This window comes from Spermophilus citellus (genome assembly GCF_964194105.1).
Source record: "Spermophilus citellus genome assembly, chromosome: 5".
NCBI lineage: Eukaryota > Metazoa > Chordata > Mammalia > Rodentia > Sciuridae > Spermophilus > Spermophilus citellus.
Genome location: NC_138186.1, coordinates 10462255 through 10534343, shown reverse-complemented (window position 1 = coordinate 10534343; position 72089 = coordinate 10462255). Strand labels below are relative to the sequence as shown.

Here is a 72089-nt window from a genome sequence, read left to right as displayed (position 1 = left end):
GACTCTGCGTCTGATAGAAGAAAAAGTTGGCTCCGATCTACATATTGTGGGGTTGGGCTCCAAATTCCTTAATAGGACACCCATAGCAAAAGAGTTAATAACAAGAATCAACAAATGGGACTTACTTAAACTAAAAAGTTTTTTCTCAGCAAGAGAAACAATAAGAGAGGTAAATAGGGAGCCCACATCATGGGAACGAATTTTTACTCCTCACACTTCAGATAGAGCCCTAATATCCAGAGTATACAAAGAACTCAAAAAATTAGACAATAAGATAACAAATAACCCAATCAACAAATGGGCCAAGGACCTGAACAGACACTTCTCAGAGGAGGACATACAATCAATCAACAAGTACATGAAAAAATGCTCACCATCTCTAGCAGTCAGAGAAATGCAAATCAAAACCACCCTAAGATACCATCTCACTCCAGTAAGATTGGCAGCCATTAGGAAGTCAAACAACAACAAGTGCCGGCGAGGATGTGGGGAAAAAGGTACTCTTGTATATTGCTGGTGGGACTGCAAATTGGTGCGGCCAATTTGGAAAGCAGTATGGAGATTCCTGGGAAAGCTGGGAATGGAACCACCATTTGACCCAGCTATTGCCCTTCTTGGACTATTCCCTGAAGACCTTAAAAGAGCGTACTACAGGGATACTGCCACATCGATGTTCATAGCAGCACAATTCACAATAGCTAGACTGTGGAACCAACCCAGATGCCCTTCAATAGATGAATGGATAAAAAAAATGTGGTATTTATACACCATGGAGTATTATGCATCACTAAAAAATGACAAAATCATGGAATTTGCAGGGAAATGGATGGCACTAGAGCAGATTATGCTTAGTGAAGCTAGCCAATCCCTAAAAAACAAATACCAAATGTCTTCTTTGATATAATGAGAACAACTAAGAACAGAGCAGGGAGGAAGAGCCTGAAGAAAAGATTAACATTAAACAGAGACATGAGATGGGAGGGAAAGGGAGAGAAAAGGGAAATTGCATGGAAATGGAGGGAGACCCTCATTGCTATACAAAATTACATATAAGAGGTTGTGAGGGGAACGGGATAATAAACATGGAGGGAAATGAATTACAGTAGATGGGGTAGAGAGAGAAGATGGGAGGGGAGGGGAGGGGGATAGTAGAAAATAGGAAAGGTAGCAGAATACAACAGCTACTAATAGGGCATTATGTAAAAATGTGGATGTGTAACTGATGTGATTCTGCAATCTGTATTTGGGGTATAAATGGGAGTTCATAACCCACTTGAATCTAATGTATGAAATATGATATGTCAAGAGCTTTGTAATGTTTTGAACAACCAATAAAAAAAATAAAAATAAAAATAAATAAGTACAGGGACCTCTATTTTATTTCTTTTTTTAAATTAATCATCACTTTATTTCCAAACTATATTCCAAGACAAGACAAAATAGGAATGAAATCATATTTACTAAGTTCTCTATATTATTTCTTACAACTGCATGTGAATCTATAATGATCTCAAAATAAAAAGTTTTATTATTAAATATACATATAGCCGGGCATACATGCCTGTAATCCCAGTGACTTGGGAGGCTGAGGCAGGAGGGTAGAAAGTTTGAGGACAGTTTTGGTAACTTAGTGAAATGTCATTTCAAAACAAAATTTTAAAAAAGGGCGGGACATGTAGCTCAGTGGTAGAGTGCCCCTGGGTTCAATCCCCAGTACCAAATATATATATATATAATATATAAAATATAAATTATAAAAAATACTTTATACAAATATATATATTTAATGAGAGAGCGCCCATGTGTGTTGCTAGGAATTGAACCCGGGCTCATGCATGTGCCATGGAGCTTCCCTGCCACCCCTGCCCCCAGCCCTATATATATTTGGAGAGAGGAGGAATTCACCTGAAGTTATTTCCAGAGCCATGGTCTCACGGAAAGAGCAGCCCTAGGAAAAGGTAAGAACGCAGGGCCAGAGGGGTAGCTCCCCGTGAAGGCTAATCAGCACCCACTCACTGAAACGAAGCACCTTTAAAGCAGGATCGGGTGACAAGCCACCCTCTGTCCTGAGGAGCCGGACTGCTGATCCTCATAAAACCACCTGTGGACATGGGAACTGTAATAGGAGAAGAGTGTGGACACCGGGTGGGGGTGCCTCAGGACTAACAAACCGAAAGCCCGGAGTTCCCCTGGGATCTCAGGAGCCCCAGGGCAGGACAGGGGTGTTCCCCAGCGGTGACCAGAGCAGAGCGCTGGCCAACACAAACACCCAGCCGCCGGCACCAGCTCCCACTGACAGGGCTGGCTCACTGGGCGGGCACCGAGGGGCCAAAACACACCCTCTAGGAAATCCAATTTCCTTCGCTGGGTTCGGTGTTCATCGGGTCGTTTCTGGTCTTAATTTGATTTCGGATGGTTTCCTCGCTGGAAGAGAAAGCCCTAGTGGGGCCCAGGCCACGCAGTGATTCAGTTTTCTTCTTCCCTTAGGAACGTCCAGTGATGCTGGCATTGGGTGTTTGTTCCAAAGTATCTTCTCTCTCAGGCCCAACTGCGTTTGCCCCCAGCAAGAGAGCAGTCCCCCTGAGCAATGGATTAAGCCAACAAACATTTATTAAGCGCGGGCTGTCTACTTGGAAGCGTGAAAGGACTGAAGGTAAGATGACCACTGAGATCTGACTTGTGTTCCAGTGAGTGTTAGTCCCCGGGTGCCACTGGACCCTGGGCTGCAGTGCAGCGGACAGTGTGGCTCCAGAATCAGACCAATGGGTTCAACCCTGGTTCCAACACTTCCTATCTGCATGACCTTGAGCAATGGAGCCAACCTCCCTGACCTTCAACGTCCCCATCCACAAATAAGAAATGCCTTACCAGTGAGTTAACCCAAAGTAGAGTACAAGATCCATGGTGAGCATTTGTCAAATGAGAATTATTGTTACTCTGATGATCATTCTCATAACCAAATGTCTGATTTTTCTTTTTCTTTTTTAAGCAAATATACAGATATCATTTACTTGTTCCCTAAGTACAGTATATGCATTACTTCAGTCTTACAGAACATCAACTATAAGAAACATAAAACTGCAACAATACACAAAAACTAGTTTCCTGCTTTTTATCCTGTTGTTAACCGCTAGGTAGGTACTCTTAGGGACCATCGCCTGGGCTTACAGGGTGGCGGATGAGCACTGTGCCCCTTAAATGACTTAACCATCCTCCAAAGCTGGTTTTGGGTATGTTTCAGATCAGAATCACCCGCCAGAACCACCAGCCAAAATCCCTGAGTCACTCTGATGCTCTTTTTAGGTGACCTAGAGCAAACTGCTCATGAAAATACCCACTTCTCCACCCAGAGGTGTTCCCACCTGCCACCTTGGGCACACAGGATGTCTGACCTGGACAGCGTGCTCCTCACCCCTCACCTGGCAGTACCTACCAGCTCTGCACGCACCAAGGTGCAACCCACTAGTTACACCAGGACGTGACTCATCCCTCCATTCCCAAATGTTGTAGTGTTGGGTGGGACCCAGGGCCTCGGCCATGCTAGGCAGCTGCCCCACCACTGAGTTTCACCCCCAGCTCCTAGCACATTTCAAGCTGGATTATCAGAAAAACTGCAGATCTCTGGCAGACACAGGAATAGCTCTGGAAAACTGCCCCTTTGTAGAAAAAGAGATTTGTGTCTATGTGTAGTAGCAACCAGGAGATACCTGCAGAGGCTTTTCCATCCTACAGCCCCTTTCTGCCTGGGAAGATCTTGCCTTAGGAAGAAGAGAACAGGTGGCGGTTACCTGGGAGACTTTGTATGCATAACCAAAGGACCTTCATGACTGCACCTCCGGCCCTCTGCTTTACCACAGAGGAGACATAAACCTTCAGCCACCCGGGGCTTTAGGGTGCTCATTTTCATTCATGTGATGGCCTCATGCACAATAATGCAATTTTCTTCTTCTACTTCTTATTTATTTGTTTATTTTTGTAGTGGGTATTGAACCCAGGAGTGCTTTACCACTGGCTTATATCCCCATTTCTTTTTATTTCTTTGAGACAGTGTCTCACTAAATGGCCCAATCTGGCCTCCAATTTGTAATCCTCCTGCCTCAGCCTCCCAGATTACAGACATGTGTCACCATGCTCAGCCTGACTCCCAGTTGTCAATGGAACTTTATTTTTATTTATTTCTATGTGGTGCTGAGAATCAAACCCAGTGCCTCATACATGCCAGGCAAGCACTCTACCACTGAGCCACCACCCCAGCCCCCTGTTTGGTTTAGTTTTAAATGGACACTTCATCTCACAGGCTCAGCTGCCCACCAGGAAGTCTCACTGGAAGGTTCGTTGCAGTGTAGACCTGGCCTCCAGCTCCTACGCCCCCATCACCCACCCCAACCCACCCTCCACCCCACGCCCCCCCACACCCCCCTCTGCTTTTCCTTTTCAGGTGCTGGGACCCAACAGAGGGAGCCTGCCCTCCCCAGGGACCATGGGGCCCCCTGAGGCAGAAATGCACTGACATCTGCCTCTAGCCCTTGAGTTCCAGAAAACCTGAGGTCCTTTATTGACCAAGACATCCTATCTCATATATTTGTATTTATTCTGCCTCTCAAAAGCCCCAGCAGCTGGACAGGGGGTGGGGGTGGGGACATGGGGAGCATCCACATTTGTAATGACTACCCCGCTACTAAAATCTAATCCTGATGAGGAGAAATACCCATGCAGCTTCCCAAGGTGAGTGAAAAGTAACTTAAATCTGTCCAAAAGCATGCATCATCCTGTCTTTGTTTCGGTACCGGGGGAGCGAACCCAGGGCCTGGTGCATGCGCTTAACCGCTGAGCCGCACTCCCAGCCCTACTGATTTTATATTTTGAAACAGAGTCTCCCTAGACTGGCCTCAGAGTTGGACTTCTCCTGCCCCAGCCCTCCCAAGTGGCTGGGGTGACAGATGCACCATAGCACCCAGCAGCCTTCTTTAAAAAAAAAAAAAAAGGAGGAGGAAGAAGGGGAGGAAGGAGGAAGGGGAGGGTGGGGGAATGTCAGAGAGAAAGAGTAAAACCCGTTTAAATCGTAGGCCTCCTCCCCTCCTAGGCGTCTGCCCCAGGATTTGCCCCTTGAGCTACTCTTTTCTTCTTAAGTAGCTCACACTTGCTAGAATAAAGCTATCAAGGCTTCCTTTACTTAGCAGCCTGGATGGGTTGAAAGAAACAGAATCTTCCCAGAAGTTCAGGGGAAAGTTAGGTGTATACTGTCGGAACTCAAGAAAGGTGCTGTGACATGCAGAGCGGAGAGAATCAAGGTCTCTCTGACCCACTGCCCACCTCTTCTGTCCATCCTTTGTGTCCTGCAGGCACAGGAAAGAGGAGTGATATGCCCTTATCGGCCTGAAGACTGGACCCACCAGAGAGAACCTGTTACAGATCAATTCATTCTCCAGGTCCATTCATTCTCCCTGCTAATCATTTACCACCCTCAACACTGACCTCTATGAAGAAAGGTCTGTATGCATCAACTGCAGAGGGTTGGTCGATGACGCTCCTGTAATCCTCCCCAGTCCACTTAATACATTTGTGTATCTTTTCTGCTGTGCATCTGTCTACTTGGTTCCAGTGACCCTCCAGAGGAGTCACAGAGAGGCAGGGGACATTTTCCCTCAGCCCCTGCATTACTCCAGTTTTTTGCTGTTCACTCCACATATTAGGGGGAGCAGTGAGAGGCAGTAATCATTAGATGGCCATCTCCTGTCAACAGGACTACACGTTTGCTCTTGAACTTGACCAGCAACTCAAATAAGTTCTTATTTTATAAAAGGCAAGGAGATAGGTGTTTAGATTAGAAGAAAAAGAGAACGAGGAAGAGGAGATGAAGAGATGAAAGGAGAGGAAAGGGGAGGAGTATGTCTCATGTTTCCTGAGGGAGGAGCCACCGGCAGCATTCGCATTTCCCCTGCTTTCTGGGGATCCCAGAACAAGGTCAAGGGCAGATGACATTGCAGTTTTTCAAAACACCTTTCTGAGGACACCTCCTGCGCTGTGTCGAAACAAATGAAATTCTCTGCATGTCAATATTTTTCCCCAGCAATAAACGAAAGCTGTGAAATCAACAGATACCCAACTTTGGTATTCTTTAGGAGGGGTGCACATAAGATCCACCGAGTGATTGGTGGCTGCTAGCTTGGCGGTATCATTTTTATATCATGAGTGAGCACACATTGACATAATTCGGTTCAACAAATACTGATTGAATAGACATGCATTATATAAATATGTACCGATACACAGGAGGACCAAATGAAGGGAAGGTGGTCAGAATCCTCGGTATGTAGGAGCCGCCTCGATTCCTGCAGTACAGTTGGGCTGCCCAATTTGGGGAACAGGTGTCATTTCAGTACCATCACATTATTCACCCAGCCCTCCCTGGGTCCATCCCTGATGCCCCAGCACAGTGGGTAAATAAAATCTGTGCTCATGCATTAAGTCAGCATGAATCACATGCCACTGAAAAGACACATAAGATACAGGAACTGCATCTTTATTTCCAAACATGTGTGTCATGAGAGACTCCGAAAGAGATTACAGAAACCAGGCGAAAATGTTAGTTTTTTGTTTTATTTTGTTGTTCTGTGCTTGTTTGCTTGTTGTTGTTTTGGGGGAGATTTTGGGATTTTTTTTTGGGGGGGGGGGTTTTGGTTTTTGTTTTGTCTTGGTTTTGTACTGGGGATCGAACCCAGGAGTGCTTGTAAGTGAACTACATCCCCCGTCCTTTTTTTATTTTCAGACCAGCAGGAGGATTCCCAAGTTCAAGGCCAGCATGGATAATTTAACAATACACTGTCTCAGATTTTAAATAATAATAATAATAATAATAAAGGGCTAGGAATGTGGCTCAGTGGTAGGGTTCCCATGAGTTCAATCCATGAGTTCAATCCACAAAGAAATTTTGTAGAAATAGATATAGTTTTACAAGCACCGTCGTTGAGAATAACAAGCACAGAATGAATTTTATACCTGTATGATTATTCTCATAGGAGGTTGGTGGTGACAATATTCTTTTCCAGTTCTGGAGATCAAACCCAGAGCCTCACATACGCTAGGTCAGCACTCTACCACTGAGCTAGCTACATCCCCAGACTTGGTAAAAATAATTTTGAATTATTCTGTTTCCCTAACGCTCCCCATTAATGGACACTGACTCTTAACTTTTATTAAATAAAATTTGAAGAAGGCTATTGTTTAGGACTGAGCTCACCATTAGGCCCAAAAGGCCGAACCGACATGGAGACAATATGCTGGAGTTCTACATGACCAAGTCCAAACTGAGTTGTTTATCTGACCTTCCAAGAAATCGGGGGAGAGATAAAGAGTTAGATTCCCAAACAAGCCATATCTAGCCAATGAGACAGGGAGGTCCCCTCTGCTTTAACCTTCGGGAGGAAAATGACTACAAATGAGCCAATCTGTGGGTTGTTTCTGCTTTCTTTAGCCCTCTGTTGTCTACAGAGCCAACCCCTGGGCTCAGCTCATCAGAACACCCACCCTATTCCATGGAACGAAGTGTCGCCCGATTCTGGAATCCAAAAGAAAGCCAATGAAGATCCTTAAACCAAACTTGTTGCAGTTTTCTCTTTTGACGCTTCTCAGAAATCCAAGTTCATGCATCCTAGGCTATAAGCTCTCCCAGCGCACAGGGGATTTCTCTTTAACCACCTACAGAGTCTGGTACATAACAGGAGCTCAATAAATGCTTGTGGCCTGAATAATGGCTCCATTTCTTGTGGACATGGGGCTGGAGGGAGAAAGTTAATGAGAAGGGCCCAGTTGAATGGCGGCCAGGCTGAGGGGAGCTCTTTGCTCATCTCCCTGGTACGCTAACTTTCTGACAAGTGTGTGGAGCTGCCAGAGTGACCTCTGAGGAGGGCTTCAGGGCCCCAAGACAATCCTCTGAGCATCACACCCACGAACAACACTGACCCATAACCTGGGCTAAAGGACAACCCCTGGGTTCAATCTTCACATAAAAATAAATAAAATAAAGGTACTGTGTCCAGTTATAACTAAAAAATAATTAAGGAAAAAAAAAAAAAGAGTACAGAAGCCTGGGTCACTGCCGCAGAAGCTGGAGACTGTCATTCTCTGACTCGGGCATCTTTTTCCATATTCCTTATCAGCCCTGAAAGCCAGGGCCATTACAGCATTACATCATGATGGGCGCATTACAATTTCCTAGATTACATCTTATCTGACATTAGTTACATTTTAGGGTTGTTGCTTCCTGGCACTTTAATTTCATAAGTAAGCTATCTCCGGATCACAGAGGGGGACGCGTTCCAGCCACTTCCATCCCTTCCCCGAGCCTTATTTCCAGAAACTACCATTTCCTTCCCCGGGCCTAGATTTTCAAGGTGTGCTATCTGCTGGTTCCTCGGCCTTCTCTCCATTAACTCTAATAGGTAATGATGATGTTCTTTACCTCGATTATTTTGTTTTCTATTTCTGGCGCTTGGCATGACAGCAGCGACAGGCAGACTCTCACGGAGTCAAGCGGGCAGCCCCATAGCCAAGTGCACTTACAGCAGAAGGGTCATCGAGAGCCGAAGGAATTTTTCTTATTGTTATTAGTCTTAAGTACAGGGATTAGGTATCGGAGAAAGAAACAGCAAAGATGTGACTCGGCAGCATTACCATATAATCCTCAAGGTTAACAAGCGTAAAGAGGAAAGAACTCGTTCTCACAAAATGGAATAACTGACCCTCATTTTATGTCCTGCCACTGATGAGTGAAGGAAAACCTTGGATGGAGTCGATGAGGAGTGGATGGGCACTTCAATCACTGTCTGTTTGACTTTCCTCCACTACCAGATGGCGGGCTGCGGCCCAGCAAGAAGGGAGGGAAGTGGGGACTTAACTCGGTTCAGAAAATCTTCAGAAAATCCACCCCTGGGCTGGGGTTGCATCTCAGCGGTGGAGCGCTCCCTGGCATGAGGGAGGCCCTGCATTCCACCCCCAGCATCCCCATGCACAAAAGTCAAATGCTGTGACGTCACCAGGCCTGCAGTCCCAGCTACTCCAGAGGCCGAAGCAGAAGAATCGTGAATCTGAGGCCAGCCCGGGTGACACAGTCACAATGAGACCCTGTCTCAAAAATTAAAAAATAAATAAATAAATAAGGCTGGGGTTGTGGCTCAGTGGTAGAGCGCTTGCCTCACCCATGTGAGGCACTGAGTTTGATCCTCAGCACCACATAAAAATAAATAAAATAAAGGTCCATTGATAATGTTTAAAAAGTATTAAAAAAAAACACTCCTATGTTACTTTGCTTTTTGTTACTGTAATAAATACCTAAGATAAAACAACATGATAAGAAAAAAAGGTTTGTTTCCGGCTCACGGAGTTCTGGCGGTTTCAGTCCATGACGGATTGGGGTGTTGTGACAAGGCAGCACACCATGGGGAGCGCGGGGTGGAACAAGCTGTTCACCTGGTAGCCAGAGCACAGGAGAGAAAAAGAGGAGGAGACTGGGGTCCCACAATCCCCCATGAGGGCACATCCTGAATGATTAGAAGACCCCCCCCTAGGCCCCACCTCTTAGATCCACAATCTCCAGATCTTGTCATCGGCCATTCTCTAAATCATAGCAACTCCCTACAGCACATAGCCAGTGATAAAGGAAAAAAGAAGGAAGCTCGGGAATGAAGAAATTGAGATTATTAAAATGAGTTTTAGCCAGGCATGGTGGTACACACCTGTAATCCCAGCCACTTGAGAGACTGAGGTAGGAAGACTGCAAGTTCAAGGCCAGCCTTGGCAACTTAGTGAGAACCTATCTCAAAATTAAAACATTTTTAAAGGGATGGGCATGTACCTCAGTGTTAGAACACCCCTGGGTTTAATGGTTCAATCCCCAGGGCTTTAAAAAAGAGAGAGAGAGAGAGTTTTAAGACATAGTGTGTTAAATCTCTTCCCGGGGCAAACAAGCATCGTATTAGAAGTACTTTCTGCAGAACTATCTTTCCAGTCCTCTGCCTTTATCTCTGTCATGATTCTATTGGCCCCAAATTTAGGTCAACTGTTTGCAGTAGACTGCATCAAACTTACAGCTTTTTTTCTGTATAGATAAAGAGAAAGATGTGCTCATTCCCATGTACTACAAAAAAAAATGGACGCTTTCCATGGAATTTTTTTTCTGAATTTATTTGCAAATCAAGCCCTGCCGGAAAATACACTCATGTGTTAAACGTATGGAGTATGCATTCTGTGTGTTAGCTGTTGGTAATAAAGGAGTGGTGTTAGACTTTATTATTCAATGTCCCCAAATTTTGATGGCTGAATTTAGATAAAGGGATTGAATGCTCAAAACATAACAAAAATAAAATTAAATAACATTGTCTTAAAAAAAAAAAAGTGCTCCAAACATGCACAGTCTAATGAGGCTAACTATGAAGAGATATTTGAGAGGGCAGAATGTAGGGTATGAATGTGACCTCAGATGACCTGGCAGCACTGAGGATCTGACTAACATGGGGGAAGCCATGATTTTTTTTTCCACAATATTGGGGCTAGAACCCAGGACCTCGTGCATGCTAGGCAAGTATTTCACCACATTCCCAACACTTTTTATTTTTTCTTTTGAGACAGGATTACACTAAGTTGCCCAGGCTGACCTTGAACTTGCGATCCTCCTGCCTCAGCCTCCCATGTAACTGGGATTTCAGGTGCACACCACCAGGCACAGTATCCTGGGACCATGAATACAAGGTAACTCTTGACTCCCACATTCTGTGTTGTTTGCACTGGACATCTGTCCCCAGCTCCTTGTGTCTGCCCTGCCCCCCACCCGCATCCATATGAGAGAGACTAGAATACTAAGTTGCATTTCTCAGATCCTCACAACAGGATCGGGGGTGTCCTGGAAGCTCTGCCAGTGAGATGCCCTCGTGTGACATGGGAAAGGTGGAGGGAAGCGGAGGCCGTCTTCTTCAGGAGCCTGGACGGTGGACAAGCAAACTCATATCCAGGGTTTGTAGCACTTCCCACCATCTGGACATCAGCTTGCTGGCGTGAGGCAGGGTGGACATGGAAACTCAGGTAGTGGTTCCTTCCAACTGAATTCCAAGTGTGACCCGGAGCTTGAAAGTCCAGGCTGGGGGTGTAGCTCAGCGGTGCCGTGCTCATTCAGCATGTGCAACACACACACTCACACACACACACAAATCTCGCCTGAAGTCCAGGGGTGTCCTGGCTTCCACTGTTTCACAACCTCACAATTTATAAATATCTAACTCCTTCATTAAGTTCCCAAGGCTGGGAACTCTCTAGAATGGCTTCTGATTCCAGCATCAAACCTTGATGAATATGTGTGTACCTTTTAATGCCAAAACAGAGTAGCCCTGAGCAGTGGGACTGACCAGGAGGGAGACTTTAGAGGGCTAATGTAACAGAAAGGAAAGGGGGGGACGGGGAGTGGCCAGCACTCCACCTGCTGTCCTGTGAATGCCCGTAGGGGTGTAAGAGGCACAAAGACACTAAGCAGAGTTATTTCCTCTTCTTTTCTTTTGTTCTTCATTCAGGGAGAGATTGCTGGGCTGTGGTTTGATTTCTTTAACATCTTTCTGATACTTACTAATCCCCTTTATTTGCAAAACGAATAGGTATGGGGCTTTGATCAGGCGACAATACCTAGCTGGAAGGTAAAGACCGTTTCATTTCACGATATTTGTTTTGAGCATTGTCTTCTCTGTGTGACAAGTGGCAGAAATTGTCCATTTATGTGCGTGAAAAGAAGGCTCCTTCAAATTTCTACTTTTTATTTTGAAGCCTTTCAGATATTAAAAAAAGCAGAAAGAGCACTACAATGAGCCTCCGTTTCCCCAACTGAGATTCCACGGCTCTTTACATTTTTCAGATTCTCTTCATCTGTAATTTCCTCTTGATTCAACTACTTAAAAGTAAACCACAGACATGGTGACACTTCACCCTGGAACGCTTCAACACGCGGTTCCAAAACACGAGCACGTTTTTCTCCAAAGGCCTCCCGAGCACGCGCACAGCGGAACTCACGATCTGCTCCCCGGGTCTCGCCCCTGCTCCATCCGGAGGGTGTTTTCTGTTCAGTGAATTCACTGTAAAAACGTGAGATGACTGAAGGAAGGGTCCATCAGAGAGATAATAGTAAGCAGTGATTGAGATGTCGTGAGGGTCTGTAAACCTCCAGCCGGAAAACTAATACCGGGAGTGGTAGACATGATGGAACATCCAATCTAGGCCGCCAAGGAAAAGGAAATAGAACAAGAGACATGGGAATAGAATGGGAGAAAATAAAAGTGGGCTGAGAAATAGGCACCATTCCTTGGCTTAAAAGAAAAAAAAAAAAAAGGGATGAGCCTGAGATCAGGGAGGCTAAGGCAGGAGGGTCGCAAGTTCAAGGCCAGCCTCCACAACTTAGTGAGATCCTGTTTCGATATAAAAATAAAAGGGTTGGGGGTGTAGCTCAGTGGTAGAGGCCCTCTGAGTTCCATCCTCAGCATCAAAAATAAACAAATAACTGTGATGGGAAGGAGAGAAGCAGAGGTCCAAAGATTACCAGGGTAATCCGTGTGTCAGGGATGACCTGTCCCTCTGTGGAGGAGCTCTAGAAGCTGCCCATCCAGCTTGAACGCCGACCGTGCCCCTATTTGCTGAGAAAGCTTGATCTCATTCCTTATAATCTCTTTGCTTCTCTTCACTCATCTATAAAATGGGGAGAAACCGTGGTTCCTATCTTGGGTATTGTTATAAGGATTAGTGAATAAAGACTCTACAATCCCTCCATAAGTGCACAGAAGTAGGATCCAGAAAGTTCAGCGGTGTCACAGGTGAAATGGACTGGGCTCAGAGGTGCCCTGCAGTCCCAGCTACTCGGAGACTGAGGCAGGAGACTTGCTCAAGGCCAGAAGTTCAGGGCCAGCCTGAGCAACACTGTGAGACCCAGTCTCCAAAAAAAAGGGGGGGGAGGGGGGTTAGGCTGTGACATGGTTAATCAAAAACAGTACTTTCCGTGGGCCTGTGTTATCATAAAAAGCACAAAAGAGAAGATAAAGGTGCCTCGCGCCCTCTCCGCCTCTCTCCTGTTCCCTGGGTGAGGGAGGGGCGGGATGGGGGTGGGGTGACCCAGTATGGGTGCAGCCGATGGGGTAGCAGGAAACCTGATTTTAAAAGTTGGGGAGAAGTGGTAAGGGAAGGGCCAGGAAAAGGGAGGGACAAGGACAAAGGTAGACCTCAGGACTGTGGATCACAAAGGACCTTTCTCCCCAAAAGAACAGGATTTTATTCAGCTCCCTCGTGAGCACAGGAGCAGAAAGAGGAGGGGGATAATTGCCAATGGCCAATTGTGTTTTATGGGGTATTGATTTATCACTTGGTTTAACTCTACATGTCAAGTGCTGCGAGGGCCCGGTACATCAAAACCACTCAATAAACGTTTGTGATCATCTTTATTATCCCCTTCCTATCCTCCATTCCCACGACTGCACCCTGTTTCAGATCCAGGCCACCAGTTGGGTGGATTTTTTCAGTTCTTCCTCACTGCTTTCCTGTCCTGGGCAGGGAATTCAGAGAACCTATCAGAAATCTCCCCACACTTCCAAGTGCCTGTGTGTCTGCCACATCCTAGCGACTCCAGAAGTTCCTCACATAAAACTTAACATGCTTGGGGGCTGTGGGCATAGCTCACCTGTAGAGCATGCGCTTGACACAAGAGAGGCCCTGGATTCAATCCTCAACATCAAGAATAAGTTAATGTGCTTGGCAACATGGTACCCAGGAGGGTCAACCATGCCCACTGGAGCTTATGAAGGCAAATGTTCAAAGGCTGGTCACCAGCAAGGATTACTCCACAGCAAGGGACTCTAGCCTATGACTGGCTGGTCCAATCACATTATGCAACTTAGAGAATTCAAATATAGATGAGCCCAACATGCAAAAGAAACAAAACAGCCAGCAATGAGGCAATAAAGAGAACTCCTCTTAGGAGAAGCCATGGGTACACAGTATACCACCTCTCCTCCTCCTTATCCCCCTTCTGAGCCCCAGATCAGCCCCAAATATTAACACCTTGGCCATACTACTCTCTGGTCCGGCTCTGCGTTAGTCAACTTTTCATTGCTGTGACCAAAATACCTGACAAGCACAGCTCAGAGGAGGAAATGCTTTATTTGAGCTCACAGTTTCAGAGGTCAGTCCATGGGCAGCTGATTCCATTGCTCAGGGCACCATGGTGGAGGGGTGGTGGTGGAGGAAGGCTGCTCAGTTCCTAGCAGCCAGGAAGCTGAACAAGACAGACAGGAAGGGGCCAGGACAGGAACAGCCTCCCAGGGACAGGCTCGGCGGTCCAAGCTACACCCACAGCCCTTTTCCATATTTGGAGAAAGGCTCTCGTTAAGTTGCCCATTCTGGCCTCAAACTTGTGATCCTCCCGCCTTAGCCTCCTGAGTAGCTGGGATTAGAGGAGCGTGCCACAGCATCCAGCTCTGCAGCTTGCTTTAAAAGCAGCAAAAGTTTGAAAAAAAACTTACATGTGTAACATGTAAGAGATTGGTTTAAAAATTATTGGTATATACAGCTGTTAGGTGAAACAGAAACCAGAGATTAATATGGGAATAGTAGCTATAAATTTAACATACAAGTATGTTCTTGGCATCTCGAGAAGTCACAATATTATCACAAAGTGGAATGTTATGTTCTGATCTCATTTATTAGAGAAATATATTTTAAATATGCTGACATAAACAAAAATATCTGAAAGGATTTTATAGAACTCCCCCCCCCTCGGTGAAGAGGATCAAACCCAGGGCCCCTGAGTATTTCAGTCAACTTTTTCACTGCTGGGACCAAAAGACCTGACAAGAACAATTTTAAGGAGGAAAAGTCAATTTGGGGCTCACGGTGTCCGAGGATTCAGTCCATAGATGGTCCCCTCCGTTCCTTCTGATGTGAGGCAGAACATCTTGGCAGAAGCGTGTGGCCAGGGAAGGCAGCTGGAGACATGGCACCGGGAAGAGAGAGAGAACTCTGCTCAAAAGGACAAAACATAAACCCCAAAGATGCCTAGTGGCCCACCTCCTCCCGCCACCACCTCTCTGCCTACAGTTACCACCCAGTTAATCCCTGCCAGTGGATTAACACTCTGATGAGGTTAAACTCTCATAACCCAATCATTTCACCTCTAAACCCTTTTGCCTTGACTCACACATGAGCTGTAGGGAGACACCTCGTACCTAAACCATAACACTACGCAAGCTCTAAGCTCTCTACCACTGAGCTACATCCTCTGCACTACATTTTTCCCCCCTTGGTGGTGGTGGTGCTGGGGATGCCCTAGAGAACTTGAACTTGCCTTGTCTTTTTTTTTTTTTTTTTCTCTTTTTTGGTATCAGGATTGAACCCACGGGTGCTTAACCACTGAGCCACATCCCCAGCCCTTTTTATTTTTTATTTTGAGACAGGGTCTGGCTAAGTTACCTAGGGTCTCATGAAGTTACTAAGGCTTTGAACTTGCCATCCTGAGATAATAAACTTACAAAGACAAAAGGTTTACAAAGACATTTTCAGGGGTTTCAGTGCATGATTCATTGGCCCTGGTGCCTTGGGACCTGGGGTGAGGCTGAATATTATGGTGGGGAGCTCATTGTGAAGCAAAAATCCACTCACTTCATGGCCAGGATGCAAAAAGAAGGAAGAGGAGACCAGGGTCCCAGAGTCCCCTTCAAGGGCATGCTCTAATGACCCAGGGACCCCCCCACTAGGCCCCACCTCTGAAAGTTCCCATAATCTCCCAATAGCAGCAAGCCGGGGCTCAGCCTTTAACACATTGAGTTTGGGAGACATTTAAAGTCCAAACTATATAGCATCTCCGTCAAATGCTGTTGAGAGAAGCCAACTCCTTCCGAACAGCCATCCCCCTGCTTCCGAATGCAGACCCCTTGACATCCATCTCCCACACCCAGAACACAGTCACATCTCCTTGCTCTTACTACATGACCAGAGAAGACCCTGGAAAGTGCAGGGTTAGTGTCTTACACCCCCGTGGTGGGTTATAAGGTGTCCCTCTTAAAGATAGGCCCACATTGACTAATCATGTGTGAACGTGACTTGGGAAAAGCATCTTCGCCACATGTAACTGGGATAAAGATGAGATCATCCGGGGTCATCTGGCTGAACTCTGAATACAGAAACAAGTGTCCTTGTAAGAGATGGGAGAAGAGACCATGTAGGCAGAGAAGGACAGGCGAAGGTGGAGGCAGAGACTGGAGTGACGCAGCCACAAGCTAGGGAACACCCACAGTCGCCAAAATCTGGATGAGGTGAGAAAAGACCCTTCAGGGAGCACGGTCCCATGACACCTTGGTTTTGCCCTTCTGGCTTCCAGAACGGTGAGGAAATGAATTTCTGTGGTTTAAAGCCACCAAGTTTGTGTTAATTTGTTTCACAGACAGGGGAGGGAGGAAGAAGTGTTTATATGATTATTTCTTTGGTTCTTTAACCTTTGGTTCAGAAAGAATGACTAGGTCATTAAAATCATCTCCTTTTTGGTGGTTGTTGCTGGTGGTGGTGGTGCTAGAGATTGAACCCAGGGCCTGGCACATGCTAGGCAGCCACATCCCCAGCCCATTAAAATATTCTTCTGAAACCTGGTTCCAGGATCCAAATTTGAATTCTTCCACCAAAATGACACAGTGATCCATTAGCCCTGATTGAAGAAATAAAAGTGGAGATAAAGGCCACAGACTCTCCCTTCCAATGTCTTTATGGAGAACCAAGGACCCCCGCCCTCCCCCATGCTCAGCTCCTTACTCCTCCCAGAGCAGTTCAGTTTTCATATTTTTGCACAGACATTGCCAAACACAGACAATAAGAGCTTTCAAGGAACTAGACAGACTTGAGAGGTTGAAAATTTTGACCAATTTCTCCCTCATCTGTTCTAAAAGATCCACTTCTTTAGCAATGGCACAATGGCACTCACCCTAATCACAGCTACTCTGGAGGCTGAGGCAGGAGGATCCCAAGTTTGAAGCCAGGCTGGGCAAGTTGGTGATATCCTTTCCCAAATAGGGGGCTGGAGGGTGTGGTTCAGTGGTGTAGCACTTGACCAGCTCGCACAAGCTCCTGGGTTCTATCCCTAGTACCACAAAAAATGGCCCATGGGCCCTAGTGATCCAGGCTCCGTCCACCCCTCCAGCCTCAGGCCCACTCGCCCTATGTGCATCTCTGTCCAGCCCTTTTGTTCCTCTGGAATTCCAGAAAGGCCACCCCTGAAAGGCCCTCTCTGTCCTTGCTGGTGACCTTCATCTTCCCTGACTCATATTTCGGGTCTCAGTGCAAAAGTTTAATGCTCCTCTCTGGGTCTATAAATGGGACTCCATGTATCTGTCTCCTGCTGCTTTTTGCAAATGTCTCCCAAAGGCCGGTGTGTTAAATGCCTGGCCACCAGCCTGTGATACTACAGGAGGTGGGGGGCTCTCTAGGAGGTGGGGCCTGGTGGGAGGAGCATAAGTCATTGCAGGGGTGCTTGAACGGAATATTGGGAGCCCGCCCTTCCTCTTTTCCCTTAGGGGCTGCCATGAGGTGAACAGCTTTGCTCCGACATGGGCTCACCACCATGATGCACGATGCCACCACAGGCCCCAGGGCCAACCAACCATGGGCTTCCACCCTGGAAACCAGGAGCCAGGAGAAACTCTTCCCCCTTGTAAACTGATTCTCTCAGGTATACGATCACAGTGCTGGAGAGCTGGCTGACTCACGTCCATCATAAAATGTTCCCCTGGCCTTGGAGCAGACATCAGCTGTGTATTTCCCCTTGTGGACTCGGAGCTAGAAGAGTCAATTTTGGGGAAAGAGAGAGGAAAGAGAAAGGCAAAAACATAAAGATTCAAGTGGCGAGGAAGAGAGGAGGCTCCTGACGGGGAGTGGCTGGTTCTTGTGCCCCAAAGGGGGGGCCATGAGGCCCTTGAGATCGTAGCCACAGACCCACCTCCCCCTGGAGCCGGGCTTCTGTGACTTGCTGCCCAAGGAGTCGTAAGAGCATGTCCCCACCTGGCTGTGAACTCTGAGGATGAAGTGGCAGGGGCTGGCCAGGTCACCTAAACACATGTGTGAATAGTAACAGTGACCAAACACCTGAGAATCCTCAGACATCGGCAAGAGGCGGTTTGTTGGGAGAAAGTTCTGGGTTAAGAGTCAAAGTCTGCATAATGATTTTGGCTCTAAATAATTGACCATAGACAATTTATTGAACCCCTCTGGGCCTCTATTTGCTCCTAAAAAGACCATAACCAAACATTAAATGGTTGGGATGCTTTGGAAAGACTCTTTTATTATTCTACCTGTGTTCCCTTTGTTTTGTAATTTTTTTTTTCTGAAACAAACTACATATTCTGTGAGATAACCAATGTTATGACACATAGGAAATATCATCCCACCAAGAACAAAAAAACAAAAACTTCCCATTTCAGTGACCTCCTGTCTTCTTCCCACAGATAAATGGTGTGCAGTTTCCATTAGATTTCTGTCGAATATTGAAAAGAGTTTGAGGATTCCCATTAGTAGATTTAAGGTGCCAGAAGGCTCCAAGTCTCCCATGTTGAAAATATCCTCCTTAGGCAAGGGTGTGGCTCACTGATAGACCCAGGCACATAGCCCTGGGTTCAATCCCCAGCACCATTAAAAAAAAAGAAAAAAAAATCACGGTACTTGATGACTGATGAGCTCTAAAATTAAATTATTCTAATAGCTTAATGATGCCTGCAGATTCATACCAATACATGGCACAAAGGAAGCAGGTTTTACACACGGGGGGAACTAAAAAGAAAGGCAGGCTTCGCTGAGTCCTGAACAGCTTGAGCGTTAAATACCACTTTCTTTCTTTTTGGTTTGGTTGATGGGTTGGTTGTTGTTTTGATTTTTGGGTTTTTTTTATTTTTGGTTCTGTTTTGTGCATGGTCAGCAAATACTCTACCACTGAGCCGCATCCCCAGCTCCATCAATGGATCACTCTATCTATCTATCTATCTATCTATCTATCTATCTTTGAGACAGGGTCTTGCTAAGTTGCTGAGACTGGCCTCAAACTTGCTATCCTCCTGTCTCAGCCTCCTGACTTTGTTGGTATACCACCACCGTGCTTGGCTTGCATACCACTTTGAAAGACAAATACCCTGGTGGTCCTGGTAACATCTGCAGGCCAGTAAACTCTTCTCCTATCTCTATCTAACAAAAATTGACTAATAATGTTATTGAGTGTCTCCTCTGTGTATACTAATTGTACACAGTGTATATTTTGTATCTTCACCACCTCCCTGTCCCAGACACTTACATGGTAGTATCTTAGATCTTGCAGGTTACTGTAACAAAAATATTCCTAGACTGGATAGCTTAAACCATGAATTTTATTTTTTTCCCTTAAATTCTGAAGATTTTAAGTCAAAAATTAAGGCTCTGGCAGACTCAGTGTCTGGTTCATGTCTTGCATAACTTCAGATAAGAGGCAAAGGAACTCTCCAGGGTCTCCTTTATAAGGCTACCATGTTAGTCTAAATGCTGCTATAACCCATTAGGATACACTGAAGTGTTCATAAACAACAGAAATGCATTGTTAATAGTTCTGGAGACTGGAAAGTCCAAGATGGAGGCACCAGTAGATTTGGTGTTGGCCATGGCTTTCTGCTTCTTTGATGGCACCTATGGCCCTGTCTTCAGTGGTGGAAGGGGCAAGCAAGTCCCCTCAGGGCTCCGCACCCTGAAGTGTGATTGATCCCAGGGGTGCTCTACCACTGAGCTGCATCCCCAGTCCTTTTTATTTTTTATTTCTAAACAGTCTTGCTAAATTGCCCAGGCAGGACTGGAACCTGCAATCCTCCTGCCTGAGCCTCCTGGGTTGCTGGGATTACAAGTATGTGCCACCAGATTCAGTACTGAGGGCTTTTTTTTTTTTTTCCTACTGGGGATTGAACTCAGGGACACTCAACCACTGAGCCACATTCCCAGCCCTATTTTGGATTTTATTCAGAGACAGTGTCTCACTGAGTTGCTTAGAGCCTCCCTTTCACTGGGGCTGTCTGTGAACCCTCAATCCTCCTATCTCACCCTCTCAAGCCACTAGGATTACAGACTTGCAAAACCACACCCCGGTGAGGTCTGTTTTAAAAAGGCATGAACCTAACTCAAAAGGGCTCTGCCCTTGGGACCTAATCAGCTATCAAACACTCCGCCACCTAATACCATCATATCAGGGGTTAGGATTTCAACTTATGAGTTCTGGGGGGACACAACCTGCAGCCTGTAGCAGGTAAGTACTGATATTACTTCACCTCGTTTTGCAGATGAGGAAGCTGACGCAGAGTTGGGACCATACCCGGGCTGTTGAATTTCAGCCCTGAGCTCCTAACCTTCATGCTACAATGTTATCATGGCCATCTCCATTGGCCATAAAATGCCGATGTTTGAAACCATGGTGTCATCTGTATTGATTTGCTATTATTCCATACAAATTGCCATGAACTTGGCATTTCTTCTCACAGTTCCAAAGGCTACTAAGTCCAGAATCAAGGTGACAGCACAGTTGGTTCCTCCTGGAGCTTTCGATGAAGAATCTACTCCATGCCTCTCTTCTAAATTTTGGTGGCTCTCAGCAATTGTCGGTGTTCGAGGCTTGCAGCTGTATCTCTCTAAACTCCTCCTCTGTGTACCCATGCTTTTCTCCCTTCATGTCTCTGTGTCTTCTTTTGGGTGTATTATAAGGACTTCTTTCATTGGATTTAGGGCCCACCCAATCCAGGGTGATCTCATCTTAGGATCCTTACCTCAGTTACATCCGCAAAGACCCTTTTTCCAAACAAGGCCACATTCACAGGTGTCAGAGGTGAGAACTTGGACATCTCTTTTTGGAGGGATACAGTTCCACTCGCTCCAAAACCTCACAACTTCTATCTCAACATTTTAATGAGTCATATTTCCACATAGGTCCATGGTTCACTGGTGGATAGTGGTAACTCCTGTGTTCCAAACTTGGTCCAACTAAAATTTATCATTCCAATGATATAGATTTGACCTTTGGTCTCGCTCAGTGACACAGCACTTGGCTGGCATGCGCAAGGCCTTGGATTCGATAACCAGCAGCACAAAAATAAGAATTAGAAAGCAGGGTGCTGGGGCTGGGGTTGTGGCTCAGTGGTAGAACGCTCGCCTAGCATGTGCGGGGCCCTGGGTTCGGTTCTCAGCAGCACATAAAAATAAATAGACAAAAATAAAAAGTGTTGTGTATAACTAAAAAATAAATATAAAAGAACCCCAGGTTACTCAGAAAATATTAATGGATGGTAGAAGACAGATAAGTGTTTTTTAACTAATAATTACATTAGTTAGTATTTTTTTCCCCGTTTTGGTGGTGTTGGGGATCAAACCCAGAACCTTGCACACACTAGCAGGTGCTCTACCACGGAGCTCCATCCCAGCCTTGCTAGTATTCTGGTGGTCCAAGCATTGGGCCAGATGTCAGTCCAAAAAGGCAGGAGGCGGGGAAGGGGACAGGAAACTTGGGGTGTAGTACAGTGACAGAGCTCACACTGGCATGGATAAGGCCCTGGGTTCCAGTCTCAGCACCAAAAAGCAAAAACAAAACCGCTTCCTACCAGTCTTGGAAGATCTTGGAATGAGGGAAAATGCTGTCAGGGGCCTTCAGAGGCTTGTGGGTCACAGAGCAGAGAGCAGTTGATGCTCCCTAGGGAGGGCAGGGGAAGCTCCTGTAAAGCAGGTGACATTTGCACTGGGTCCTAAAAGATGAGTGGGGATGTTCCCCAGGAAGGAGAGCAGGAAGGGCAGCTGGGCAAAGGACGTCACAGAGCCGAGCTTCCAGTGTGGGCAAGGCTGGTCCATTCAGCAGCGAGCAGTGTGCTTGCCCCCGGCACCAGTTTCCTCCTATCAATCTGCCTCAACAACTTGCAGTGACTTTTCATTCAGACCCCAAACCTTAGTTTTATAAGCCCAGCCCTATGTCACCTGCTAAAACAACTATTTCCAGCAGCCAGGCATGGTGGGGCATCCCCACCCTGGGCCCCTCTTGCCTAGCACGTAATCCCAGTGGCTCAGGAGGCTGAGGCCGGAGGATCGCGAGTTCAAAACCAGCTTCAGCAAAAGCAAGGCACTAAGCAACTCAGCGAGGCCCTGTGTCTAAATAAAAAACAAAGTAGGGCTGGGGATATGGCTCAGTGGTCAAGTGCCCCTGAGTTCAATCCCTGGTACCAAAAAAAAAAAAAAAAAAAAAGATATTTGCAAGCACAAAGCCCATACTGCACTCTCCTGTCCCTCGGCTGTCCCTTACTGAGAATGGACACTCTGTAACAGCCTCACACAGGAATTCCCTCTAGCCCTCTCAAGTCTAAAACACTTCAGCCATGGTTTGGAAAGTGCCAAGCTTCCATACACCCACTTTACGGTTAATATCTAAAGGTAACTCTTCAGGCCCACGCACCAGGCCTGCTCATGTCCAGGGGCCTCCAGGGGATGATGACATCGCAGAAGGTCTTTCTAAAGGCTCCAGTGCTGGCCATTGTCAAGTCCAGTTGAGTAATAAGGAAAAAAAATGAGCTGGCAGTGGCACAAAGAGGAGAAGAGCCCATTATTCTTACCCACAAGTCTGAAATCCAAGAAGCCTCCAAACCAGGAGTCGTTGCATAACTCACCGGTGTCAAGACTCGACCTGAACTGATGGGAGCCTATTTATAGACTCTACCTCATTCCGTGCACCTCGCCATCCTTTGGCTGCAGAAATCATAAGACACCTGATTGAGCAATGCTGAGAGTGACCCCCCTGGGGGATGGGGGCGTTAGGTGGGCTGGTAAATCTGAGACCTGAGATGCATCTGGCCCCGGAGACTGGATGGGACTACGATGGGCCTGCGGTTGTTAGCATCCTACGGCAGCTGTTTTCAATGACTGTTCACCAGGGCTGCGTTTATTCTTAGCCTGAGCTCATTTGGGAGATGAGCCTGGTTCTAGTCACTGAAAAATCTTCACGGAGGGAAGTGGAATAAACAGCCACAGGCAGCTGAAGGCAGAAGAGTCAGCCAGCCTCGGGAGGGTGTAGGCGGCTGGCCTGATTCCTCCCCTTCCCTGGCCTCGGACTTATCACTGGGGCCCATCGGAGGCCATATATCTGCAAGGATATGGGGTGACAAGTATAGATTGAATTACACTGAAGACAAGATCTAGGAGGACATGAAATCCCCGCCTCCTGGCCCAGCCTTGCTCTCCACCAGCCATCGCCGGCCTGTAGATTCTCTGACGGCTTCATGAGGACTATTGAAATGCTCTAAAGGTCACCCGCTTGGGAGGGTGACCCCAAGACACCTCCATGTCCCCCATCAGTGCCACCCCTCACCTCTCTCTGTCCTTGACAACAGCATGTGGGGTTTTTGAAGGCAGGCCTGGTTCATCCCCCCAGTCCTCTAACTGCTAGATATGTGGGTTGGAACGATCTAATTCATTCACTTCCCTCCCTTTTTAAATGACTGTAATTGTAATAATTATCTCTGACTATTCCTTTTAGGATCGAATAATAAGATAGTTATGATAGTCCCGTGTTAGTAACATAATGAACCACAGATGTCAGCATTGTTTTTATTATTATTTTGAAGGTCAGAATACTATTTACATTGGAACACATTTTCTTGAAGATAATACTTCTCAAATTTACAATCAGGGGACACTCAGGTTTCCAAAGATTCTGCTATTAAAACGGAACGATGCTATTAAAACTCACTCTTTAGGGAAAAACACTGTCAATAACAGCTTTTTTTTTTTTCTTGATACTAAATTTACCATCGTTTGGATTTTCTTAGACATGGGGATTGGATCCTGCTTGTCTTAACAGAACCATATGAGTCAGATGAGATCTGATTAAAAATCATTAAGTATTTTATTTAGTGCTTGCTTTTCGTTACTGTGACCAAAAACCTGGCAAGAACAACCCAGGGGAGGAAAAGCTTATTTGGGGCTCACGATTTCAAAGGTCTCCGTCCAAAGACAATGGACTCCATTGCTCTGAGCCGGAGGCGAAGCAAACATCAAGGCAGAAGTGCAGGGGTAGAAGAAAGTAGCTCCGGACATGGCAACTAGGAAGCAGAGAGAGAGAGAGAGAGAGAGAGAGAGAGAGAGAGAGAGAGAGAGAGATCTGCTCACCAGGAATGAATATAAACTCCAAAGGCACACACCCTGTGGCACACCCTACCTACCTCCACCCAGTTAACCCACCAGTGGATTAACGCACTGGTTAGGTTAAGGCTCTCAAACCCATATCATCTCACCTCTGAACTTTGTTGGACTATCTCACACTTGAGCTTTTAGGGTCACCTCATGTCTAATCCATAGCCATGTTTAAAGAATAAGTCCCTTCATGGCATCTCACCAGGAGCCCCAAAAGTGTTCCGGGAAAAATACTGAGTACTGAAGAGAGGTACCTGAACAGAGCCTGGCCCCGGGCTCTAAAAGCTACGTGGCTGGTGGGGAAAGTCGGCCTCTGGTGGGTGGGTCACCAAGCCGTTGAGATAAAATTAATATTGAATCACGGATGCTGCCACCTCTGTATGAGGGTCTTATGTGGGCATCACGAAAGGGAATCATTCAATTTTTGTGGGGACAGTGGAGAGATCGAGCGCAAGAAAGGGTGAGTGGGACATAGCCCCCCACTTCCACATTTCAAAAGTGCGCTGAGATGAGTCCAGTTCTTGGATTTGCCAAATGAGATGTTCTGGAACAGGATCCAAACCCTGGAATCAGCTTGAAAATTCAAGGTTTCCCTAAGTAGGCATCCGACGGCCGGAGGGCCTAGCAGTCTGACTTAGAGCCAGACTGTAGCGCAGAGTGAACAGAGAAAGATTAACTGAGGCAGTTGGGCTGGAAAGGACAAACGAATCTGACATACCGGCACGACAGATGTGTGGGAGCCCAACCCTAATTAGCAATAAAAAAAAAATACTTATCTTCAAAATACACAAAGCACATATTTTCTGTGACAACTCATTCTACTCCTAATCTCCACATAAACATGTAGGTCACCGCTTGTGTGGGACATACTGGAGCCTCCAGTCCCTGTCTCTGATGGCCTTCCCCACCCAGCCCCCAGCGCAGGAAAGACAGCGGGTCGGGCTCATGAGGAAAAGACGCTCATTGACCACAGGAGCAACTGAACCCTCAGGACCACCTCTCCGTTCATAAACCATTCATAAAGCTGTCGATGTATGTGCAAAGAATTCAAAGGCAAGCTCATATTATATATACTTATTATTTTGCTTATTTTTCCCTTTCTGTTTTAAGGAGTAGGGCTTTTTTAACCACCATCAATACCACTTTTTTTTTTGGGGGGGGGGTACTGGGGATTGAACCCAGGGGTGCTTAATCACTGAGCCAAATCCCCAGCCCTTTTTATATTCTATGAAGACACAGAGTCTCACTGAGTTGCTTAGGGCCTTGATAAATTGCTGAGGCTGGCTTTGAACTCACAACCCTCCTGCCTCAGCCTCTCAAACCACTGGGATTAGGAGCATACACCTCTGCACCCAACCTTAACCCCTCATTTGGAAGCCAAAGAGTTCTTGCTTAGTCTGCCCTGAACTGAACAAGCTTGCTTCCAGGGAAGGACCCAGAGAGCCTCAACTCCAGGTCCATTCAATCAAGTAGATAATTAATTATTTAGAGATTCCTCTATGCCCTGAACTCTGAGGCACCATATTGGCTTCTTACCACTGTATCCCAAGCAGCAGGGAAACCCTGCCCTGATTTTGCTTTGTTTTTCTTCACAGCATGTATCATTTCCTAACTTTAAAGTGTAAATGTGTTCATTTCTAACTCCTCCACTGCTATGATGGTGACTGAGTCTTTTACTGAATTCAGTCAGCTCCAGATATACAATACCTCCTGGCACCTGGTAAGCAATCAATAAGTAACTTGAAATATGAGGGAGTGACAAGGGAATGAATAAAGTTGAATGAAAAACTGAGCAACAAAACATTCTGGACCGGGCACCATGGTGCACACCTGTAATCCCAGCAGCTCCGGAGGCTGAGGCAGGAGGGTTTCGAGTTCAAAGCCAGCCTCAGCAAAAGCGAAGCGCTAAGCAACTCAGTGAGACCCTGTCTCTAAATAAAATAGAAAATAGGGCTGGGGATGTGGCTCAGTGGTCGAGTGCCCCTGAGTTCAATCCCTGGTACCCCTCCCCCCCCAAAAAAAAATTGGGAGCTCCATGGGATTACATACAGCCAGTTTGCAGGGTGCTGTGAACAGAGAAGAAACTTCTGGCAGGTGGTTCCTGGCCGTCCCCCACTGCTGGGACCCCAGCATCTGTGGTCTTCTAAGGGTCTGCCAGGGAGGGCCCACCCCCCATTGCATGGAGAGGCAGCAGCCCACAGTTAGAACTTCAGATAAACATAAGAAAAAGTACATTCAGCCTGAGGCTCTCAGAGAGGCCTGGAGGAGTGTGTCCTCCCGCTCTGGAGGAGGAAGAAGGCTCTGGAATGACTCAGAGAACCTGGCCAGGATTTTCCGTTTTTCTCCCCTAGACACTTGTGGTTGGTGAGAGCTCTTGCTAAATCCCAACAACCTGTGCCTACAGGTTGATTGATGACGGTTCCCTGTCACTCCATTCCCCTCTACTGCCCTCTCTCTACACCACCCTGCTTCTGCAAAGTCTGCGAAGCACAGCTGCTCAATATGGGGCCAACACCTACCCCTGGAAACTCCTGCCGTGGAAGTCTGTGGGTGCCAGGATAAGCCATCCGCCTGGTCCTTCCCTCTGGCCACAGAGATTGGTTCAGTCCAGTGACATCTCTGGGGACTTCTGGGAAGGAAGCTTCCTCTTCTTTGAGTGACTCCTTCATCAACAGAGGAATCGGGAAGCTTGACGCGAGCAGTTCAGACAGTGATCTTGTGACCGTGAGATGAGCTAGCCAGGGGATAGAGCAGAACCGCGGAGGTAGAGGAGAAAAGGAAATGGGTTCTTTGCTGACACCCCTGGACCGCAGGCAGCCAGCCCCGGCTCTGGGTTTCTCAGTAGCTGTCAGCCAATATATTGTTTTAGTCACTGTTGTTGCAACTGAGAATTGCCTGATACTTGGTTTCTGATTTTTTTTTTTCCACAATTGAAAGTGAATTGGGGGAATTTGTCTTAATAAGCAAGCTCCGGGGAAAATAAATGTTGTTTCATATTCCCAGATTTTATTGTGGATAAACTATTTTAATTTTATTACTTGTTTGGAATGAAATTTTGTACACTTACATGCTTTGGAATCAGAAAGGGATCTGGAGCTTTGAAACTGAAATACTCCACTCATAACTTGACAATCAGAGATCTTAGGCCAAAATGTTCTTCAACATGCACTGGTGCTTATAAAATATCCTTTGGAAAATGGCAATATAAAGAAACTGAATGTGTCTAGGGATTAAAGCTGGTTTTATTTCCACTCTTTCTCTTTGCAGATGGAAGCCAGGGCCTCATGCCTGCTAGGCAGGCAAGTGCTCTGCCTCCGAGCTGAACCCCCCAGCCCTGCTGTGCTTTTTAAACCCTATCTCATATGCATGTTGAGGGGAATTGATGATTGACAGTTCATCTGCAGTGCTTAGCGTAACGCCTGGATCATATTAGTGCTCCATACATGGTTACTATTAATATCTAACCCTTGTGTTATAGATTACTTGCCCAAGTTAACACAGACTTCCTGTGGAAGCTCTGTGAGGTTGAACCAGAGAGAGGGCCCACTCAATAGTCACGTGGTCAAGTCAGAGAGGCTTACGAGGCGTGGTTCAGATCCTAGAGGCAAAGAATGTCAAAACCCAAACCCAAGGCTGATGGGAGAGGGCTGGGAGCAGATGCCTTGTGGGAGCCGTGGGACTGGGCCAGAATGCATCTCCCTGCCTCAGGATCCCCTGTCCTAATGGGCCCAGGCAGGGGTCTTAAGTGAAAGACCCTGTGACCCAGCCTGTTGGTGGCAGAACCTGCTTAGGCTCTGAAATCTTACTCTTCCCTCTACACCACATTCAACTTCACTCCATAAGCATTTATTTAAACATTCTCCCAAGTTACCTAAAACCATAGATTATAAGAGGCAAAGCCCCCTTTTTCCCACTTCAAAGTCAGTGATTATTTTGGGGTGGGGGAGGATGAACCAGGACTTTACTATCCCCCTGTGTATTGCTCTGATGGTTGAAATGTTCACAAAGCATGTGTTTCTCTTATCAAACACTTTTTTTGGTGGGTAGTACTTGGGATTAAACCAAGGGTGCTCTGCCACTGAGCTGCATCCCCAACCCTTTTTTATTTATTAATTTATTTTTATTTTGAGACAGGGTCTTGCTGAATTGCTGAAGCTGGCCTTGAATTTGCAATCCTCCTGCCTCAGCCTCCTGAGTTGCTGGGATTACAGCTGCGTTTGTTTCAGAAAACTGGTCCACTTGTTTCCTGAACACTGAGGAGTCCCTGCCCCTGCTAATCAGGACAAGTGGCTGACTGATGAAGATCTATTCCTTTTTGCACACACATATCCACATGCACACGCACGCACGCACATACGCGCGCACACACACACACACTCAAAGGTCTTCTGGAGCCCAAGCCCAGGCAGCGCGCCTCACTATGGCCCCTTTGAGTGTAGCCTCCCCACTCCTCCCACACCTCCCACCTCCACACACTCGCTCAGGTATGAAAACCAAACCGTCAGTTCAAACAGACCATGTCCTAAAGATCCAAAGCACCCAGGCAGGGGCAGAAGCCTGGGAACAAATATGTGTGTGTCTCCACACTCTCTCTTCTGCCGGCCAGGCCCTTTGGGTGCTCCAGCCACTGACTGTATAGCCACAGGGCCAGCCGTGCTCACCATGGTGAGGAGGGGACAGGTCATTTCACCTCCCTTCCTGGGCCTTTCCCTTCACTGGGACCTTGCTCTTATCTGCCCATCCTCTACTGCCTGGCAATTCCCCATCTCCCCAACCTTCCAGTCTCATGCCCTGCTTTCTGGAAACGTCCTAATGGGATCAACCTATCCAAACTGCAAATCAGCAGGAAGGCAGAAAGGACAGATCACGTGTCCTGGCGCTGTGCCAGGACCAGGTGTCCTCACCACCACGTTGTCCACCCCTTCCACCTGGTGGGCAGGGGTGGATTGTGGTTAACAATAGTGATAATACCTGGACGTGGTGTTGGGCACGGTGTCAGCCCAGCCTTGGGAGTTAGGTAAACCTGGACTTGACCCCAGCTCCACCACTCGGGAAAGGCATGACCCCTCTGTGACTCAGCCGCCCATCATCGTTAGAAAACGCCTGAGACAATCAACTTAAAGGAGGAAAGATTTCTTTGGACCCATAGTTTCAGTCCATGGTCAGTTGGCCTCGTTACTTTTAGGCCTTTGATGAAGCAGCACAACAAGGCAGGTCGCGTGGGGCAGGACAGAGGTATTCACCTCGTGGTGATCAGGGAGCAAAAAGAGAGAGAGAGAGAGAGGGAGGAAGGGACCAAGGTTCCCAGAAGAGCACACACCCCGGTGACGTACCTCCTCCAACAAGTCCAACCACCTCAAGTTTCCACGGCCTCCGTAGACCAGTGGGTTAAGATCCCCTCTGTTAATTCACTGATGATGTCAGAGCCCTCGTAATCCTTCCTCTGCCAAGGCCCCACCTCTGAACACTGCTGCCCTGGGGACCAAGTCATCAACACACAGGCTTTTGGGGGCTATTTCAGATCCAAACCATAAAAACTTCCTTTTCTTACAAAATAAAAATACTGTCATGTTTTGCTTAACTTTGGGGACATGTTCTGAGAAATGCGCCATTAGGGGATTGAATTAGGGAATTTTGACATTGCATGGACATCACAGAGCGTACTTACACACAGTAAGAAAGCCATGAGGTCATCAGGCGATGGAGTCTATGGCTGCCATCATACCTGCGATCCCCGGCTGACTAGCGTGCATTCCTAATAAGGTGGCCGAATGATTAAATGTATCATGGATATAAAGGTGCCCAGCCCAGCATTTAGCACACAAGTGCTCAAAAAATGACCGTTATTAACATCTTTTCCCTAATCCTCATGAAACTCAGGAGAGTGATTATAATTATTCTCACTTTACAGATGAGGAAACGGATTGCTTCTCCGCCTTTTGGCCAAGATCAAGTGCAGATGAGGAAGCTGAGGAGCCCATGGGAAGTTAAGTGACGTGCTAAAGCCCTCCTGGCCTAGAAAAGGTTGAGCTGGGATTTCAAACCCAGCTGGTCCAGGTCCAAAGCCCCAGTCCAGGACCAGCTGCATCACTCATGGGACCCAGTCCACAATGACAATCAGGGGTGGGGGTGCTTGTTTAAAACCAATCACACATTTCAAAACATAATGGCAGAGCGTCAAACCTAGCCCATAATTATTATAGGTCACTTAAAAATTAGAAAGCAAACCCGATGCCAGGCGTGGTGGCTCACACCTGTAATCCCAGTGGCTTGTGAGGCTAAAGCAGGAGGATTGCAAGTTCAAAGCCAGCCTCCAAATAAAAAATTAAAAGCACTGAGGATGTGGATCAGTGGTTAAGAACCCCAGGATTCAATTCCTGGTACCAAAAATAAGAAATCAGAAAGCAAACCTAAGAAGTTGAAGTTGGCCCTGTGCCGCAGTCTGGCTGGGCACAATTCAGGAGCCACTTGTCAAAAGAAACTAACTTTATTTTTAGAACTACAAATGCCAAACAAAACAGCTCCTCAGGAAAAACCCCTCAGAGCCCAACTGCCACCACCGGCTTCCCCAAGCCTCTCACCCCCACACAAACCTCACCACCTCCCACAATCCTCCTGCTCTTGAGGCTGATTGGCTGGGTCGCGTGGGTGGAGCCAAAGAAGTCCTCCAATGAGCAGCTCCGTGGAGGAGCCAATCAGCTAGATGTTGCTGGGGCCGCTGTGAGCCAATCATCAGCTGGCAGTCTGAAGGGCAGGGAAACAGCCCAATGAACATCACCGCAGAGGAGCCAATCAGCTAGATGTTGCTGGGGCCACTGTGAGCCAATCATCAGCTGGCAGTCTGAAGGGCAGGGAAACAGCCCAATGAACATCACGCAGAGGAGCCAATCAGCTAGATGTTGCTGGCAGCTGGAAGTTTGCTGGGGCCCCTTTGGCTGTGGCTCTCAACAGCCCTGCCCCAGCCTCCAATCAGGCTGGTCCTGCTGCCCTGGTTCAGTTCTCAATAGTCACACCTTCCTACTGGGTTAGCCCCTTACCTGGCACCTGCCCGCCAACTCCCTCCATCTCCTCCACCCCCTGCTCATCAGAATCTTCCTCCCAGAGAACGGCTCTAGTCAGATACTTCTCCAATTAGACACCTTCCAGTTACTGCCCCTTGCTTAACAGAATACACCAAGTCCCTGAGAGAGCCATTCAAGGACCTTCACCATGCGACCTTTGTCAGGTTTGTCCCCAGCACACATTCTTCAGAGCTGCCACACCAGGTGACTGCCATTCTGTATGCCACCCCTGCACTGGCCCACTGTGGAGCTCTTGTGGGGCTCTTTCTTCTCGTCAAGAATAATCCCCTCATCTCACTACCTTGGAAGGACCTACTCACTTGCTTTCTCTGTCACAGAATCTTAGCTGACTCCCCACTAGGGCGGGCTTCTCCCTCCTCTGAGCTTGCTAGGTTTGCAGCAATCTCACAGTCTAATTTACAGTGGGATTAGCACGTGCCCAGGACTTCGGAATGGAGCTGGCTTAGATTCAAATCTCAACCTCTGCCTCTCTACCTGGGTGAACTCAGGAAGTTATTTATCTATGGCTCTGAAAGGCAACGGTAAGGATTCAATAAGCGTATGGGAGTGTTCTCTGCACTAACATGTGCCCCACTGCTGTGGCTTGAATGTCTGCTCCCCAAAAGTTCATGTGTTGAAAACTTATCCCCCGAATTCTTATGCTGGTGGTGTTTGGAGACAGGGCCTTTGGGAGATGATTAAGTTTAGATGAGGTTATGAGGTCAGGCTCCCAAGATGGCATCAGTGGCTACATAAAAGAGCTGGCACACTTGCTGTCTCACCACGTACCGCCCTCTACCATGTTATAATGCAACAAGAAGGCCCTCTCCAGATGCCAGTGCCATGCTCTCTTATAGTCCCTGGCCTCATGCACACTAGACATAAACTTCGTTTTGTTTTTTTGGTACCAGGGATGAACCCAGGGTGCTTAACCACTAAGCCACATCCCCAGCACCCCCCACACACACATTTTTTTTTGAAACCAGTCCTCACTAAATTACCTAGGGTCTCACTAAGTTGCTGAGGCTGGCTTTGAACTTGCAATCCTCCTGCCTCAGCCTCCCAAGCCACTGGGAGTACAGTTGTGTGCCACCATGCCTGCCATGAACTTCTATTCTGTATGAATTACCCTATCTTCAATGATTTTATATAGGAAGAGAAAACATGTCCATCGTAAAAGTATATTGCCTTCACTTGCCCTAGGATCAATTCACGCCCCACCTGCCACAGGTCCTTGCCCACCTGACACTAGTTCACCAAGTTAATTAACCTGCCATGGAGTTTTCCAGCTACCCCACCCCCCCCACACACACTTATGCTTCCACTAGAAACCTTAAATGCCGTGCCAGCAAACCCCAGCAGGCCGCCTATTCTAAATAAAGTCTTCCTCTCCCCACATGAACTCGCAGTTGTGTTTGGGTCTGGACATGGGATCTGGCTGTGGGTTGACAGGAGTGTATTCAGGACTGAGGACTGTTTTTCTGAGGGCTGGGGAGGGAACCCAGGCCTTCATGCACACAGGGTAAGCACTCTGCCACTGAGTCACACCCCCAGCTCCCCCACCAGAACATTTTTTAATAACCAGAAGTCATGCCCTTACGACCATTTTGCCTTTGGTAGCCCAAACTGAAAAACCAGTTATTCCCACACACGTGTCTCTATCTCTTTTCAATCTAAATTATACTCGCTCTGAACATTGGGAGGCAGAAAACCTTGCTTGGCTTGAGTCAACGGAGCAGCTTAACTGACACAAATAAAGAGGCCTTTATTTCCTGGGCTAGTGGTACCAGCCCCTCCCAAGCCACACAGGATGCCATCTGGGGAGGGCATTCCCCGAAGGCACAGCCTCAGGGTGCTATTTTGAGTCTGCCTTCCAGAGGTCGGTCCTGTCTCCAGGTCACTGGAGGCTCCTGCTTATTCTGAAAGACGATCTAACCTAAGATAGTGCCAGGTGTCTGAGGCCAACTTCCCCCCACAGTGCCTTCACCTTTCCAGTACCAGGAAGGAGGGACGCTGGTGGTTAGGCAGCTGTAGGGAAGCCAGCTTTAAGTCTCTTAATTACTAGTTTAAATAACAGGGTACAACTGGCTTTGGTAACATGATCTATTTTATTGGGCTTGTTCATACACATGACTAACAGAAGCTCAGGTTTATGTGCCTAAAAGTCACCTATTTGGGGCCCTGTGATGTGGCATTATTACAGGGGTCGGGGGACACCGATGGCTCTCTGACGTCTACCCCCAGGCTGGCAGGTGACTGACAGGCACGGCAAAGGTGTTTCAGTTCGAGAGACTTCCAGATCACCCAACGGGTGTGGATTTGGACTAACCCACACTAAACCTGCCTGTTTCCCCTTGGTAATTTATGGCACTGACCCACGATGAGTCTGGGTGTCCTCCAATAAAAATGTCACCTGATGATTCACACGGAGAAGAAAGGACTTGTGATTCTTGATATTCAGAAAGGCTTGTTCTTTCCCAAAACAGGAAGATGACTCTGCTTTCCATCTGCGACCCCCCCTCCCCCGCCCCCAGCCTCTGGGTTTCTAAGCTCTTTTGTATCTTCGAATATTTCTGTGTGAGAACTTGGCAGCAGATGACCCGGCCTCAATGGGGAAACCAGGGAGTTCAAGTATCCAGACTTCCCCAAAATAGAGGAATAAAGAGGCTGAAGGCTTACCAGACTGGCTGGCTTTTGACATCAGTAGAGGTGTTTGCCCTCACTTGAAGGGCAGTTGAAAACCCCCAGAACCAAGTGTATTAGTTTCCTAGGGCTGCTATAACAAAAGTGCCCAAACAGGGCACTTGAAGATAACAGGCATTTGTTCTTTCAAAACTCTGCAGACTGGAGGTCAGAAATCAAGGTGTTGTTAGGACTCTGTTCTCTCAAGGCTTCAGGGTAGAATCTGCTCTGTGGGGTTTTGGGGTTGTTTTTTTTGTTTTGTTTTGTTTTTGTGTTGTTGTTTGTTTTGTTTTGTGGTGCTGGGGATGGAACCACCCAGCCCTGGGTCTCTCTTTTCACTTCTGGTGTTGCCAGAAGATCCTCAGCAATCCTTGGCTTGTGTGGATGCTTCACTTTTAACCCTCCTCTGAGGCCTTGTCCCTAGAGCCTCACACTGTCTACGCCCTGTGCTTGTCTCTCTTTACACCTCTTCTCCTCTCCTAAGAACACCAGTGACACAGGATGAGAGGCACACCCTGTTCTAGTATGGCCTGTCTTAAACTCCTTGCATCTGCTACAATCCCGTCTCCAGATAAGGTCACATTATGAGCTGCAGGGGTTAAGAGTTTGTGATGTCTGCTTGAGCTGCCATAACAAAATACAGATTGCCCAGCCTTTATCCAAAATGCTTGGGACCACAGTGTTTTGGATTTTTTTTTTTTTATTTTGAAATATTTGTATATACATAATGAAATATCTTAACCCAAGTCTAAACACAGAATTCATTCACATTTCACATATACCTATAATTTAACCTAAATATAATCTTACACATAAACCTCCTCTTTAGCACATGAAAGAAAGTGTCATGGTGTGGAATTCACCACTCGTAGTGTTATATCAGCATTTTTAAACTTCCAGATTTTGGAGCATTTCTGATTTGATATTTTGGGATTAGAGGTGCTCAACCTATACCAGACCGGGTGGATTAGGTCATAGATATTTATTTTCTCAGTTCTGGAGGCTGGAAGCCCAGGGTCAAAACTCTGGCAGGGCTGGTTTCTAGCCTGGGCCCTTTTCCCAGATTGCAAAAGGCCACCTTCTCACTGTGTCCTCATGGAACAGAGTGAGCTCCCCGGTGTCTCTTCATAAGGGCAATAATCTCACCACGAGGGCCCAGCCTTTATCACCTCCTCTAAAGCAAATCACTCACTGAGCAAGGTGGCACACACCTGTAATCCCAGCCACTCAGGAGGCTGAGGCAGGACAATCGAAAGTCCAAGGCCAGCCCGGGCAACTTAATGAGGCTCTAAGCAACTTAGCAAGATCCTGTCTCAAAGTTAATAAAAATTAAAAAGGTCTGGGGATGTAGCTCAGTGGTAGAGCACTTCTAGGTTCCATCTGCAATACCAAAAACCCAATCAATAGAATTTTCCCCAGGGGGTGCATGCCTGTCATCCCAACTACTCAAGAGGCAGAAGAATGGCAAGTTCAAGTTTGGGGCCAGCCTGAGCAACTTAGCCAGACCCTATCTCAAAATATAAGATTTGGGGGATTTAGCTCAGTGGTTGAGTGCCCCAGGGTCTGACCCCAGTGGAGCGGGGGAGGGGAGGAAGACAACTTACTTACAGAGGGTCATTTCACTCTCCCGTGCTTAGAAAACAGAGCTGGTGATTGGCAGGGATCTTTCAGAGGATACTGGCCGCTCAGTGTGGTCCTTTGATTGGAAGCCTGGCTGGGACTCAGACCAGCTAGGCTCCTGGGCTCCAGTATCATGACCACAGACTGGTTTAGCAGGAACTGCCCTTTGCCCCGCTGGAGTCGTTCAGCAAGTTCTGTGTGCCCAGGAGACACCCTCTCATTTCCACCCTTAATGGCAGTCCCTGTCCTCTGCCTGAGCCCTGGATCACCAGCCAGGGCTGAAGGCCTTTGGCTCTCTCCCCTCTCCAGCTCTCCACTGCCCCCGCCCCAGGGTTTTAAGTAGGCACCAGCCTTTGTTTGGAAACACTGTGCCCCACCTCCATTAATAATACATAGAGAGAGCCCATCTCCAAGGAACTCCGAGTGCTTCGCAGGCATTATCTAATTAGCCCTCGCCACATCCCGGTGAGGTTTAGCAAAAGCTCCGCTCCAGCAAAACCATCAGGGAAAACATCTCACTGAATCAGAGCTGCTAAGGGACAGGGGGCGTCCTCAGGGCTCTCTGTAAGGGCAAAAGGCACAGTGCTTATCCAGGAGGGCAGGTGCCTCTCTGAGGGAGAGGCAGCCTTACCAGGGACCAGCAATGACATCTGACACAGCAAGAATGGATGCTGATAGGTCAACAAATACGTGAGCTTCTGAAATCATCCCAAGGAGAGCAAGAGGGAGTCGCGCTGAAATGCAAGGACCCCAGTTTCCAGCCAGAGCACCCAGGTTGGGGTGCGATTGAAATGCACTAGCTATGCCTCTCAGGCAAGGGCTTTTGGAGCGTCCGTTTTCTTAATTATAAAAATGGTGATCAGCTTAGAGTGTAGCTCAGTGAAAGCACGTGTGAGGCCTTGGGTTCAATCCCCAGCATGCACACGTAAACACACACACCAAAAACATACTGAATTAAATTTTTTAAAATCAATACTATTTATCATGCAGGGTCTTCTGTGGTTCAATGAAATAATGCACGTGAAGTATATTTATATTTGCAACTGCTGTATATTATTTAAGAGTTATGTTTGGGGCTGGGGTTTGGCTCAGTGGCAGAGTGCTTACCTAGCACGTGTAAGGCACTGGGTTTGATCCTCAGCACCACATAAAAAACAAATAAATAAAATAAAGGTACTGTGTCCATCTACAACTAAAAGTATATTTTTTTAAAATGTTATGTTTAAAGAGTTATTTTAACACAGCCAGGTGCGGTGGTGCTTGTCTGTAATCCCAGTGACCCAGGAGGCAGAGGCAAGAGGATTGCAAGTTCAAGGCCAACCTGGGTAACATAGCAAGACTCTGTCTCAAAATAAAATAAAAAAGAAATAAAAAGAACTGGGGATGTAACTCAGTGGTAGAGTGCCCCTGGGTTTACTCCCTTGTACCACAAAAAGGGGGGAAAAGAAGAAGAAGAAGGAGAAGAAAGAAAAAGAAAAACAGAAAGAAAGAAAGAAAGGTCACTTTGGTATCACTTTAAGTCTTTGACTGCTTCTGCTTATATAGAACTACTGGAGATCAACCTTCTCATCTCTGGAATGAGCTCTGGGAAGGCAATTACTGACCCTGACCTTGACCTCTTCCCACCACTCAGTCCTCATACTGCTATTACAAAATGCAGATAAATGATAGAGATTTCACATTAGTGTCATATCCTTATATGTGATAGATGTTTTACTTCCATCAAGATTTTGATAATGAAAACTTTTTTTTTTAATCAAACCCCAAGGCCTGGCTTCACACATGCCCCTGAGCTACACTGCCCACCCTATAAACTTTCCAAACTCTACAAGAGGAGCAGGTGGCCTGGGGCATGGTATAATGGCATAGACGCCTTCCTGGAAGTCCTGGGATCTGGATTCTGCTCAGGACTTTGCTACTGTGATGGTTAATTCCAGGTTTCAATTTGACTGGAGCACAGAGAGCCCAGATTAAACATTATTTCTGGGTGTGTCTGTGAACATGTTTCTGGGTAAGATTAGCACCTGAATCAGCAGACTGACCCATGGGCCTTGTCCAACATGGAGGGCCTGAATTCTTTTCCTGCATGAGCTGGGATAGCTCATCTCCTCTTCAGCTCTTGAAATGGCCTTATACCATCAGCTCCCCAAGCTCTCAGGCCCTTGAATTCTTTTTTTTTTTTTTTGAAAGGAAGGAAGGAAGGAAGGAAGGGAGAAAGATGAATGCATGCTTCAGCAGGGCAGGAGTGAGGCTTTATATGTGTTTAATGCATGTTGATTTTTTTTTTTAAAGAGAGAGAGGAGAGAGAGAGAGAGAGAGAGAGAGAGAGAGAATTTTTAATATTTATTTTTTAGTTCTCGGCGGACACAACATCTTTGTTGGTATGTGGTGCTGAGGATCGAACCCGGGCCGCACGCATGCCAGGTGAGCGCGCTACCGCTTGAGCCACATCCCCAGCCCAGGCCCTTGAATTCTTGCTTTGTCCGACATGGTGGCTGGCCACGGATTCATCTTCCCACTAGTCCCAGGCACAAGGGAGGTCTAAGCTCCAGCCCTCTCTGACTTACGCATGCCCATTTGACTGGCTTCCACCAATGAAATGTGGGCCCAGGGCTGTGTCATTTCCAAATAGAAACCCCCAACTTCCCGTGCTAGTCTCTCCGATTTCTATAGTGAAAGTGTATACTGAGACAGAGCCTCTATCACCTGCTTCCAGGAGTGACAATCATGAGCTGAACTTTCCTGGTGGCCTGCAACAAACATGAGCAAGGGGCTGAGGTGGACCGTGTGCTTAGCATGTTCGAGGCCCTGCATTCAATCCTCAGCACACCACCGCCTCAAGGAAAAGATCATGAGCAGAAGTATCTTTATTGTTTTGAACTACGGAGATATTGGATTTGTTTATTACTGCAGCAGAACCTATTCTCTCCTGACTGATACCCTACCCAGAATTTCCTGGTGGAGTCTTAAGTAGGACTAAATCTATCCCAGCACTAAATTATAGAATTGTAGGACTCGACCTACATCCTGCTTGGCATAGATCAATCAGAATGATGCCATCCCTCTGCCAGAGTGATTGGTTTAAGCATGGATAATAATCTCAGCCCAAGCTAAGTAACTCCTAGTATTTGCTTATAGTAGTTCAGAGATGAGCCAATCAAGGTGAAAGTTCCCGTGGTTCAACTCTTAAAGAAAGCAGGGCTTTTTCCCCAATCCTGGGTGGGAGTGAACCTCTGGTGCTGCAGGCACCATCTTGCAAATGAAGGAATTTGCCTGAGGACAGAGGTGAACCAAGAGCAAAGGCAAAATCAGCAAATCGTAGACACAGTGAGCCTTGTCTGCAGTCCACAGTCTGCCCTGAAGTCAGCTGGCAAATCTTCCTGATTCTCAAAGCCAGTTTGAAAATTGTTATTTAATTTAAAAACAAAAGGCGGGGGGAATGCAGATCAGGGGTAGAACACTTGTGTACTCCGTGCAAGGCCCTGGATTAGATCCCCAGCAACACACACACACACACACACACACACACACACACACACACCCTTAAACACTCTTCAGAATAGTAACCCAGAGACGTGGCAACATAGATCTACATAGATCAGTGTCCTGTCTTTCGTGGGCATAAAATGTCAACTTTGGTTAGGTTGCAGATATGTCTAAGAAAGGCAGCAGACTTGAGTTTTAGAAAGAGAACGGACTTAAGGAAACATCTGGTCTGTCTCATTTTGTCGCCGAGGGACATAGGCACAGAAGGGTAAAGTCACTAACACGGGGCATTATGCACCCTTGGTTTCCTACTGACCTCTGATCCCATCAGCCGTTAAATTGTGCCATGCCAGAGTTGCCAAAGTTGCTGTGGGGATTAAACAGATAACATACCCGGGCACCTAGCACAGTGGCTGGCACCATGCTGATAATCAACAATAGCTGACTGCTTTTTATCAGTCACTCACATGTTAGTAATGAAGAGGTGGGTGGGGCTATAAATAACTGAAATTCTCCTTATCAGTTATTATACTTCGAGAATTCACCCAGAGCAGAGAAAGAGCCAGGACCTTGAGCTTGACCCAGTAACCAGGCCAAGGCTGCCATAGAGGGGGGTCAATTCTGAGTCCCACAGGGCTGTCCCTCGTGTGGTCGCTCAGGAGTGAGTACACCCAGCACTGTCAGCCTCTGAGTGAACCGTCACAGGAGCCTGCACCCGTAACCGTGCCCTAAGAGTCCAGGAATTCTCTATGAAGCTGAGAGGGGTTTGTTGGCTGAAATTCTAGAAACTCGGGGGCACTAGCTACCCGCACTGGGCTCCCCTGCAGCAGGACATACTGTTGAGGGAGAATCTGGAGGACAATCCTGACCTTCTCAGAAATATCGAGTGGGGATTCCTCAGGGGGCCAGAGATCCTGGTGAACCTGTGGGCACAGCAGCCTGTGACATTTGAATGTCTCTGTCACAGGGACTTCGTGTCTACCATGAGGGGCAGAAGCTGCACAGCAGCAGGCCACAGGGTGCAGGCTCTGTCTTCCTGTTGCCAGTCCCTGATTTAATGAACAGCAGGGGGAGAGGGCTGCTCTCTCCTGGGGACATGCAGGATTCAGCACAGAAGGAGGAGGACACCCAGGCCACCAAAAACAACCTGTGATCGTGAATCATTTTATTAAGTCTGTGGAGATTGCTCTTTTTGGGGGGAGAGGGGTGTATTCTAATATTCTTAAATCCTGGATTAAATGAAATGACAAACATAAACCACACCCATCACTTGTGACATAAAATGAGCACCAAGTGAACAGCACCCATCTTTCTCCGCTTCTCTTCAATGTGTGAATCTCCCCTGGAAATCAGCTGGACCATGTACCAACGTGTCACTCAAAATGCACAGGTTTGGGTGACGTTCTAGAAGTTGCTCAGCTGCTTCTTCACTAGATCCTTCTAAGCTCATCTCTCATTTTTCTTCATTTATAAACTGGAGGTGATACAACGTCTACCCTACCCTACACACTCACAGCATTGTCTGTGAGGATTAAGTAGGATCATGACAAAGGAAAGGCCTTATCAGATGCTAAAGGCCTCCATATTTTTTTTTTCCAGTACTAGGGATGGAACCCAGGCCCCTACACATGCTAGGGAAGTGCTCTCCCGCTGAGCTTCACCCCCAGCCCATAATTATTATTATCCCAACAGTTCTCTTGAATTGGTAGAAGCAGCTGACAAAGCTCCTTCCAAATGAAGCCAAGAGCTCTTGTCCCCACCCCCTCAAAGAACTCGGCTATGGGAGCCCCCTCTCTAACAAACACATTTTTTTTAAGAGACAAATTCATGGGATTTATCTGATCGCCACTTTGTTCTAGCAAATCATTTTTCCAATCTATATTCAGTAGCAGCTGCGGCAACTGCAAAATGACTTACTCTTCCTAACACTTTGCTTCGGCGACAGGAAGGAAATTAGACAAACTGGAAAGGTGCGCTCCATATTTCATTCCATGCTCTGTGAAAACCTCAAATGCAATAATCCTTTGCAATTGTTCTAAGTGTCAGATGGGCCAGAGGGTCAGCGGAGTGAAGGAAGTAGCAAAGCCAGTGATCACAGCTCCGGAGAATTACCAAGTAGAAGATGCAGAATACAGGCACAGGGACACAGGTCAAGGCCACCACCTTGTGTGCCACCCACATCCACACTCAGGCACCCACTGTCTGCTCTTGGCAAAGATTCTGACAGGAGTCATTTGAATCTCAAGGTGAATATAAGGTACTCACTTGCCTCTATCTATGAGAACTTCCATCATCACTGTTTAAATCCTTCAGTGCAGGATTCAAGCCCCTGAATGGTGAGGAAGACCTCCAGGACCTGGCCTCCAGGACCTGGCCTCCGCTTGCTTCCCTGCCAGTTCACCCTGCTCGACTGCCTCTGTGCTGCAGGCACCGAGATGTGCCAGGCATATGGCTGATGATTGACAGTTCTGCATCGTGACTGTGGTGGTGGTTCCATGAAACCGCCCTGGTGATAAAATTGCACACACATGGGGCTGAGGGTGTAGCTCCGTGGCAGAGGGCTTGTCTAGCCTGTGTGAGGGCCTGAGTTTGACCCCTGGCACTACACACAAAAAGAATCACACACATATGCACACGCCGGCACGCATGTCAGTGCAGGTGTGACTAATGAAGGCTGAATAAGCTCTGCATATTGCACCAACATCAAGTTCAAGGGGTCAATGTTCCACAATTATGCAAGATGCTAACAAGCAGTGGGAAGGGGGGCCGATGGGTGCGGGGGATATGTGCGAGTGTAATCTTTTTCCGATTTCCTGTGACTCTATCATTATTTCAAAATAAAAATATTAAAATAAAATGTGCCTCGTGTCTTTGTCTCTTTTCTGAGAACATGACCATTCTCCTATATCCCTTCCTTCTATTCAAAATCAGCTCACTCAGCCAGGCATAGTGGTACACCCCTGCAGTCCCAGCTACTCCTGAGGCTGAGGCAGGAGGATCCCTTGAGCTCATGAGTTTGAGACCAGCCTGAGAAACATATCAAGACCCCATTTCCCCCAAAAAAATAATTAGCCTCCTCGTCATTGCCCAGCACAAAGTAGGTACTCAATAAATGTTTGCTGAAAGGGTAAATCAACAAGTCCCGTGATAAAGAAAGGCTGTTGAATTAATACACCAAATAATTTAGCAGTTAAAAGCATGCACTTGAGGTGGAGGGGTATAGCTTGCCTCGAATGTACCAGGCCCTGAGTTCAGTCCCCAGCACCATGAAAAATAAAAGGCCTGCACCTGGAATCAGGCTCTTGGGATGAAACCCCAGTTCTGTACTCTGAGGTTCTGCCAGCTTAGTTTCCCCATTTAGGGAAGAGCACTAACACAGCAGGATTGTCACAGGATCCAGTGGGTTGAACAAAGTGCTTGAAACTTTGCCTGGACCTAAAAGAAGCTTTCAAAATTGGGTTTGTTATCTCCAGGATCCCTTTTCTGACTTGTCTCCAACCAGCTCCCTGTCCCCCACCCTCCCCCTCTGTACCCTATGCTGCCCCAACCTCTGCCAGCCCATCTCACCCACCAGGGGCCTGGTTACCTACTGCTGCATCACAAGCCACCCCAAAACTAAGGGCTTTAAACACTGATACCAGCTAGGGATGCGGCTCAGTGGTAGAAAGTTTGTCTCACAGGGACCAGGGTTCGATTGCTAGCAACACACACACACACACACACACACACACACACAAAAGTAACAGGGAAACTTTTATGTTATGCATATTTTACCAAAATTTTAAAAAGTTTAATGTAACTATCAGTTTCCTAGGGGCTATCTTTTCACCCGTCTTCTGACCCAGTCCCACACAACTGAATGATCAGGCACCATCAGAGTGGAAGGACTCAAGTCCAGGGGCAAGAGCAATGTGATATGGACAGGCTTCTGAAGCCAGAGAGGTCAGCACGTCCACGATAAAAGGAAGGCCAGTCTTTCCACGCTTTCCCCAAAGCACACCTTGTCCAGCCTCCTTGTGACAGCACTCCTCATGAACCACTGCTGCTTGCCTACAAGCTCAAGTTCCACCTCCTCAGGCCAGAACCCATGACCCTCCCACCCGCCCCAGTCCAGCTTCCCAACTTCCTCTCTCCACCCATCTGGACAATCTGCTCCAACCGCCCGGCCTGTTGAATATCCTGTTCTCCAAAGACACCTGGCCGTCATTCTGGACTGCATCCTCTGCCTACCTTGCATTTTTTTCTGCCTAGTTACTTTTATGGAGGGATGATTGCGGCAGGACCCCACCCATGGTCAGGTTAGGGTCTGCCTGCCACCTGGACCTCCCGCTTAGGTGGAGGCAAGGATGGGAGCCTCCCAGTCCAGGGTCCTGCCTGCTTTCAAAATCCAACCAGCCTCACCTGCCCAGGGGAGCTGAGCCTGACACTGCAGCCTGACACTGCTCTCGCTCAGGGTGAGGCACGTCCTCTGTGAACTGTCTCTCTGGCCTCACCCTGGGTGCTGTTCCCTTTATTCCTGGGTTATACAATAGATCTACTGGCGTTGTTAATTAGATTCTGAAGATTAAAGCTCTAAGGAACTTGAAGAGATTATTTTGTTCAACTCCCTTAATTTGTAGTGAGGAAACCAGGCCTAAGCAATCAGTTGCCCAAGGTCCCAGCACTCATTAGTGCCAGAGGAAGGGAGCAGGAACCATGTCCTGATTTCTTCTCCATTTTCTTCCCATAACTCCAGGTTGCCTCTAGTTAACAGCTTTAAACACATTCATTAGCCTTGCTGCCCCCACCAGTTTGGAAGCTATCCGTGGAAGGGCAGGCAGTGACCAGCCCCTATGTCACTTGTGTGCCCACATGCCCAGCATCATACTCACAGGTCCATGTTGAAACCATCAACATGTCCCTGGGTCATCCCCTGCCCACTGGGGCCTGCAATTTCTCACAACACTTTCTTTCTTTTTCTTCTCTTTTCTTTTTTCCAGCAGTTTCTTCAAGGGTAAAATATTTCTGGGCTGGGACGTAGCTGCGTGGTAGAATGCTTACCTGGCATGCATGAGGTCCTGTGTTTGATCCCCAGCACCACCCATAAATTCACAAAAATAATTTCGATTCAGAATAGCTTCCTTATGAGTTTTCTAAGAGCGCATTAGGCAAAACGAAACAAAAGGAGGTGGGTAATATGCTGAAGAAACTTGGCCAATTTCTGCAACCTCAGAAGCATGCTCCATTTACTTCTTGGGCCTAAACCGTGGTCCCGCCATAAATTGAACCAGACACACTTGCCCTAATTTTATCTCAACTTTGCAGGCAGATTGTAACCCAAGGTTGGTTTAGTTCATCTATTTCCTAGTCCATTAATCCATTGCTCTTGCCGTCTCGGCCTTGTGGGCGTTCTTTCAGATGGAACTTACACAGGCTGCTTCCTCCCCCACATAGCTCTTAAAAGAAGAAGAAAGAAAAAAGAAAAGAAAGCAAACACAGCTTCCATCTCTGCCCTTAAAGAAACAGCCCCCTTCCAGGGCTCCCAGCCTCTATTTACGGCAGTTCTTTCCTCATCACTGAGGGCCAGCCCAGCTCTCCTCTGCAGAAAGCAGCTCGTCTTTCTGGGAATCTGTTCCTTACTTGGCCTAATGGATTCTGTCAGGGGCAGGATGTGGCTTTTGCTATCACAGACCAAAAAACCCAGGAGAAATGGCTGCAGCAACGGGAGGGGGGGACCTCCCTCTGGCTCATCCGCACCGGGGTAGCCGGACAGGAAAGAAACTATGGAAAGTTCTGAACGCAGAATAACTTGGGAGAGGTCAAATTAGGGAGAGAGGCTCCGATTCATCGTTACCGGAGCCGCTTGCAAATTTAATTAAAACTTGGGTGGAAACGCACACCCAGAAACAAGTGTCATTCATCAACTTAAAACACCAACAAAGGTAAACACTGCCACAAACTCAGGGAAAGAAAGGGAGAAGAAAGAGGGGTGATCGCTCTAGATATCAAGCAAATCAAATTACCCCGAAGGCCCTGCCAGACACACGCATTCATCAGCAGTTATCCCGGCCGCACACCTGTACAGAGAGGAGCCTGGTGCTCCGGGGACTTCAGCTGACAGAGTGGGCAAGCAGGAGGACCGGCAGGCAGGCCTAGGGGAGCCAGACCGGAGGTGGCCACAAGGCACCCACAGTTCTCCCAGGCCAGGTGGAGCGGGTCTGGATTCAGGCAAGGACGTCAGTCCAGCCAAGTTACTTCCCTCTGCCCTCCCCCACCTTTTTTTTTTTAGCACCCACAGAGCTGGACAAACCTGCTGAGCCACAGGCCAAGCAACTCTCCCTGGGAGAGAGGAAGCTTCTGGTGAACCCAAGGCAAGTCCAGGGGAAAGCAGGCTGAACCCCAAATCCACATGGGGCTGGTTTTCTCCTCTCATGGGGGAGCTAGGGTGGAGTGGGGACAAAGAGAGCCTCTGACTTGGTTTCCTGTGTGGCACAGGCTTTATCCACCCACCCGTGGGTCCCCAGGCCTGGTCACAGGCTGAAGCCTCCTTACTCCACAAGCCCCAGAGCAGCTCAGCCATCCGGGCTGGGAGCTATTTGCACTTGATGAGCAATTTCAAGTGGAAACCATCTGGGTGTGAGCTGTGTGAATGGCAGAGTGCTCTTAGAGGGAACAAATGATTTATTATCCGGGGCCTCTACAAAGTCTCACTCAAAAAGGGAGGGAGTGTCTCCCCTCCCCCCCCCCCCCCCCCCCCCGTTATCATTAACACCTTGCAGAGGTAGATGCATTTGGTCTCTTAAGCCAACCTGGAAGGGAGTCACAGCTAATCAAGCAGCCAGCTCAGCCCTTCCAGCCCCTCTCTGAGTACAACAATATGTACGAACTGGCAAAACGGACCGCAGACCACTTTGATGTGAAACAAAGAGAAAAGGCCCCCAAATAGTGTAAAATGTGTATCTCCATTTAACTCTTCCACGTCCTCCTTGGAGAAAAAAATTAAGACACATGCGCAGCTGGACTGTACGCTGCGGGGAGCTAAGTAGAGAACAATTATCATTTTAGACACTTAGACCCAAGTACAGTGGTACTTCCTAGCAAAAGGGAATGGACAGTCTCTCATCTTCTAAATTACTTGCTCTGATTAAGCATGACCTCACTCATTCAGTCCTGTCTTTTGAGCAGTTGCAGGGAGAGAGGCTGCAAGAGGTCTATGTTCAGCATCTCATTTAATCCTTGCAACAACCCCTGAGACCCATATTATTATCCTACTTTGAAGATGGAGAATCAGACAGAGAGGCTAAGGGACCTGCCTAATCTGTCCCAGTCTATAACGTGGCTCCATACTCAGGTCCCTGAAATTCCAAAGCTTCCCAGGAATTTAAAGCTCTGATGGTTTGTTTCTATTTTCATGAATGAATACAACCAGGCCTCCTTTGCTCAAGAGTGGGATGTTCTGTACAAATAAACACTGCAGATATGGAAACCAATCCTTGGAACATCATATCTTTTTAAATTTGTAATTCATTTGAGAAGGAATTTTTCTAATACATAAAAAGAGACAGAACGAAGAACATAGAAGTAAAACCAGGGCTGGATGTGGCTAAGTGGTACAGCACATGTCTGCTATGCATGAGACCCTGCGCTCCAAGCCCAGCATCACAAAAACAAAAGTAAAAACATAAGGTATTGACATATATAGTATCCTACTCCCTACTTCCCCTCAGTGATATGGGTTCAGGACATGTCGCCCCCAAATATGACAACTTGGCATGTGAGAAAACAGCAGGAACTAGGAGGTCACACTCTTCCTGCCCTCCCTCAGCTTCCTCCCCTGAAGAAGGTCTTCAGACCCTCCTGTGAGAGGTGCCTCCCTACTCCCCAAGGAAAGGAGCATCCTCACCTCTGAAGCCTGGGGACACTGCAGAATCTGGCTTTCCTAAGTTCCCCCAGTTTATTATCATTACATGGATCTTTTTGTCTACTTCTAACCAGACCTAAGCATAAAAATACACAGGTGGGGCTGAGGGTGTAACTCTGTGGTAGAGCGCTCACCTAGCATACTCATGAGGCACTGGGTTGGATCCTCAGCACCACATAAAAATAAATAAATAAATGAATAAATAAATAAATAAAGGTATTGTGTCTGTCTACAACTAATACACACACACACACACACACACACACACACATGCACACACACACAAGTGTCCCTCTTTCTTTGGATCTTCATTTCTGCAGGTCCTTATGTCACCTAACACATATTAAAAATATTTGTATGCTTTTTCTCTTGTTAATCTGTCTTTTGTTACAGGGGACCCAGGCATGAACCAGGCAATGGAGGAGAAAAAAAATTTTTTTCAACCCCTATAGTGATAAATGCAAAAATTACCTCCAAAGCAAAGCAAAAATTTTTTTTACTAAGCCTATTAATTTTTTTTTCAAACCAAAAGGTGAGCCATGGTAAACTGAGAGATGTCACTCACTTTGCTCTTCCTTATTGCTCTAGGGCTTCATTTTAATTTATACTAGAGTTGTGCTAGATACTTAAGTTTCAGACCAAGTATTCTGCTCCAAGAGAAAGCACAATGTTTTTGTTTGGTTTTTGGATACCAAGAATTGAACTCAGGGGCACTCCACCACTGAGCCACACCCCCAGCCCTATTTTGTACTTTATTTAGAGATAGGGTCTCACTGAATTGCTTAGCACCTCGCTGTTGCTAAGGCTGGCTTTGAACCCATGATCCTCCTGCCTCAGCCTCCAGAGCCGCTGGGGTTACAGGTATGCACCACCACACTTGGCAAACACAGTGTAACATTTACAATAAAATGTTAAGGATCGCCTACATTACTTTGTGGCATTCAAACTGTGTGTCAATAGGCCTGAAAAATGGGACATCTTTGGAGTGAGGAAGAACTGACTCAGCTCTGCCACTTACTAGCCAAGTTGCACTGGACTCTTAACACCCAGCCTCAGCTTCCCTTCTCTGTAACATGGGACTAAGGATCCCTCCTTCACGGGGCTGTGGTGAAGAGTCGTCTACCTGTACTGGATGGTAACTAAATGAACAGATGTGTGCTTTGTCTGTCCTACCCTCTTACACTGTCAAATTGGACTTTATTGAAACACTGATTGCTAAACCATAAAATTCACGATGAAATAGATCTGTTCTGGACACCATTTTTAAGGACTATGGTAATTACCAAGTGCCCAGAGAAACTCCCTGTGAGTTGGTGCTGCAGCAAGAGACAATATTAGAATAAAGCTACCATGCAGAGAATTAATGTGCATTGAGTGGCCAATTAAATATATGTGCTTGATACGTCCACATGCCTTATCTCACTCAATTAATGGAATAGCCTCGTGAGGCTGGTATTATCCCCATTGTACAAAGAGATTCAATAGCCCCTGTGGTCACAGAACCAAGAGCTGGCAAAGCTGGGGTTCATATTCTGATCTCACTGACCCCAAAGTCCCTTCTTTATATATTGTTTTGTATTGATACCTGTTTCCATAATCAGCGGAGATACTGAAGTTGTAATAATGGTACCCAGAACATTATTATTTAAGGCTGGACAATTTCAAGGAAGTTTTTCAACAGTTTACGATCCGTGGATGAGTGATTCTGAATATTACCGGTGAAATGCAATTTCTCTCTCCATCTGTCTTCCTCTTTCTGTCTCTCTCTGACCCCTCCCCACACACACTTTATAGTGTTCCCATCAATGAAACGATGAGGTTGTAAATTCAAGAAGTTTGTTCAAACTTCCGTATTTCATTGCATAATTGTTTCAGATTTTATACCAAATTTTTTCACCATGTGAAGCTCCAAAAAAAAAATTGTGCCAGTATTACTTAAAAATAATTTATTACTAAGCTATCTTTGGGACAAGACCAGGATGCATAGAATACTCATGAATATATGTTAAAATTGCATAGTCCAAATGGACACATATCATTTCTTCCTCACAGGTTAACGAACATTTTTCCAGTCTGGGGAAAAAAAAGGCTGAAATTGTAGTTCAGTGGTAGAGCGCTTGCCTTGCATTCGTGAGGTCCTGGGTTCAATCCTCAGCACCACATAAAAATAAGTAAATAAAAATTATGATATTTTAAAAAAAGTTAATACATTAAGGATTACTGATTTGTACATTGTAGTTGATATATTACACTTGAAAAAATTTACTACAGCATTGCAAAGCATGGATTTACAAAATTTAACCTTCAGTGTTCAAAGATTCCGCACTACTACCCTTGGTTTCACTATCTGATGTGCGTCCTCTGTACCACTCATGAAAGATCTGGTGGCACATGCCTGTGTTCTGGGACTTGGAAGACTGAGACAGGAGGCCAGCCTCGGCAACTTAGCAAGATTGTCTCAAAAAAAAATAAAAAAGGCTGGGGATGTAGCTCAGTGGTAAAGCACCCCTGGGTTCAATCCCAAGTGTCAAAAAAAAAAAAAGTGTGTTTACCATTAGTACTGCAGTACTCAAAACAAATCATGCAAGTCGGAGCATTGGGAAATAGGCTGACAATGAAACTGTGCTGAGAATTCTAGGCTCAGGGCTCCCAGGACATCAGAAGACAGATGCACATCCATGTGCCTCAGGTAAACACATGGATGCTCTGTGCATCTTTTAAACAGCACGAGGCGCAGAATTATACCAGGCGACTATCATGGACTGTAGGTTATAAACCAATTTTTAGACTAAAAAAACAGGGTGTGCAGATTATGTGCTGGCGACGATAATTCAGAAATATATGAGAGTTTTAAAATTTTCTTTTTTTCTTCTATCAAATGAACTTGATGGAGAGAAGGGGGGAGAGGACAACGGGAGGGAAGTGGGAAGCCACACCCTAACCCTCAAGACTTTACCCTTGGGCTCTGCACTGAAAACACTGACCTAAAGCTGAGCAGTGCTTGCTCCTTGCTGAAGGGTTTTTAGCCAGTTTCCAAACCAGTGTGCCAAGGTCAAGGGGCAGAACAAGCCCCAGATCCTCCAAACCTCAGGGGAGCCACAGAGTGACCAGAGTCCCTGCCCTGTTGCCTCCATCCACGAGCAGCCCATTTACCATTCCCTGTGTGAACCTCCTGTGGAAAGATTAGGGAGCTCTGCTGGAGGCAGGGAGGGGGTGCAACGTGGAGCAGAAGAACCATTTAACAAAGGCATGGATCCTACAGAGCACTCCTCCAAAGATCCATGGTGTCCAAATAGGTCACTAAAAACCCTAGAGAACAGGCCAGAATCTAGATCTGGAAGTGTCACTTGGTCCCCTGTATGTCCCTCTTGAAGAAGGAGCTGACATTGCAGAATCCTCTACTAACCTCCTGCTCAGAAAACTACTTCATTGCCGGGCACGGTGGCGCATGCCTGATATCCCGGTGGCTCTGGAGGCTGAGGCAGGAGGATTGTGAGTTCAAAGCCAGCCTCAGCAATGGCAAGGTGCTAGGCAACTCAATGAGACCCTGGCTCTAAATAAAATACAAAAATAAGGCTGGGGATGTAGCTCAGTGGTCAAGTGTCCCTGGGTTCAATCCCTGGTACCAAAAAATAAAAAATAAACACTTCATTGTGAAGTTGCCACTCCAAGGAATAAGTGTGGCAGCATTTGTGGCATAGCTGTGGAGGGAGGGGGTGCTGGGGATTGAACCCAGGGCTCTCCACTGAGCTACACCCCAGTCCTTTTTATTTTTTATTTTGAGACAGGATCTTGCTAAGTTGCCCAGCCTGGCCTCAGCCTCCCGATGAGCTGGGGTTACAAGTGTGCACCACCACGCCAAGGGCTCCAATTGAGAGTTTTACAATTTTCTTTTTTCTTCTATCAGATGAACTTGATGGAGAGAAGGGGGAAGAGGACAACGGGAGGGAAGTGGGAAGCCACTTGTCTTTTGGGTTTTTCTGTTTGGGTTTTTCAGTGCTGGGAATTGAACACAGGTTCTTGCACACACTAAGCACAGCCCCCCACCACTGAGCTGCCCCTCCAGCCCCTCTTTCTTCATTGGAAAGTGACCTAGTGGGCACCCAACCACCCTGATGGAACCACAGCTTGGCTGACAACCTCACCTGATTCTCAGCTGCTCCACACTCACAGCTCACACTCACAGACCCGCCTAATAGACCAGGCAGGGTCATGGCTGTGGCTGATGCAGGCTGCTCAGCCCATTCTTGGAAGCTACAGCACCCCTAGCTCCTTCTGCAGGAAGCCCAGGGCCTTTCCAGGAGGAGCAGCTGCAATGGGAAATAAGTACAAGACCTGACTTGTGGTTTCATCATCAGACCATAAATATCTACCCTTCAAACAGCCGCTTCTAAGGTCTGGGGTTGTGGCTCAGGGGAAGAGCACTTGCCTAGCATGTGTGAGGCCCTGGGTTCAATCCTCAGCACCACATATGAATAAACAAAGTTAAAAATCCATTGGCAACTAAAAGATATTAAAAAAAAAAAAAGGCGCTTCTCCAATAAGCAGGTTACTTAACTGTCTGCATCTGGGCCTCAGTTTCCTCTTCTGCCAAATAAGAATACCAACATCCACACTCAAGGGCAGTGTGATAATTAAATGACAAACTCATGTCAAGTGTGTGACACAGGATAACCACTCAGCTCTTCCCTGTCTGGCTTCTGTGCCCTGCTCCATACGCTCCCAAGTGGGAGTTCTCAGACGTAGAAAGACTGACACTGAGAAGACTAGGAGGCAACGAATCCTACACAAAAAAGGGTCAAGTTCAAGGTCACAGTTTTTTCCTGGAATGGGTCCCTACTAGGCAGAGGTAAAACATTTCCATAAAAAGAAGACTTGAGCTAAACCCTGAGCCACTAACCCTGTAGTTCTCAAGCAAACAGGGATTCCGGAATGTGAATCTAAGAATTTTGACATATATATTTTTTAACTCTACAAATTAAAATGAGATTAACATCATTCATGAGAGCACGTGAGCTATCCCCACACATGCCAATGAATAATTTGCTCCTTTTGGAGAGGACTCCATTGTAGACAGTTGTTAAGCAGAAATTAGAGAAGGCCACAGAAATTACAGAAGGCCATTTGTTTTGGACAAGGCTCCTGCTGGGCCCCAGCAGACCAGGCTAAAAATCAAAATGGAGTCACTCTCCCTAAAGTTCCACATCACCAAACTGTAGAAATAACGGCCAAATTTCCCAAACAGCGTAGTTTCAGTTGGCATGAAAATCAAGTTCCCTCTGTCCTAATCTATAAAAATGTAACTTAGCTGGGTGTGATGATGCACACCTGTAATCCCAGCGGCTCTGGAGGCTGAGGCAGGAAGATTTCAAGTTCAAAGCCAGCCTCAGCAAAAGGAAGGTGGTAAGCAACTCAGTGAGACTCCGTCTCTAAATAAAATACAAAATAGGGCTGGGGATATGGCTCAGTGGTCGAGTGACCCTGAGCTCATTCCTCTGTACCCCACCCCCAAAATGTAACCTAAAGCAACCTGATGCTAACCAATTAGTTATTTTTCTACTATTTGATCTTTCTGTACTGGCCTTACAAGAAATGTGACTTTGAAAAGACCAATCTATGTTGCATACCTGTAATCCCAGCGACTCGGGGAGGCTGAGGCAGGAGGATGGATTAAAAGGTCCAGTCCAGACAGGGCAATTTAGCAGAACCCTAATCTCAAAATAAAATGAAAAAGGCTGGGGAAAGTAGCTCAGGGGTAGAGTCCCCCATGCATTCAATCCCCAGTACTGGGAGGGAAAAAAAAAAAAGTCTTAAAATTTTGTTCTTTGTTGTAACACAGCAAAGTAGAAGTCTGGGACCCAGAAGTGGATTATGGTTAACACTGAATACTCATTTGAAAAACTGCCAATTGGACTGGCATTCACTGTTTTAACTCTGTGCATATGTGCCCAAATCTTCCCGAACCACTGAAACTAACATTTATACTACGCAAGTCTCAAGAAAAGTAAAAGGGTCCATTCTCTTTGACCATTCTACCTCCAGGACTTCATAATTCAGTGGCTCAAGCAGAAACCTGGTCACTGTTAGGTCAGCACATTGCTGCAGCTGGGAAAGGTGACAGAGCCCCCCTCTCTGGCCCCGCCACACATGGGAGCAGGTGGCCACCAAGAAGGGCATTTTTTGAAATCCATGTAATGGATTATTATTTTAAAATCCTAGAATTTATTAATTGAAAAGACAGCAAAATATTAAATGCAAGTATGGCTACAACTCGAGTTTTGAAAACTTGAAATAAATATACTAGAAGGAACTATACCAACCGGTCAATTGTGATTTTCTTTTTCTTTTTTTTTTTTTTTAAGAGAGAGTGAGAGAGGAGAGAGAGAGAGAGAGAGAGAGAGAGAGAGAGAATTTTTAATATTTATTTTTTAGTTCTCGGCAGACACAACATCTTTGTTGGTATGTGGTGCTGAGGATCAAACCCGGGCCGCACGCATGCCAGGCGAGCGCGCTACCGCTTGAGCCACATCCCCAGCCCTCAATTGTGATTTTCATCTTTTAACTTTTTCTAAACTTTTTGTATTTTAAAAATTAAAGTATTACTAACACCCAGTGAAGCGCTCAAGCTTGGTTTTTTGTTTTAACCTTGCAGTGCTGGGAACTGAACCCAGGGCCTCACACATGCCATGCAAGTGCTCTACCACTGCATGACGTATCCCCAGGCCCCAAGTGCAGGAGCCTTTAGTGGACAGTCAGTGAGTTTTTTTTTTTTTTAGAGAATTTTTTTAATATTTATTTTTTATAGTTATTGGCAGACACAACATCTTTGTTTTGTATGTGGTGCTGAGAATCGAACCCGGGCCGCACGCATGCCAGGCGAGCGCGCTACCGCTTGAGCCACATCCCCAGCCCCAGTCAATGAGTTTTGATCAAGATATGCAACAGTATCCCAAAGCAAGTCCTCTGGTGCCCCTTTCTTACTAGGCCCTGATGCAACTACAATTCTGTTTTCTTGGAATCATTTTGTGTGTCTTGCTTTTTTTGTTTGTTTATTTTTTTCTAGTACTAGGGATTGAACCTAGGATCACTCTACCATTAAGCTACAGCCCCAGCCCTTTTTATTATTATGATTATTATTATTAATTTCACTAAGTTGCTCAGACTGTCCTGGAACTTGCAATCCTCCTGCCTCAGTCTCAGGAGTCACTACAGTTACAGGTACATGTCACCACACCCAGCTCTTGTCTGGTATCTAGCTTCATACAAATGTCTATTCTTCACCTTCAAGTTGTAATTTTTGTGCATGGCTTCATTCACTCAAAATGATGTTTCTGCTTTTCATTTGCAGTACAGAGGATCAAACCCAGTCCTTGCACATGCTAGCAAGCACTGTGCTACCAAACTACACCCCAGCCCTTTTTTTTATTTATATTAATTTTTTTTCCCTGTACTGAGGATCAAACCCAGGAACTTGAGCATGCTAGGCAAGCACTTTACCACTGAGCTACATCCCCTGTTTTTACTACTTTTGAGAAAGTGTCTTACTTAATTGCGCAGGCAAGCCTCAAACTTGTGATTCCTCTTTCTCAGCCTCCTGAGTCACTGGGATGATAGGCATGTACCACCATGCCTGGTTCAAAATAATGTTTTCACATTCATTCATAAATCGAAGAGCTTTCTACTGTCATGTATAACTGATTAGGACTAATTTTAAAAAATTTTTTTAAAGATTTATTCATGCCAGGCGTGGTGGCCAATGCCTGTAATCCCAGCAGCTTGGGAGGCTGAGGCAGGAAGATTGCAAGTTTGAGGCCAGCCTCAGCAACTAAAAGAGGACCTAAGCAACTTAGCAAGACCCTGTCTTAAAAATAAATAAGTAAAAAGGGCTCAAGATGTGGCTCAGTGGCCAAATACCCCTAGGTTCAATCTTTCATATGAAAAAATAAAAAGATTTGTCGGAGTTGTTGGATTCCTTTTTGTTGCTGGGTAGCATTCCATTCTATGGACAGAACAAGAAATTTTTTTAATATTTATTTTTTAGTTGTAGTTTGACATAATATCTTTATTTTATTTATTTATTTTTATGTGATGCTGAGGATCAAACCCAGGGCTTCACATGGGCTAGGCAAATGCTTTACTACTGAGCCACAACCCCAGCCCCAAAACAAATTGTTTTTATCTGTTCACCCATTGATGGACATTTGTGCTCCTTCCAATGCTTTGTTAATCAGAATGAAACTGCAGTGGACATTCTTGTAGTTTTGTTTCTTTTTTTTAATTGGTGATTGTAGTTATTATTATTATTATTATTATTATTATTATTATTATTATTATTTCTGTTATTTTTGGCAGTGCTAGAGATTGAACCCAGGGCCTCATGCATGTTAAGCAAGTGCTCTACCACTGAGCTACACCCCAGCCTATTATTTTCCTAATAAATGCCCAAGAGAATTGCTGAAGTTTAAGGTATACATGAGTACGTGTATGTGGATGGAAATCCAGTAATTTCTTAAGCTGCTTGTATTACATTATGCCCCCCATCAACTACCTGTGATATATGAAAATTTCAGTTGTTTAACTGTCCAGCATTTGGTATTGTTGCCTTTGTAATTGTGGCCATTTTAGTGGGTTTGTGCCAAAGCCTTACTGATTTTAATTTGTATTTCCCCATAAGTAACATAGCATTTGTCCAATGCCTCTTTCATATTTAGCCCTACCTTAGTATGTTTTCTGCTGCTAAAGAGAATATCATCGACTAGGTACTTTATGAAGAACAAGATTAATTTCTTAGAGTTCTGGAGGTTGGAAAGTCCAAGAGCTCGCAGCAGTGTCTGCTGGGCCTCTGGTGAGGGCCTTCCCGCCTTATCACGTTTCGAGACAGAGTTGGAGTCTCTTTCTCTTGTACAAAGCCATGTGACCTCATCTAATCCTAATTATCCCAAAGACCCCACCTCCAAAGCCATTAGCATCTGGATTTAAGGATTGCATTTCCAACATGGCGAGACATATAGCAGGTTCTTGATTTCATTGACCAGGGCTTGTCCCCAGCCACCTCCACATCTCCATTGGACCTAAAGGTGTGTATCAGAGGTTCACTTCCAAGAGAAAATCAGGAGCTGTCATTAAAAGTAGAGAGGAAAGATCTAATTGGCTCCAAATAACAAATTCCCACTATCTTCTCTTCCTCCCACAGGCCTCCATTCTGCTCCGTCTTGACCTGACAAGACCCCACTTATTCTCCAAAGCAAATTATAAACTCTACTTGGTCAAGAGTGTTTGTCCTGACCCTCGCCTGCCTCTCCACCACCATCTCCATAATAGTTTCTCTTATTCTCTGATGTGGCCACTCTAAGTCTTACTCTACAATTCATTTTCAGGATTTGTGAGTTTGGATTTCATCCACCCAATCCCATAATAACCTTTTAAAGAATAGGGTCAGTTCTGCTGCAACTTGGCACAGTATCTTACACACACAGCAGAGCACACGTTCATTCATGCATTCATTTAACAAATATTTATTGAACATCTTTTGAATTATAGTTGCACATTGTGTGCTAGAGAATGGCACACGGTGACAAACAAGACAAACACAAGCTTTCCTGCCTTGGCAAAGCTTATAATTTTATGGGGGAACAAGGGAGGGGCGGAACGGATAAGAAACAGCTAATGACAGCCCAAGGTGGTTAGTACTCTAATAGGGGAAGGATAGCAAAGTACACGAGCATACAGGGAGGTAGGTGAGGTCTGAAAGATGCTCAGCCAGTGCAGGTGACTTCATGGGATATATTAAATGCAATAGTTTAAATGAAAATTACCAAATACATTAACAATGGTGAACATGGCCCAACAAGAAAAAAGGCAGAACTAAAGGTGTCTCTGCCTATTTTCTTAATTAATATATTTTTATTCAATGCATAGTAATTGTGCATATTTACGGGAAACAGTCTGTGTATGCAGTATGTAATGAGAGGATCAAGGTAACTGGTGTGTCTGTGTCTCTTGATCATTTTAGAGATACACGTGATGGGTTGCTTCATCTGCCTCTGACACACCCACACACTGCCTGGGATATTCTGTAAAAGCAGCGAAGGATGTTCAGGAAGGTAAGAAACCAGAGGCCCCCACCAGGAGCAGGAACCTAGGCGAGAGCGTTGGGCGTGAGCTGTCCAGATGTGGCAGCATGAGCATCTTGCTGGTGTGCAAAACACAGGGATTAGGGAAGAAGAGGGAGGAGGGGAGGAGAGGGCTGAAAAGAGGTTACAAATTGCAAAAAGAAATAACAGCATTTATTTCTAAATGACAACTCTTTATCTTCCTACCCCAGGCCTATTTGTTGACAAGCCATTCTGTCAGAATTTATTGGCCAAGAGAAGAGAGGCCCCTTGTTCCGGCGGTGCAGTAGGCCTTGGTCTTGTCTCTGTTGGAATTCACGAGGCTTCCCCATCAGCAATCAGCCTCCTAATGGGCAAGAGGCACCTCTGGGAATGGGAATGTGACAAGGCTTGTCAAAACTGTCAGGCAGTAGCAGGCAGTCTTTTTCAGTCTCCTGTTTGAGACAGAAACGACTCCACGGTCTCTGCCGGACCTTCAGCTAAAACCACCTGAGAGGCCGCTCAGACATGAGTGAGGCACAAACCCACCCTGTTTTAAAAATCTGGACAAATTAAACAGTATGGGCCAAGCCCACGGTGCATCCTGGGGCTGCGGGAACAGACTGGTGTGACTCAGGAGCAAATCTCCCTGGCCTGCTTGCTCTCTTTCTCCAGACTTTGTATCTCCAGGCTGCAGTGGATTACAATCGCCTGAGAAATGGAGTGGTAGTCGGCCCTCCGGCTGGTAAAAGTGATCCAACGACAGACTTCTCCCCAGGAATTTAAATCAGCCACAGTGTGAGACACAGTCACACCCTAAACAGAAAAGGTGTCCCAGACTAGAAAAGCTCAGAGCAGCCCAGGGCTGGATGGGAGCCAGGACAGGTTGGCAGGAGCTCTTCAGGTCCCAGGGCCATCATGATGCAGACCTGACCTTGACCCTTTAACTTCAGGAAAGAGCTATGGTCCCCAGAAGCCAGAATGTGACGTTCACAGGCCTCCTATCTGACTCCCATTTGGGACAAACTCAAAGAGGTGTCAGATACACAGGAAGAGTCCAATTCGGCCAGCAGGACGGTCCCAGGGCTCCAACCGATGCAAGATCAGGAAAGATCTCAAGCTAAAAGCAATGCTTTCTGTTCTCTTGACACAACTCCCAGCTCCTCCCTCCATACACACACACACAGAAACCCCAACTCCAACTCATCTGTCTTGAAGATAAACATGCTTTCTTTAAACTTGAAAACCTGTCTTCCGTTAATTCTGGTTTCGAGAGCGTAGCTTCCCCTGCTGACTGATTACAGAAAATTGCTTATTTAAAGAAACGTGGAATCCCTCTTGCAGACAATGGCGTCCACTCTGGACGAGGGACGTGGTTTTTGGAGACCTCGACACAGAGAGGACATTGCGACAAGCAGCTCCAGGCCACCCAGGTGTAAAGGGGAAAGAGGACAGAGCCCTTGGCGGGCAGGCCCTGGTGCCCTTCGTCACCAGAACACAGCCCGGCCCAGGAACGGCACCATAGAAGGCACAGCTGCATTTGGGCTTCTGATTACTTCACTGTCTAATTCATGCTAACACAGCAATTAGTGAGAAAGCTCAAACACTCATACACATTAGCCCGACGACATTTAATTATGACATTAGATGTATTGCACTTCATGAGATACGTAGCTTAGCAAGTAATAAGGAATCCACACGTATGGCCCGTCTAAACGACGATGTAATAAAAGTAAAGGCAAGCCATGAAGCCCTCCCTGTGTCATTAACAGGAAACGTTGTGACGGGCGCATTTTTATGTGAAATATGCCATTTCCAGAGGCGGACTAGAAATCTGGTCTCTCCAGCTCAAAAAACATGGTTAGGTCTTGATTAAAAAAAAAGGGGGGGGGGGACAGAAAGAGAAAGATGGTTCTTGATTCCTGCTGAATGTTTCCACTCTCATTTTTCAGTACCTTAGACACAGATATGGGGGGAAATGCGACAATTTTTTGCTGGGATGGTCCTGAGATGCGCCATTAGCTATTGGTATACATGGGGCCTGCTCGTGAGACATGATTAATAGCCCGGCAGCACTGCCAAAAAGCACATAAATCTGGCCATCCACAGTGTAATTGACACACTGCTGGTCTCGCAGACACCTACAGCACTTGCTTATCGCATTCTAATCCCCCAGTGGGCACTCGAAGCAGCTGATTATGCAACAAACACTTGCTGACACTACGATTTGGGGGTCTGTTCCTTACAGCACCCAATTAGCTGTGCCACATAAAGCCCTACTCCCCTTGATCAACCTTGACCAGGTGTTCAGTACCAGCTGAATGCATGTAGGTGACCACAGGCTTTAACAGAGAGGACCTCCAGGCGGTACCCCCACTCCCCACATTCTGCATCACATCATCCAGGGCTTCAGACTTGCCAGGCCCCTGCGTCAGTTCCTCACATCCAGAGAGCACAGGCTCTGCCACCAAATGCTGTGTCCACTCCACCGTCTTGTCCCCTGGCACCTCAATGTCGTTTCCAGTTCATGCACATCTTTACCTTCCAAATGAGAATGCAACCACTTGTTCTGATCTGTTTCGCGAAGTTAAAAAATTCGGGCGCCCTTCTGTGATCCTCAGATTTTGCCTTCCTATGAAAAGGAAAATAATTCCACCCTGACTTAGCCGAGAAGCCACTGTGAGGGTTACAGATTACATAATGAACAAGCCGGAAAGCCCTTTGAAAGCATAAAATGCCACAGGAGTGATTATTAGCATTGTTACTAATCGCCTCGGTTCATCACATACAGTAAACATGAGACAATAAAGAGGGGACTCCTAAATGCAGTATCAGCAGCAAGACCATTTATTACAGCGCTATTTGCTTGGATTCCATTACAGTTATAAAATTCTACGCTCATCTAGTGCTTTTCAGCTGAGAGTGTCGGAGTGCTGCACAAGCCCGGGCTCTAATTGCTCTGATCCCAGGAACACGCAGGGAGCAGCAGAGAAAGGCCACTTGGAGATCCCGTCCAGATCTGGGGAGGTATCCTGCTGAGGGTGGCATCCAGAAACTTGTAAAATCTGAAGAAGTTCCTAGGTGAGTCGAACATTGCAGGGATGAGGGTAGAACCCAGGTCCTCACACATGCTAAGCATGCAATCTCCCACTGAGCTACACCCCCAGCAACTATGTAATATTTTTTAAAGCACAAATAATCAATGTCAGGCATAGTACACATACAGAAGTTTCAAGGTCAAGCATGGAAGTACATGCCTGTGTTCCCAGCAACTCAGGAGGCTGAGACAGGAAGATCAAAAGTTTGAGGCCCGCCTCAGCAACTTAGCAGGACCCTGTCTCAAAATAAAATTAAGAAGGTTTGGAGGTGTCGCTCGGTGGTAGAGCTTTTGCTCCACCTCCCCACTGTATAAGCCCCTGGTACATCCCCAGCACTGAAAAAACAAGTCTGAAGGAAAATCTGTGTCTTACTGTTTGTGACACCGCCAGCCAGGAAGTTTTCATAAAGTGATGATTCCTAAGGGGAGTGAGCGTATACGCTGGGAAATACAATGACAAAGTGGCACATTGGCCCTACGTCACTGTCTCGGCATTTTGGTCACTCTCATTTTCACCTGGGAAATAAAGCTCCAACCTTAGATCATTCTTATGTGATATTGACGACATTTCTGGTGCTTCGTTGTTAGTTTTGATGTAAATTGATAGCTTCCACTCTGACAGCAATCCCGTCCTGCCACTAATAAGAACAGAACAAAGCACACTCGGGATTTTGTATTTTCCCAGTTTTAAAAGCATATTTCAGGGCGCTGGGTCTGGTAGTCCAGACCTGTAATCCCAGCAACTGGAGAGGCTGAGGCAGGAGGATTCCAAGTTCAAAGCCTCAGCAACTGAACAAGGCCCTAAGCAACTTAGTGAGACTCTGTTGTTAGAGTCTGTAAACAAGTCAGGATGGCGCCTGGCAAAATGCCAGAGGGAGTGGTTTGTGAAGTAAGGCCAGCGAGCCATTAAGTGTGGAGATTTCTTATTGGTTGACTGATGTATCTAGTTTATGCTAATTAAGATAAGCAGTGTGGAATGTATAAATACCGCTCCTGTCCTACAATAAACGGCTCCTACTCCTGCTGTATCAATCTACACAAGTTGTTAGTCACCCCCGGCTATTTTGCTGCAGCTGGGCTGTGGCACTCTGTCTTTAAATAAAATGTTCAAAAAGCTGGGGATGTGGCTCAGTGGTTAAGCGCCCCTGGATTCAATTCCTGGTACCCCCCCAAAAAAATTCCTGTGGTCTTCAAAGTAGAGTAACTGTACCCCAAGAATATCTGCCAGGCGATTCACTGGGACCAGAAAGGAAATAGCAAAACCTCTATTTCATTTATTTTATTCTATTTTACTTTGGAAAAATAATGAAATAAATTATATTATGTTATACCATTTGAGGAGAGAGGGCATCCATATACACGTTATTGAGAACATTTTTAACTGATACTGGGGAAGCAACATGGTTTGAAGGGTGCAAAAAAACAATGAGAAATATTTTCATGGTGAAAGAGAGGCGGATTTAGATAAGGCTTTACTTCATCATTCATATTAGATGTGCTGTGGGTGGCACATGCTTGTAATTTCAGTGACACAGGAGGCTGAGGCAGGAGGATTGCCAGTTACCTGAGGCCAATCTCCGCAACTTAGTGAGACCCTGTCTCAAAATAAAAAGGGCTGGGGGTGCAGCCCAGTGGCAGAGGGTCTCTTGGGTTCAATCCTCAGTACTGCAAGAAAAAAAAAGGGTGGGGGAGGAGGAGGAAAGGGAGAAGAAGAAGGAGGAGGAGGAGGAGGAGGAGAAAGAAAAGAAGAAGAAAGAGCTTTGGGGAAGAGGAGGAGGAGGAGGAAGAGAAGGAGGAAGAGCTTTGGGGAAGAGGCAGTACATGTTCATTGACAAGAATCTGCTAACATCCCTGAAGTCAGGGACTTGTCAGTCTGAGCTGTGATTTCCGTCCTCGTCCACACGACAGTTAGAAATGACGTTGGCCTCCCCACATAGCTCTGACCACATTGAATCGTGAGCAGCGTGTGCTTTGAAGTATTCTCAGAAACACAGCATCTCAGCCAGAGTAAGACTGCTGTATGTAAAAGAATAAGATGGCGAGTTCCTTTGGGTGAATCACCCTCAAAAAAGATCTTACTGCAGCGCAGGAGCCAGAAATTCCAGCTCCAGTGCCTGGGGCAAGGGCCTCACCCTAGGTGTGCCTCTCCCTCTGGACTTGGGGACTCCGCCTCCGACCTCCCTGCCTGCTTGTCAGCCTCAACCTAGCCTCCCGCCAGGTCAGGGCACAGCCAGGGACCGGATTCTGCAGGAGAAGCCAAGGTGCACCTCATCTGCCCTGTTCCCCTCTCCTGCCCAGCGACATTCCAAAGTTGGGGGCAGAAAGGCAAAGGCTCAAGAGGAGGCACCTGCAGCAAGGAGGTGAGCCCCTGGGACACGTCCAGAGAGGAAGCTGCCACTGTTCCCAAATGAGATCAGTACTAAGGCTAAGACCTAAGCAGGGAGTGAAAGAAAACCCAACATGGCCCTTGGCCATTATCTTAAATGTAATGCAAGCCATCTACGTAATTTAAAATTTTCTATATCATTCACAGTACTCAGAAAGCAGAAGCAACCCAAATGTCCACTGATAAACAAAATGTGGTGTGTGTGTGTGTGTACGCGTGCACACGCACGCACACATGTGCACACAATGGAATATTACTTAACCCTGAAAGAGAAGGAAGTTCTGACACTACAACATGAATGAACCTGGAGGATTTATGTTAAGTGATTGGTTAAAGTTCATGGGAAGCCATAAACTTGTCTTGGACTGAGATCCTACACTGAGTCCCAGCAGACCCAGCCAAATCAGAAAGGAGTTGCATATGCTAGATGCCACAAAGTCAGAGTGAACTCTGAAACCGGCCAGCTTAAAAAGGTGGGGGGAGGACTGGGGATGTGGCTCAAGCGGTAGCGCGCTCGCCTGGCATGCGTGCGGCCCGGGTTCGATCCTCAGCACCACATACCAACAAAGATGTTGTGTCCGCCGAGAACTAAAAAATAAATATTAAAAATTCTCTCTCTCTCTCTCCTCTCTCACTCTCTCTAAAAAAATAAATAAATAAATAAATAAAGTCTTATTTAACCTTTAAAAAAAAAAAAAAGGTGGGGGGAGATTCACAGCAATCAAAAGAGGCCCAGTTTACCTGAGCAAGCATGATTTAAATGTCCCCTCTGTTTTAATCTTACAAGGACGATAACTTTGAAGCACCCAATTTGCTTTGCGTTCTTCATTTCTGCTGTTCTTCAGCCTTTTTCTGCCTATGAAGCCACTTTCCTCTGCTCAACTCATCAGAACGTTTGTTCTGTTTTTATAGAACAAGCTGTTGCCTGATTCTAGAATCACAGATATAGGCCTAGTAAGTGTTCAACTAAACTTGTTGCGATTTTGTCTTTTGACAGATTCTATGTGTGTGAGGTTCCTCAAATAGTCAAATTCACAGAAAGCAGAACCTCGGCTGCCGGGACCTGGGGTGGGGGTGGGGAGTTAGTGCTTATGGGATAGAGTTTCAGTTTAAGAAGATGAAAACATTCTGCAGATGAATGGCGGTGATGGTTTTACCAAATAGGAATCTATTTAATACTACTGAACTGTCATATAAAAATACTTAAGATGTCAAATCTTATGTTACATATATTTTAAGACAAAAGAAAAAATTTCTAGGAGTTACATTAACAATGAAAAGGAAACATGTTGAATGCATAAGGCCCTGAGTTCAATCCCTAGCACCAGGAAAAAAAAAAAGGTAGAAATAGATAATTCATTTTAATAACATATTTCCTTTGACCCAAGACATTCAGAACGATATCATTTCAACATGTAGTCAACGTAGTTATTAATAAGCTATTCTACATTCTTCTCATCTTCTTCTCGATGTCTAAATTCCTAAGTGTATTTTATACTTCTGCACATCTCAAAGCAGCTAACCACGCCACAGGTGCTCAATGGCCACATGTGGCTGATGACCACAGGCAGCTCTGACCTACAGAAGAGGAGATCCAGGAAAGAAACGGGAAACCATCCTCTGGGAGGTGGCCTACACCTGGAATTCCAGAGGCTGAGAAGGCTGAGGCAGGAGGATCACGGGTTCAAAGCTAGCCTCAGCAACTTAGCAGCGAGGCGCTAAGCAACTTAATGAGACCCTATCTCAAAATAAAAAATAAAAAGGTCAGGGATGTGGCTCAGTGGAGCTTGGCGGTAGAGCACTTGCCTGGCATGCATGAGGCCCTGGGTTCCATCACCAGCACCAAAAAAGAAAAAAAGAAAGAAAAAAAAAGGAAAGGAGAAGGTCATTTCTCTACTGGTGGGGCAGAAAGAAGAGCTGAAAACCTAGAACTGTAAGAAAAAGTGTCCATAAGTGAGGAGCAGAATAATAATAATAATGTCACATAGCTTAGGTTTACCACGCACCAAGCACTGTTCTAAGTGAAAAACCTATGTTCCTTCACTCTTCAGAGCTCAAGACCCTGGGAAACTGATGCAGGAGGGTTGTCTAGGGGATGTGACTCAGTAGGAAAGGTCCCCCACCCCAGGCTCAATCCCCAGTACCAAAAAAAAAAAAAAAAAAAGAATTTACATTCCAAAGCCAATGAGACTGCAGACATCAGATGTGTGGATGCATGGAATTGCGACTTGGGTGAGACAGCAGTGTGTTGAATACCTGAAAACGTTCAGAGAACGTTCAGAGAGCGCTAGCCTCTTCTGGGATTAGAAGAATCCCTTAAAAGAGAAAACTAGAACTGCACAGTGAAGTCCACGAGCTGGGAGGGTGCACAGTGATAGATCTTAACCCACAGAGCAAGTCTGCCAACACTTCTTCCTATTTCCCCTCCATGCTCTGCCCCGAAGTGCTATAAATCAAAGACAATAAGGTCCTTCTGTCGCAATTTGGGATGATGTATACTTCAGGACGTTGTGACTCCTTGGCCGGGTGAATGAAATCAGATCAGATTTCATAAACAGCACAAGCATTAACAGCTTACCTTTTCCTTCCAAGAGAGATAACCAGGCAAACCCTAGTACAGAGCAAAGCATCCAGATCTCCTGGGTGAAATGGCTCTTGTCATTATCACGTTACTGCCACACAAACCCCCAGCCTCCCATTGAGCCTGCAGAGCCGAGGTGAGCTGCTCCTTGTTCTGTCCTTATTGTCAACTACCCTTGTCATCTCTGAGCTCCTGCTGAGCCGCTACTCAGTTTGACAGACGATAACAATAACAACAACCAAAAAAAGCCCTGCCAGGAAAATTATTGTTTTTATACACCATGCAGATCAGTTCGGTAGACAGTTCCAAAACATTCACCAACCCACAAACATGTTCTCCAGTCTTACCCCATTAGATCCAAGTGTACCCTCAGGGCACACGATCCTTCTCCAGACCACTGCGGTCTTACACAAACATTATGATTAGTACCACGCTTGCTTCTATTAGCGTCAGCAAAGAACAATGAGAATGTTGGGGGGTGGAAATCCCACAGAGTCCCAAGAAGAGAAATGAGAGTTGGTATTTTTTTTTAATTGATACATAATTGCACATCTTGATGGGAGACAGTGTAATGAATGGCCAACTCGGGGCATTCATAATCTCAAATACTTGCCATCGGGTTGGTATACGTCTAAGTTCATCTTTAGAACGTGAACCATACACATGACGATGGAAAATTTGGAAAATGCAAATAAGGATGAAGGGTCCATGTGATCAGGCCTGGGAACTCATTTATATTTCTGCCTAATTTATTTCAAAGTCGACCAGATATAGCTTCCCAAGGTTCACAAATACAAAGGGGAAGAAATGAAGCAGGAGAGGTGCTTCCCCATGCAAACAGCATCTATGCCTGGTATTACAGACGACATTCAGATTTTCCTGGAGGAAATATCCACGGGTATGAAGCAAGAGGTTCTCTTAGAGAACCTGGCTTAGTCATCCTGACTCCAGATGCTCAGAGCAAACCTCTTAGAAGAGCAAAGACAGAGTGTTGAAGGTGAGAGTACTCGGAATGTTAGTAGCCAGGCTGGGCACCAAAAACCCAGGGTTCCTTTCTCCCCTCGGGTGGCTGCTACCCTGTGCCATGGGTCCCTACAAGATAATTGCAAGGAGGTGGCAAATGTATGCTCCTACCAAGCAGCTTCCCCTGATAAGATAATTAAAAGTATAATGACCATCACACAAGGCTCATTAAGTTCTTAGATATGAACAAGGGGTCCTCGCCCTCATAAAGTTTGAGAGCCATTACTCTGGTCTGTGCTTGACTCCTAAGACTTTGGCGGTGAAGTTCTCTCCTATCCAGGGCCAACCCAGTACTATTCAGAGCCTCCGCTGCCTAAACAGCTTCAGACCCCTCAAGCCTAAATCCAAGGCCTCAGTTTCTCCTTAATCAGTCATAGGATGGCAGAAAGGGACACAAAGGAAATATCTCCAGCCCACTATGGTAATTTGGGGGTGCATAGGGATGACATATGTCAATTCCCTAGATAATGTTCATTTCAAATAACTGTTACCTTAATATTGTCAAGTTCTCTCAAGAATTCTGATGATAACCCCTAAGACCATTTGGTAACTTGTATCCAAACTGATTCTCTAATCACAGAGAAGCTATTGCGAGTCTATCCAGTGGATGATTTCTCACCCAGAATTAGGAACTCGAGATTCGTATTTTCTATTTCCATTTCTACCACCAGAGCTTTACCTATCTGTGCAATCTCAGACTTTTTTTTTCCGCCCCCGTGGCTGGAGTTCGAATACAGTGCTTCTCACATGCTAGGCAAGAGCTCTACCTCTGAGCTACACCCCAGGCTCAATTTCAGGTTCTTTTTTTTGGGGGGGGATGGAGGTACCAGGGATTGAACCCAGCCCTAGTTTGTATTCTATTTAGAGACAGGGTCTCACAGTTTAGCGCCTCGCCTTTGCTGAGGCTGGCTTTGAAAAACTTGCAATCCTGTCTCAGCCTCCGGAGCCATTGGGATTACAGGCATGCATCACGGTGCCTGGCTCAATTTTAGGTTCTTAAGAGGTAAGATGTATTAAAAATTTACTCCATTTAGGATCCAGGCACAGTGGAATGCACCTGTATTCCCAGCTACTTGGGAGGCTGAGGCAGGAGAATCCCTTGAGCCCACAGTTTAGGGCCACCCTGGGCAACATAGCAAAACTCTGCCTCTTTAAAAAATGGAAAATGGATCTTACATCATCTAGTGGTCTCACAGTCAAAGATCTCCATCCACGTGTTTTCTCCATTTGAGTTACAGTGAAATTGAGCTGCTGGAGCTTACTATAGATTTACTCATCTTCAGTAGCTTCTATCTGAAAGAAGCTGCTGGCTGAATGCTTTCCAAGCACTCTACCACTGAGCCACATACCCAGCCTTTTTTTTTTTTTTTTTTTTTTTTGAGATGGGGTCTCACTGAATTGCTCAGGCTGACCTCACACTCTCAATCCTTCTGCCTCAGCCTCCTGAGTAGCTGAGATGATAGGTGTGTGCCACAGTGCCCACCTATGCAACTCTTTTTAAGCAGTATTTGCATATGTGTACGTGTGTGTCTGTGTGTCTGTGTGTGGGGTACTGGGAATTGAGCCCAGGGCCCTTACCATTGAGTTACATCTCCGGTCCTTTTTATTTTTCATTTTGAAACAGAATCTCACTAAGTTGCTGAGGATGGCCTGGAACTTGTGATCCTCCAGCCTCAGTCTCCTGAGTCATAGGGACTATGGGCATGTACCACTATGCCCAGCTAAGCAGTACTTTTTTGCTTCAAAAGAAAGATGTGATCAGTACAAGCATTCAAGAATAAGTGAATTTTACTCATAATCTCTCCAATCCAAGATACTATTCACACGTTACCATATTCATTTATAGTCTTTTTTCTATGCATGAATATACATGCTTCAATGTCAGTATAATTATATGTATATAGATTTTTTAGCCTTCTTTTTATTCAAAACAGTATATTGTCAACATTTTTCCATGTCCTAAAATGTTCTTCTTCAGCACCATTTTGAATTATATCATACTGTCCAACTCTCTAGATTTACCACATGTCATTTAGCAAAATTTGTTGATGGACATTTAAATTGTTTCAAAGTTTTGTTATTATAAGTGAAATGAGGTAAATATCTTTGCAACTCAAACTTTGAGTGCATTCATAATTATTTTCTTAGGATAAATTCCAGAAGTAAAACTGCTGAGTCAAAAGGCATACGAAAGTTTAAATCTTTTACACGTCTCCTCATTTGTTCCTGCTGCTCTAACAAAATACCTGAGACCAGATAATTTATAGAGAGAAATTTATGGCTCACAGTTCTGGAGGCTGACAAGTCCAAGATCACTGTGGCTGGCAGTGTCGGTGCCTGGTGAGTACTGCTCTTTACTTCCAATGTGGCTCCCCATTGCTGAGCTTGACAAGCACAACACAGAGCAATCCCACAGCAGAAGGCATGTTCTTACATGGCAGAAAGCAGAAGGGCAAAAGCAGCAAGCTCGTTCTCTGCAACCCTTTTATAAGGGCTGAACCCTCATGGCCTAATCACTTCCTAAAGCCCCAGCTCTCAATACTGTTGTCTTACTTTGGGGAATAAGTTTCAGCATGAATTTTGAATGGGGACACAAACATTGAAACCATAGCAACCTGTATCTGTGCGGATTTTGTTTTCCACAGAGAGCTTCAGAAGTCATGGAGCAGCAAGAAATCTCAGAAGAACTTTGCAACTGTTATTCACAGACACCAAACTCTGACTTAGACCCACTTCACCTCTCCTTGATGGACAGGTAGGAATCACTGAGAAGAATGTGTCATTCAGTCAATTATTAATAATTTGCCAAGAACCTACCAGGGAGCTGAGGTTGTGGCTCAGTGGCAGAACGCTTGCCTCACATGAGTGAAATACTAGGTTCGCTTCTTAGCACTACATATAAATAGATGAATAAAATAAAGGTACATCAACAACTTTAAAAAAAAAAGAAAGAAAGAAAGAAAGAAAGAACCTACCAGGTCTGGCACATCACAGTTTCTTAACCAATGTTACTTCAGCAAGCCCCAGGATTCTGCTCTCATTAAGCCCTATTCTTCTAATAGAGCAGTTTCTGTATAATCTTTTAGCATGTTCTGTTTGGGAAGAAGAACTTACGGCTTCCTTTGGCCAAGATTTCCTCCCAGAACTCTCTCCACATGTATACAACACCAAAATAAACACCTATAATCCAAATAAATCTCCCATCACTCCCCACAAAAAAAAATCCCACTACATCTCCCCTGGGGAAATATTCTCTACTGGCTTATGTATAGAGATAATGAAATAATATCTACTCTATGAATTATTTTTTTAGTTGTTGATGGACCTTTATTTTATTTATTCCTACGAGGTGCTGAGAATCAAACCCAGTGTCTCACACATCCCATCTGGGGCTTTAGGAAGTGGTTAGGCCACAAGGGCTCACTCATTGCTAGGCAAGTGCTCTATCACTGAGCTATAACCCCAGACCCCTTTATGAATTCTGAACAAACCTAAAGTTAAGCCATCCTTGCCTATCTTGGTGAATTCAACTGTAAAATATAAACCATGCTACCACAAGTAGCAAGAAATTCTTCAGCATCATTATTTAAATACCCTCAAATATCTCTTGATGCACATGTGGCCACATCTCTGTCACCCTGAAACTGAACCCTAACAATCTCTTCCCTCACTATTTCCAAGGAGTAAAATGGTAGCAAAAAGACCAAGGCAGCCAGATGTGGTGGCTCATGCCTGTAATCCCAGCAGTTTAGGAGGCTAAAGCAGGAGAATTGCAAGTTCAAGGCCAACCTCAACTACTTAGTGAGGCCCTAAGCAACTCAGCAAGGCCCTGTCTCAAAATAAAACCAAAAGGACTGAGGATGTGAATCAGTGGTAAAGTCCCCCCAGGTTCAATCCCCTGTACTCCACTCCAGCTCCCTCAAAACAACAAGACAACAATTCAAGATGTAGGACACTTTGACATCATTTCCATGATCATCAAAGAGGATATTTGGGGGGCGTGGGGGGGGGGGCGGGGGGTACTAGGGATTGAACCCATGAGTGCTCTATCACTGAGCTACATCCCCAGCCCTTTCAATTCTTTATTTTGAAGCATAGTCTCACTAAATTGCTGAAGCTGGCCTTGAGCTTGTGATCCTCCCACCTCAGCCTCCCAGTCTGCTGGGATTACAGATGTGTACCTCCATGCCCAGCTATAAGAGGATTTTTAAAAGTGAGTACCACCCAGGCAATAAGGTGATTGTTGGCAGATCATGGACTGTCAAAACAGTTAGCATAATGGCCACCAAACAGGTCAGTCATTGCTCTGCCGTCTACAGCAATAGTGCCATGGAGGGGGTGGCTTTGTGTATACTTGGAACTGTGCACAAGGTGTATTAGGATCATAACACAACTCTGTGCTTGGAAACAGAACCAGGATTATGGTTCTGGTGCAGCCCAAGAATCTCTTAGGACCCTGAGAACAACCACAGAACCGGGGACTGGGTATCATGTTCTCCATCCAGCTGAGAAAACTTTGGTAGAGCTCAATAACAAACCCCTTAAATTATGAACAGGGAACTGGTTTTATTCATTCCTGCAACCACTGTCCTAGCACAGGGCCTGCCCACCACTGTGGGTGAATGAACCAAAACACCACCAAAGTGGCTAAGCCTCCCTGGGCCTGAAAGATGCGTCAGAGCTGCAGCGGTTTCCCTAGACCTGAACTTGACTCTGTTGACCACTGGAGCATTAGAATCCTCTCTTCACATTCAGCGCTTCCTCCTCCTTTTTTAATGTCCTCTAATCCTGAAAGTGCAGAGTCCTAATTTTGCCTGGGTCCCTCCCTGGGCCCGGGTTCAACTGGACCCACCCTCACTCTGAGTTCTGCTCTCCAAAACAAAATCCTATTTTCTCTGGACTTCCTTTGCAGGAAATGAACAGATCCAGCTAGACTTGTGTTTTAATCCCAGTTCACCTCTCTGAACCTTAATTTCCTCATCTGTGAAAATAGATGACATTTCCTGTATGCAAACTACTGAACACAGGGCCTGACATAATGCTTAAACAATACAAGCTGGAGCTACTATTATTAAAGACCCCAGAGGAATGCACCAGTTTTTATTGGTGACCGGATGGTAATAACTAGAGTGGTCCATGAGAAAGAAATCATATTTTAGCTGGGATGGCTAATGGTTCAGATTCAAAATTTAAAAAAAAAAAAAAAGTGGAAATTTTTTTAAAATAGAGAAAAACCCAAGTCATCTTAACACAGCCCCTTTCTTTCTCTTATACACACAGAGCTTTCAAACATCCTTGAAGTCAATAAAATTGTGACCCCAATACATTAAGAAAAATGCCCTAAACCAGCCAAGAGTGAAAATAAACATGACTTGAGCAATAAATGTGGATCTCCTTCACTCTCCTTCTACCTCCCACATGCTTGGGTTTTGCATGGGGGCAAAAATACAGTCCATATGGAGGCTTTGGCAAAATCAGTACCCACTTCCCACCCTCTGCACACGAGCAAGCCCTCCCCCAGGTGACTCCGGGGGCCCCGCATCAGGGGCACTGGATAAACATGAACCCATGCAGATAGAATGAGCAGATGTCTGGAGCCCTGAGCCCAGGCTTTGAGGGACAGACAGTGAGAGTGAGGAGGAGGCTTGGCAGGGAACAGGCACCCCATTTTCCTGCCCACGTCCCTGATCCTTTGAGTGGTGAGGGTGATAGTAGGAAGAACGATGAAGGAGCCACCTTTCCCCTCCCTGATCCTTTCTCTACACCAGGGTCCCCAGATCTAGACAAAACATTGTAGCCAAAGTAGATTGACATTCACCTGACCCCACCCATCCATGTGATAGATGAGAACCTTTAAAGGAATTGACCAACCTCACAGGCCAGCTCATTGTAGAACCAGAAGCCGACCCCAGGTCTCCTTTCTAGACCAGTCCTCCT

At 46.1% G+C, this 72089-nt stretch overlaps 1 long non-coding RNA gene across 1 annotated transcript; it reads right to left on the bottom strand.

Annotated features, from left to right (window-relative positions):
* Positions 1-14865: 14865 nt before the first annotated feature.
* Positions 14866-26871, bottom strand: LOC308649997. The gene is made up of 3 exons (XR_014022207.1): positions 26745-26871; positions 24022-24134; positions 14866-15002 (listed from the first exon to the last, which is right to left on the bottom strand). It is a non-coding gene; the product is annotated as an uncharacterized lncRNA (long non-coding RNA).
* Between the last annotated feature and the right edge of the window lie 45218 nt (positions 26872-72089).